This window comes from Micropterus salmoides, unplaced genomic scaffold (genome assembly GCF_014851395.1).
Source record: "Micropterus salmoides isolate LMB-PRFRI ecotype aquatic unplaced genomic scaffold, ASM1485139v1 Ms_hic_scaffold_12, whole genome shotgun sequence".
Lineage (NCBI taxonomy): Eukaryota > Metazoa > Chordata > Actinopteri > Centrarchiformes > Centrarchidae > Micropterus > Micropterus salmoides.
Window position 1 is genome coordinate 2,381,835 of NW_024040263.1, and position 72,089 is coordinate 2,453,923.

Consider the following 72,089-nt stretch of genomic DNA (forward strand, 5'->3'; position numbering starts at 1 on the left):
TAAAACCTGCATCGATGTCTGACGCCTACAGAACGATGGCTGATCCTCTCCTGGAGAGTTGGAAAGCTAGATTGATCTGACGAGCCCTGAGGAAAGGGAGAGAGAGAGAGAAAGAGAGAGGGAGACTTATAATGTAATTTTCAAAAAGGAGTTTGATTTCATCCTGCAGGTATTTGGAAAGGAGAGAGAGAGGCAGGCTCCAGGGATAAGGCTCTCTTTTGTATAAACTTTCCACTGTATGAAAAAAGATCAACAGGGAAGAAAAGGACTACTTTAATTTCTGCTTAAGAATACTGGAGGAACTGCGGGGGAAAGTCGAGGGCAAGTGCCGGGCATGGTTTTGATTAAATGTTATGAGGTACTGCAGGGAGTGTTGCCAGAGTGCTTGCACGTTCTTAATTCCGGCCGTCAGTCAGCACTCAGTCTGCTCGTATACCTCAGAGAAGGAAAGACGGTGACACTGAATGAAAAAAACAGATAAGAGCTTCAGCTGCAAGAACATTAGTCAGACATTGTATCAATCTCATTTTAAATTTAATTTAAATCTTGCTGGGCAGAATAAAAAGTGGCTGTGGAGTACACGTTAGCTAACTGATCTACTTTAAGGGTCTAATCAAAATCTAGGAGTTTGAGGGACTTTGAAGGTCTGCTTCGTTACTGTGACCCTATTTTACACCAGGTATTAACATGAGAAAAAATACCAAATGTCATTGAACACTGATGTAAGGTGTGACCTTTTTTGCTACTTTTACATACTTTTCATTTTAAAATTGGACCAATGACAAAGACCTTTTGTGGGAGAAATCAGCAGCTCCTCTACACAAAAAACTTGACTTGCCAAAATGCTGTTAGTGTGACACTAGACTTTTTTCTTTAATAAGTCATACAAGCCAGTATAACATAGGAATTAAATGAGACAGCAACCGACAGTAAGGCAAGAACAAAGTCAAGGCATGTGAGTCAGATCGGTTTTATGTTTTATCTTCACTAAAAGTTCTCTCCAACTTATGAGATTGCGTCATGGGAGTTGCTGTTGCAGCAGTGGTTTTGATTAGCTTACCTTGTGCAACACTGGCTTATGTTCCCCGGTTAGTGCCCTAATCCATCTATTCATAATACAATTGACAAACATGATTAAAATGTTACACCTTTTTACTATTATACAATGGTAGATGATTAGATTAGATCTTGGCCTACTGACAATGAGGTAGTTGTCACATTTTACACTAGCAGGACTTGACCAGAGGAAAACCAGAGGGTTACTGACTAAGAAACCCTGGAGGATACTGGCAGGCGGTTTAACAGTCTTCTCTTTTGTCTTGATTCTTGTGAACTCTTCATGTTCTTTCCGATCCTTATAAATCTTGTAGGTTGATGATTCCTCTTTTGCCAGAATTTTTTCTCTGTCCTCTGTCATGTAAAAACAAACTTCAGTTTGCTTAAGTGGTTGCTTGAATGGTTTAATTTTGTGCTATTTTACATTTTTAACACAAAAACAACAAAAAATATTTTGTTTGTTACAGGTTTAGAAATGACCACAACTGAGCCTGGTGTACAGCATTTCAGCAGGCAATTCTACCATTGTAAGTGTGCGAGTCAAAAGCAATGTATCAAAATCATTCAAGAGATACACAGTTAACTGCAACATTTGACTAAAATCATTCTTCATATTTTTCACATTATGAAAACCAGATTTGTCAGTTGGAATTCAAGATAATACACAACAAATGTATTGAACTTGTAATGTGTCACAAAGAGACTCTGTGGCACCAACACAAGGGAGGGAACTGTTTTCACTGATGCTGTCTTGAATTGAAAGCATCATGGATGTGTGCTGCTTGTGTCTTCATGCTCACCAAGTTGCTTGACTTGAAATCACAGCCACTGAGTTTTGCCATATAGGCCTAAAAATGAAGTCCTTAACATAGTTCTTCTTTTCTGTTTGTATGAACACGTTACTGTTTTTCCTGTTTGACTACTTCAGTTTTAGTTTCTGTCAGAGCTGAATTACGCAGATTTGGCTTATTGAAAATAATTTTTCTTCTAGACATTTAATTGTGTTTACATGAGGCTGGCAGGATGCTGTAAGCTCAAGCAAATCAACATCTGATTATAGATGAAGTTTAATAAAACTAGGAATATTTAAAATGCAGACTTTTAGACCATTGTGGAGTTTTAACCCAAAATGCACCAGTAGCTGCTAAAATATTTGAACCACAAACACACTCCTCTCAAACACACGTCTGTTTAGTTGCTCTGTTTTCTAGCCAACTTCTCCTAGACATCCCATCACCAAACACATCATGAGGCGTAGTTGTTTTTCAGCACTACATGCTCTCATATCTCCTCCCAGCGGACTCCACACAGCCTGCTGCTGAGTCTTAATATTCAATATCCCACCTGCAAGCTTTTCGGTGTTCACACAGTTCACTGCTGATCCCACACAATCCTAATCTCCCTGTGTGTTAGGAGGGAGAGTGACGCAATGTGATTAGTGTGACCAGGGAGGGTGTACATGTGTTTATGTATGGCACAATGCATTCAGAGAGAAGTTCAGAGTTTGCAACCAAGACTTATTTTGATGAATTATGATTTATTGCAAATTTATTAGAAAAGCGCAAAGAATTTAGAACATTTAATAAAAATTTCAAGATTTTTTTTTTTCATTTTAACAAACTATGTCATTTTATGAAGCCAAATAGCTTTTTGCTTTTGGATTAATGTACTGATTTTGTAGTGGCCGACTAACTGGTTATTGTCAGACTCCTCGAAAGTCTTACGTCAAATGCAAAACAAAAGAGACTCCATTTTTCTTGGAATAAATGTAATTAGTCAGATTGTGTTTTTACACATCTGTATCTGTGTGTTTTTATGTTTATGTTTAGGCACTTGATAAAGGTTGGAGAAAGATGGTGGAAAAATACTGAAAAAGCCATCCTTAAAGAAGTGTTTTTGTAACCTAGACCTATAACCAAACACAGGACCGTAATTATACATGTATGAAAGGCAAAACATTTCAGTATTATAGAAATACAATATTTAGGAGATGGATTTGAAAAACTCCTCATAGGAGTCATCCTCTTTTCCTCTTTTAAATAGTTTGAGTTTACCCGTGGGTAAATACCACTCAAACTGACAATTTAAAAATGAACACATGAACACAAGAAATGGAAAGCCGTATTTCAAAATGGCATTCCTTTTGCGTGGCTTTCATATGGGCACATAAATGAGAACTATAATATTAACACAGAAGAACATGTGAACATTCAGTGTGTGAGTATTGTTGTATTGTGTGTGTATCTCTCACAACGGGAGCATAGCTGACCTTGTCTGTCTGGTCTCCGAGGTGAAGTCATTGTGCCCTCACTGGTCTGCACCTGCACCATCAAGTCTGTTCCACACAGAGTCTCACGAGATTAAACATTTTATCACACTCGGTCTGTTCAATAGAGATGGACACAATATCTTTTGTTTGAGGAGGGAAAACTCATAACTGAGAGTGGAGGTCACTCATTTGTTTAGAGGCTCTTGGGAACATAGCTACGTGAAAGGAAATGAGCTGCTGTTTGTCAGTCAACACGCTCATAGTAGCCGAACATCATCATCATCACAAAAACTAAAAGTATGTAAACAGGAATTGTATTTTCATCTTGCTCTCTTCATGTTTTTAACATCTATAGTTCAGACATCCTGAGTTTGACTACTTTACAGTATACAGTATAATGGGAGGGGGGGATTTAATTCAGGAAAGAGTTATTTTTCCTCCGCAGAGAAATTAAAAACTATTTTAAATTTAATGAGGAAGAGTAAAAGAGCACATTAAGCTCATAAAAGTCCAGGGAACAATATAGGTTTTATGAAATATTGGAGACACGATACATACTCCACCCAATATGAAACCTTACATTTCCTGCTTTTGCTACTTGTCTTCACACAGTCGGGCATTTTGAGGAATGATTCTAAACTTATATTCCACAGAACTTTGCAAATTGTCACTCATTCGTTTCCATTTTCCTCTTCACCTCCACTAACAACCACTTCCAAAAACCACAAAAAACTGCCAGTAGGAAACAGTGAATCTGAAGAAGACAGGCCACAATTTGGTTGCTGAAAAAACATTATCCTTCAAATAAGGATTATGATGACTGCCCTGTCTCAAAAGTCACTGGAAAATCCAAAGTGAACAGCTAGTCTAGCTTTGTCAGATTTTGGGTTTGTGTCACTGATGAGATTGAGTGTTTTGAGCATCATTAGCAAGCTGCAAGTGTGTTAAAAAAAATAATTTAAGTAATTTAACAAAGCTGATATGTTTATGGGCAAGAAGTCACAAATTTTGATATCCAAAGGTATAAATAAATAAGTCAAATTTTGGCTAGGATTGACTCCTAGGAGTCTCCACTGGTTGCCTGGAAACCTCGCCGCGATGACAAGACTCCAGGAAGTTACTGCGCCCAGCAGGGTCTGAAATCAGCACCTGCCAAAAATCGTTAAGCCATCAGTCACTTTGGCACACGCCCCTGAAACACACACAAGACACATTGGCACCAGTCAGCTCAGGGAATATCTGTGGGGGTGTTTCAAACCATACTCACTGAGTGTATAATGGTTCCTTTGAAATATCTGGTTGTTAGTGGTTGTTAAGGGTGGCATGATTGTCATATACTGAAAGACATAGGTCATGGGTTCTTTGCATCCATGCAATGTTTTTTGTGCAAATATAATGAAATGACAACATAATTTACATTAATTGATGCCTAAATGAGCTGATTTTTATTCCGTCAATTAGCGCATATTAGGGCTGACACAGAGTAGTCGAAGGTTGGATGCTTCGATGGGCGGAGCCTGATTCAACTGTCTGTCTCACAGTCGAAGCTTCGCAGTGAAACAAGGGTCATGCCATTCTGCGATATGGGGGTGCTCAACATCTGATTTTAGATGAATAAGTTAATATCCTGCCGTTTACAATAGAAATTTCAACATATAATGCTGCAAATAAACATGTGAAAAGAAAAACACTTTAATTAAATGTTTTAAAAGGGCGTGAATAAATCCAAAATTGTAACCCTTAAGGAAGTGTATGTCTGTAGTGGTAGAAGAGGAACACTTGCTGAAGAGATGGAGCCCCAGCTTCACTGGTGTTGTGCTGAGTTGTCCACACCTCGCGGGACCTTCTTGTCATTTATCACCATTGATGAACCACACAAAGAATACTATATAGTTTTTAAATATTACTTGAAATAGACCTGCAAGGAACCGCAACGTGTAAGTTAGTTGTCACCCACACGGCATGCACACAAAACTCTGCACAAGACCAGTAAATGGCAGGCGAGAGGAGAGAAATAACACACATTATTCAACTATCAGTGGACTATAGGCAAGAATTGACAATTCTGATTCAACTATGTAAATCCTTAGTCGCATAAATATACCCCGAATTCGAATTCATATCAGACACACAGAAACTCCCCTATTTACCGGAAGAAATGCCCAAATGTCAAATAATTGCTGCAAAATATGTCTCCTCCTGAAGTGGGGACAACCAGTGGAAACGCTTGACCAATTTTCAAATTATTATTATTTTGATTGCTTGATATTTTAGTAATTGTTTTGTTTTTGCATTTGATATTGAGTTCTTTTTTTTAATTCTTATTATTTTTTAATCAATTAATTATTTAATTTTTTTTGCTGGTAGATTTTGTTACTGTACGTTTGGACAGAGCCAGGCTAGCTGTTTCTCTCTGCTGTCAGTCTTTATGCCAAGCTAGCTACTGTTCACTAACTTCATATTTAACAGGATATCTTTCAGCAAAAAAGTGAAGCATTACACCAAAACCACAACTCTACACCAAAGTTGGAAATTTGGCCAGTAATCTAACACAATATTTGTGAGTGGCCAATGACTCTACAGAAAAGCTTCTGTCAGTTAATGAAACTTTTTGGGTAAATTTTGAATCACAGGAAAACATATGCTAAGAAAAGATGAAAGGGTTGTTTGTGGCTTCAACTGGCAAGATGTGTGTGGATCAGCAGGAATGAAGGAGAATAAATGAGCATGAACATTCTTGAAAAAATCTACTGGGTTGTGTCAGTAAGTTTTCTGTATCCTCTCTCTTTACCCACCATTAACCTCAAAAATGTCCCCAAAAAAACGTTTTTGGAACAATACCACAAATGAGTAGTGTTGTAGTCAAGACCGCTCAAACTGAGACCAGAGTTTATCGAGACCGAGACAAGACCAAGACTTTTAGGGGCTGAGAGAAGTCAAGACCAAGACTGAGGGAGGGCAAGACTGAGTCAAGACCAAGACCAGTTCCCTGCATTGCATGGCACGCAATAAAATGTGGAACGAGATCATAGGTACTTCACAAATTAATCTGAAAGATCCACATTCCCATTAAAACACCTACATACAAACACTAAGAGCTGAAATCAACTTGAGCATTGCAGGGAGGGGTGACAGTCATTAATTAGGGTTACTGGTTGCATTTGAAGCAATGTTTTACTTCCAATCAAAGTTAGGATGTTAATAAATCAGACAATGCAAAAGGAAATTATTGATATGCCCAAAGTTATGGTCTTGACTGGTCTTGAAATAAAATCCCGAGTCCTCAATGTCCGAGACCGAGACAAGACCAAGTACAAATGCGATCGAGTCCGAGACCAGACTAAGACCATCAAAAAGTGGTCTTAAGACCAAGACCGGTCTCGAGTACTACAAATGAGGGTTTAAATCTTAATCAAGTTCAGTCTTACAAACTTCATTTTTGGTGAAAATGAATCCAATGATTCAATCCAGTGTAAAACTTAGTTCTTTCCACTTTAATAGCCTGAAAAATATCCCAGGAAACTTTAATATACAGTAATATCATGGTCCCAAACTGGAATCTGGGGTGTAACAATCAGTTAATTCTTTACCAGCTGGTTTTCTTAGCTACAGTAAATAACTAGTGAAGCACATCCCTTAAAAACCAACAAATACCATATCTAATGAAAAATCAACATGTCTCATGTTGTCTACATATGTGTTCTCCTCCTCCGTCTCCTCCTTTCTCCTCAATTTCACCCCCCTTCCCCATTTCCTTCCTGCCAGGTCATGTCAAAACCTGCTTCACATCTGGCCTGACAAACACCAATTTAACAGGGCCCGTTGTTTTGTGGGTGGCAATTCAATAACTCAATTGGTATCAATTTGATGAGGGGAAGAGAAAAGCCCAGAGGCTTACCAGACATTTCCTGAGGGAGGAACAAACAAAAGGAGGGAGAGGAGACATTAGAAGGGAGGGAGAGATAGGGAAAAATGAAACCTGAAAGGCAAGAAACATTGATATATTTTGATGTAACTTGTGTCACACTGTAGTTGAAACGACTCAGGAAGCCTGAGAATGAGCAAGATTTAAAGATTGTCTCGTAAAATCAAGTGAAAACACCCTGACTGGAATGATGAGTGGGAGAGAAAATTAGAAGCAGCAGAGAGGGAGGCACAAGAAGGAGAATGATAGAAAGCACGTGATTAAAGCTGACAAGGGGATGGGATGAGTTACTGAAAATAACTAAACATTCCAAACACAACCTTTTTTGTTGCTATAAGTGGGCATAAAGAGGCTGGCCATGGCCTATTCCTGGCTGCAGTCAAAGGTCACCTGTTGAGAGGTGAAAAGTCAAGGGGAACAAGCCCCGCAGCAGTAAAGTCTTTAGGGAGTAGCTTTGTTCAATAAAGCTAAGATGGACAGACTGAAAGGACTTCAAGAACATCAAGAGAAGTTCTGAGTGCAACAGTTTGATACTGAGTCATAAAAAATGAAATGTTTCTATCTATTGAGTATCAAATACTGACAGGCTGCAGGATTGAAAGGCAGCTCTGTAAAGCTCGTAGCACCCTATCTTAGTGGATAGCAGCTGTATTTCAAATCTAGAGCACATTCAATGGATTTTAATGTAAACCCAGACTCAAAAAATAGTAAAAAGTAAAGTTGCAGTATAAAAATTACTCATGCACTAAAATCTACTTCTCTGCTGTTCTTCAGTATGTTGCAGTATATTGTTGCTGCGCTAATAAAAAACTAAATATGCAACATCGGAGCTCGTAATCCTGCAAATTACGTCTATATTAGACGACTCTGCATCCAATGATTTACGTCCAAAGTCAACATCCAGCATTAGTGCAGGAAGAACAGTGTTCTGAATGTATGAGGTGGAAAATAAAGGTGTGGAGGTTAGGGTGGTTGATGGGCAGGTAGCTGGTCTGACTTTTATGCAGAAGGCCAGAGTTTGAATCACAAACCTGCACTTTTCGTTTTCACATAACCCCAATTGTTCCCTAACATTATTAAGTGCTTTTTGTTGCCCTACCCTAACAATTAGTTAACCATAGTATGTTTGCCATGAACACAATCTTATCTTAACCATACTGTAGTTGCTTTGCAAAGATATTGTATAAAGTAACAATGTGAAAAAATGTTGTCATCAAACATTATCCAGGATTTGGCAGAATTGTCCAAATTCTTGTGTGGCAACAAAGTTGTATTAAGAGACAATAGCGTGACATGAAATAAAGGTAGTCATGCTCTTTAATGACAATACTGAACCAGAGCTGTGCATGTCACTTATGTGAATTGCCTAAACTCTACATGTCTGCAGGCATGAATGCGCCTTTCCATGCTCATGCATGGTTTATGCTTCATGCACATTGTATGCATGTTTGCAGCATATGGTTTACAGGCATGTATGCCCCACGGTGGTGTAGTATTAGTCTTGTCTGTTATGCTTTGCACTGAAGGCCTAGAAGAGACCCTGGTAATCCCTGCTCTGTGCAGTCAACTCTGCTCCTATCACAACATGACCCTGCCTGGCTCTGGGGGCCTATTGTTGTACCACAAAAATACTGGAGCCCAATAAACCTGCTGCTGCTCCAAGGCCCCCCGAGTTCATTGCAACAATACAAGTCCTCCCCTTATCTACCTGCATGTCACCTCTACTGACTACACTTCTCCTTGTTGCTGGATTGAGCTCAACTTTGACATTCCATTAAAGTTTACGGATCTTGTTTTTGCTCTTGCTTCTAGTTTGTTGCCTTGTTTTGTTCTTCTTCTTCTTCTTCTTCTTACACTGCAAACTTAAAAAAGATTTGAAAGTTTCATTTGACAAGAAGAACTATTTAACCAAAGAAACATTCAAATTCCTTTTCTCATTTATGCTTCCTTCATCATCAAATATAGTTCCTTCCATTAGTTACAGTAGATCACAAGATCACAATAACTCCACTCCACATAGTTTTGGAAAAGGGTTTTAGCTAACAGTTTCAACGATCTGTGAGATTTCTTGTGGTACTGTGTTACGCTGTCTTGACTTTTTCGTTTAACTTTAAACTTGCCCTTAGAGGACATGGAAGTCATTATGTGCCATGGGTAAGAGGAGACCTTTGGGTTCTGTGGGCAAATGAATAGCAATTAAAGCTAATTCAATTAAACATAGTTTTGGATTTCAGAGAGGAAAAGGGCCATCCACAGCTTTATCCACTGTGTTTTTCTCATGAGAATAAGGAACATGAGCTTTCAACCCAGATAGTGTGGGAAGCCATTTTGGAGAGAACTACAAGTGTCTTGATTCAATTCACCTCTTTAGGAAATAAATTTTTGTATAAAAGCAGTCATGTAAACACTTATGTGACCATTAATATTCAGTCTGTTCCCGTCCAACCTCAAAGGAAAGTTCCACTGAACTGGACATTTAGAGAAAGGAATTTTCCAAAGCATTTCTCATCTTGGATGTTTTAAATCTCAGGATTGTTTTAGGTCAGTGAAGACAAGTCTAAAACAACTGTATGTCTGTCAGATCAAGTCTTCATAAGCATAGTTTCCAGAATTTAGTATGTAGCCCGTCAAAGTGCTCACATTTGTGACCTGGAGTCTCCAGTCTACAGTCCTGGTAAAAGACAAGATCAAAGACGTCAACAGCAGTACCTCAAGTTGTTATAGTAATTATGACGGGAGCAAAGGGGGAAGTCAGGTAAGGTTAGAGTGACAAACTCCACGTATGGAGGAGGTTGCGGTGGATGGATGGATCAACAAAATATCGGCCTTCAACACAGGAAATAGCTTTTTCTGTTTCCAGTTTCCAACCAACAGTCAAGGTTGTTTTTTTTACTGTGACCACGGTTGTTCCATAAGTGTAACCACATGGTTATTACTGTAACCATGACAACAACAGTCTGCCAACCTTTTAACCCAAACCACAATGTTTCCCTAACCTTAACAGAGTACTTATTTTAACCCAAACCATGATTGTCACATCACAAAACTAGATTGTTTTTCAACAGTGATTTCTGACGGTGACACGAAAAATGATTTCCTGCTGACAGGGGCGTCAGATCAGAAAATGTTTCAATGTGTCATTCTAGAAGGTAGCCTATTAACAAATGACACATTTTGTTGTTTAATTTTGGAAGACTTGTTGGAGGATTCACTGGGATTGGGTCTGGGATGAGACACTAGCACATAAAACGTCAGTTCAGAATCCCATTTAAAGATTAGAAATGCATTCCGGAAAAGGACCAAAGATCTATGTTGTGAATTAGCGCCAGAAGGTTTAGTGCATTCATAAATTATTTTAAACACTAGGAAGTATGTGATTCCCTTTTAATGGAGACATACAAACACTTTGTGCCAGAATTTGCTCCTCAAAATGCATCAATGTCCAAAAGACATAAACCATGCTTTTAGTGCAATAGCAGCTGTAGTAAACATTCCCTCTCTATCTCTCACTGGCTCTTACACATTACACAGGTATGTCAGCATTGATAGCAAGATATATTGCAGCACAAATGGGTTGCATATGGAATTCATGGTTGTAATATGGTAAGTTAGGTACAGTATATACACACGTATGTATGCATGCACACACAACCTGAGCTGCAGGGTTAGGAGGCTTGTAGGGTCTGTTAAAACCATTATCAGGTCCAACAATCTGTCTGCAGTTGGATTTCACCCCATTCACTCCTTCCTCCCCACTCTTTTCTCCACTCACACTATCATTCCACCCCCAGCAAGGCCTGCCTGCTTTCATTACAACCAGATTGGTCAAATAAATCAAGCCTGTCCCCACTCCCCTGCCTTCTTTTTCTCTTTCTGTCTCTTTCTTTTCTCTCAGCACCCTGCAGCGGCCCATGGGGGAAGGTCTTTAAATGAGAAGCACATTTCGAGACTAATGAGGGCGATGGGCTGTGAAGTTGGGGTTTGTTTTAATTTAAGGACTCTTTGTGGCTCCAGTGTAAGATGTGTATGTATTGACTATCTACATTGACTAGATTTGTTGGTTCAGTCCAGTCAAAACTACAGATTGAAGAAAGTTAAAGCAATCTTTGAACACATAGAGGTCCAGGAATGCTTTTAAAGGGTTATCTTGGATTGTGAATGTTTTTACAGGTTTTATGAAGGGTTTTGTAATTGAAGAATTATAGCCTACTGCACACTGCTCTGGTCCCTGAAATTCAGTGGTTAGTCTCTCAAGACTAATGTTGCATTGCCCAAACTACACCGTAAAAATAGCTGAAAGAAACAACGCTTGTTGAATTTGTATCTTCATGCCTAATCTGCACTAAAGGTATGGATGCTTTTATCAAATATGGTACTGGGATGGGAAAATGTTATATGGAAAAGCTTTTGCCTGATCCAGCTCTAGAAATTAGCTTACTGCCTATCAGATGGGGAAAATGTGACGACACAAAATGATGACGATGATGTCTGAAATCTCAATTTACTTCTTACTACAGAGTTTCTGATGTGGGAGTGGTGAATGAGTGAATGAGGGAGTGATTTCATATGGTGCAGGATATCTTCATCACTCACCGACCGTTGTTGAGAAGCAGTGCACTTCCAGATTGCTGTCTTGAAGCATTTTTGCAATAATATTCATGTAGAAGCATATGCTTTAATTCAATTCACTTAAATTCAATTCAATTTAGCTTTATTGGCATGAACATGAAAATAACATACTGTGGCGTCTGGCTAGTGGCAGCATTGTGTACAGTAAACAGCAGGGTGGGTCAGTGGTTAGCACTGTTGGCAAGATGGCCTTGTGTTCGATTCTCAACCTGTTCATCGTTTGTTTGCATGTGTTTCCTGTGAGCATGTGTACCTATTTTAGCACTCATTTTAACACATGTTGGTATTTAACAGTATACTTGAGTGTTCCAGCTTGCCTGACCTGGTCTTGTTCAGTGTAGTGGTGACTTGACTACAGTGGAGGAGGCAGGTGTCATCCTAAAGTTTCTTGAAGTTTCTTGAATCCTAAAAAAGAAACCTCTTTCCTTTATGCCACAGTTATAGAATGCCATCCAAGGCGACACCCTTCAAAAGTGGTTCTTGTTTTAGCAAACACACAAAACAACTAAACAAAAATGTTTACCCCCTAATTTACTGTGGAATTTACAATGATAATCTAAAAAACCCGCTCTCTGAACCACAGTGGCTGCTGTCAGTCCTGCAGCTCTTTAAAATGTCCACCTTCATTTGAATCTGTTTTTCATTAGCAACTGAAAGGATATAATCTGCTCCATCTACATATAATTAGGTATTTGTGTTTTTGTATGTTCAACTGGCAAACTGTGACTGATACAGACCTCTTTATAGAGTTGTGTTCAAGCCCTTTGAATTTATTTATTCTGTCTATCTTCCTGAAACCAGCTAAGCAACTTGGTCCTAAAATTTTGACATTTGTCACGAGCATGGCATGCTCAAATCTGGACTGCATTTCCAATATTTTATCTCATAGAAGACATGAACAGTGAGGGCACTATTGTTTCTATTAGTTTGTCAGAGATACGTCTGAATTAATAATCTAAACATTCCCTTGCTCAGAAGAAAACTTATCATAGTTTTTTTACCCTTACAACTATCAACAGGCTATGTACCACAGTACTTTAAAGTAGCTGTAATTAAACCTCTTCTGAAAAAGCCCAAACTTGATCCGGATGTTTTAACCAACTATAGACCTATATCTAACCTTCCATTTCTCTCTAAGGTTCTGGAGAAAGCAGTTGCTAAACAGCTGTGTGACTTTCTACAGAGCAATAGTTTATTTGAGGATTTTCAGTCAGGATTTAGAGCTCATCATAGCACAGAGACAGCACTGGTGAAAATTACTAACGACCTCCTTATTGCATCAGACAAAGGACTTGTCTCTGTACTGGTTTTATTAGATCTTAGTGCTGCATTTGATACCATTGACCATCAGATCCTATTGCAGAGACTGGAACATTTCATTGGCATTAAAGGAACCGCTCTAAGCTGGTTTAAGTCCTATTTATCAGATCGATTTCAGTTTGTACATGTTAACGATGAGTCCTCCATGCATGCCAAAGTTAGTCATGGAGTTCCTCAAGGATCTGTCCTCGGACCAATCCTCTTCACTTTATATATGCTTCCTTTAGGCAATATTATCAGGAAACATTCCATAAGCTTTCATTGTTATGCAGATGATACTCAGTTATATCTATCGATCAAGCCAGATGAAACTCATCAGTTAGCTAAACTTCAAATGTGCCTTCAGGATGTTAAAACCTGGATGACCTGTAATTTTCTAATGTTAAACTCAGATAAAACTGAAGTTATTGTTCTGGGGCCTAAGCACCTCCGTCACGCATTATCTAAAGATATAGTTTCTTGATGGCATCGCCCTGGCCTCCAGCACCACTGTGAGGAATCTTGGAGTTATCTTTGATCAGGACATATCGTTTAAGTCTCACATTAAGCAAATTTCAAGGACCGCCTTTTTTCACCTACGTAATATTGCGAAAATCAGGAACATCCTGTCTAAAAATGATGCAGAAAAACTAGTCCATGCATTTGTTACTTCTAGGCTGGATTACTGCAATTCCTTATTATCAGGCTGCTCGAAAAAGTCCGTTAAGACTCTTCAGCTGATCCAGAATGCTGCAGCATGTGTTCTGACAGGAACCAGGAAAAGAGATCACATTATCATAAAATCCAGAATAGAATTTAAAATCATTCTTCTTACCTACAAAGCTCTTAATGGTCAGGCACCATCTTATCTTAAAGAGCTCATAGTACCTTACTACCCCACCAGAGCACTGCGCTCCCAGAATGCAGGGTTACTTGTGGCTCCTAGTGTCCCCAAAAGTAGACTAGGAGCCAGAGCGTTCAGCTATCAAGCTCCTCTCCTGTGGAACCAGGTTCCAGTTTGGGTTCAGGAGGCAGACACCATCTCCACATTTAAGAGTAGGCTTAAGACTTTCCTCTTTGATAAAGATTATAGTTAGGGCTGGCTCAGGTGAGTCCTGAACCATCCCTTAGTTATGCTGCTTTAGGCCTAGACTGCCGGGGGATTTCCTATGATGCACTGAGCTCCTCTCTCCTTTACTTTCTCTCCCTCTGTATGCAACCTCATCCCATTATTGCATGTTACTAACACAACTTCTCCCCTTTCTGGTAGTCTTGTGCTTTCTTGTCCCTCTCCTCTCTCCTCCTATCACTTCCTGCAGGTGTTTCTGGCTCTGGAGCTGTGGAGTCTGGATCTGTGGCTGCGGGTCACCTTCTGCCCCCGACTGCTAACGACTATTGTTACTAGTCCTATTATTATTATTGTTATTATAATCATTAATATTACGACTGTTACCATTAACACTACTATGAATATCTGTACCATTTTTTCATTTAGTCTATAGCAACATCACCTTTACTGTCTGTATCTCTGTGTGTGTATATTGTGTAGGCTGCCTCCCTCCCCTCTCTCTCTCCTTCCATCCCTCTCTTTTTCTCTCTGTTCCTCTCCTGCCCTCTCTCTCTTTCTCTCTCTCTCTCTCTCTCCCTCTCTGTCCTTCACCCCAACCGGTCGAGGCAGATGGCCGCCCACCCTGAGCCATGGTTCTGCTCGAGGTTTCTGCCTCTTAAAAGGAAGTTTTTCCTTGCCTCTGTCGCCTAGTGCTTGCTCTTGGTGGGAACTGTTGGGCTTCTGTAAATAGCATCATAGAGTACGGTCTAGACCTGCTCTTTTATGAAAAGCGCTGTGAGATAACTGTTGTTGTGATTTGGCGCTATATAAATAAAATTGAATTAAATTGAATTGAAAAGTTGCATTTCGTAACTTCCATGCTATTGCACTGTTTTCACGGCAATTTACTATGAATAAGATGCAACAATGCTGAGTCATCAAGAAAACAGTCAATAGAAAAAAGCAGCAAGGTTGTGTAACTTCAGTTATTTGGAAAATATGCTATTTCGTAATATTTTCCACTGCAGTTCTTGGCTAAAATTACCTCCATCCACAAACCAACATAACGTCACAAATTAATCATGTTGTGGTTGAGGTTAGTGCTAATGTGTGTCTATGAGTGTAATGAGGTATTGAGAGATACAGGCTGTATGTAATCAGCTTCTGTTGTTACTGGAAATCTCTTCTCAGTTTTCTGTTTAACTTTGCTCTGACATCATTCATGTATACTGACTTACAGCCCAACATTCCTCAAACCCATAAGGAGGAAAACTTCTGAAACCCTTGCTACTGAGCACATGAACATGTACATTATGGCAGCATTATAAAACCATATAAAAGTAACTTGAATCTTGAAAGCCAACACCATTCTTGCAAAGACACAAAATCACAGGCATTTTAAGTTTTAAGTCTTTTAATACTGTTCTTTTTCTCAGCATTGCTTTTCTGGCAAACACATACACAAAAACGTAGCAGACATAACTGACAAACATAAAACAATAAGAAAAAGATAAGTTTCCCTAAATAAACGGGGAAGGTTCTGTAACAAGCACGTTGGAAATATTTCAAACATTTCCTGTCCCTCTCACCGTCCAAAGCAAAACAGAGTCTTCCAGTTGATATATTGAGGGAGAGTAGATAAATGAGCATCTGTGTCTATGTTTATACTGGAATATTGACAGAATGAAGAAAGTAGTGAAGCCAAAGAATGGTAAGTTGATTTTGGACAGTTCTGGAGTATAGTGCATGGACTCAATAATAAAGCAGACAATGTACTGTTCCAGTGGAGGCAAAAAAACAGATACACACACACGCACACACACATACCCAGTCAACCAAGGTTTTGGGTGTAAGATAACCAAGAATTGAGGAAGGTCTTTTTTAAACCTGACAATGTTGATAACGTTACATGTCATGTATCTTTATTTTTAGTTTGTAATGTGATATAATGCAATGACTTGTGAGGCAAAATAAAGGCCCTTTTGTTCTTGAAATACACATCAGCTACAATGTCAATAAGGCGCTGTACCAGTGTTGCTAAGGCACATATTTGTAAACCTTTTATACTGTGATTTAAGATGTCATGAAAGTAATATGTATATATGCATATATAGTAACGCTAAAAGCTTGTGACATTCCCAGCCTCAGACAAGAAACAGAGAACGGTACATTTAGCCTGAACATTTCACAGTCTGGTTGGCTGTAAACAGGCAAAACAGTCTCCAAACACACCAGGCAATAATCGTTGTTGACCAAAACAAACTGGATGGTTAAATTAGAGTCACCGAGAGCCAGTGAGAGGATGTGAGAGAACAAAAAGCTACAGGGCGACACTGTTTAGACCAGGGGTCGGCAATAGGCGGCCTGCAGGCCAGAACCGGTCCGCCAGCAATAATATCTGGCCGGCTTTGATAGCAGAAAAATAAAAAATACGCTGGTGCTGAAACAGATCTCAGTCATGACAGCTACAGTTACTCACACACTGTCTTTCTCTTAAGTGATTGTGCCTACAAAATAAAAGCGCAAGGACTTTTTGTGCAGCAATGCTATATGACAAGTTTATTGAGAGCTTTTACTTTGAAGAGTTCTGAACAACATTCAAAAGAGACTCAGGCTTGCATGACACACCTCTGAAAAAGCCGTCACTAAACGTGTGATTGGATTCCCCTGAATCTCCTCAGGGAAATGAAAATAAGTGTCTATAGGTTTATGAATGCAGATCAGACGCTGGGACGCACACACACTGCAGCACATGCTTTATTATGAGCATGTGCAAAAGTGTCCTTATACTCACAAGGAGAAAAAAAAATACAGTTAGTTGGAATTGATCTTAAAACCTTCCAAACAGGAGTCCCGCACACTACCGACTGAGCTAAATTTGCACGCAAGGATTCAAAGATTTGAAATAATTTGACTTTGTTCTGGCCCGCCATGTAACATCTTGAAAAAATTTGGCCCGATGCCAGACTTATTTGCCGACCGCTGGTCTAGACCATATCTCAGAAACGATACAGTTAACAGTGAAAGAGCAAACTAGTGCCTGAAATTCACTGACACTCACAGCAAAATAGGCAAATTCCCGGTGGGCCAACGCACCTTTGGGGCTGATGTAACTAAAAATGCTATGAGAAAGGTTTATTTGCACAAGAAGCCTACAATGCAATGTAAATATAGAAGAAAACTGTGTTGTCCCAAAAAAATTACTTAAGCTACAAATTATAATAAACTACAGATTAGGCCCACTGCATTATATTCTATTCTATTTTTATATAGTCACCTGCCACCTGAATTTTGTGCTTCCCTGGTGCAGGAAATGTCCCCAGAATGCAAGAAATTGAGTGTTTAATTCTCAAAATCTTCTGGGGGCGGACCCACAGACCCTCCTATCAACTATTTCATCAATAAGTTTTTTTTCTAAATAGTAGGCCTATTAAAATATATTTTTTTCTTGTTGTCATGGCCCCAATCTTGTGCAATGTTACATCTCAGTGTTACATCAGTGTTTCGTCACGCCCCTAATCTGAGCCCTTAAATGTAAGGATGGTGTATTGGTGAGGGGTGTCTGACCAATTTTGGTGGGCTGCCTGGGCCAGAAATGCCAAAGCCGATTTTTTGTCCCAGTCAGGTCCTGGTGGGATCTATGGCAAATGGCCTCTGAAAACTGTTTTTGGAGCTTTAGCCGTCTAAAACTGTATGTGGCTTATCCTCCTGCAGCATTGGCAGACCTGGCACAGAGAATAAAGTGTCTGACACTTGACAGTTACATTCACTTGGTGAGTTCCTCGGACATATTTTAGTGAACCTTTGCCTAACAAGTAGCTAGCGCTGCAAGTTTTAGCTTCATGTAACCTAAAATGCGATTAGAAACTTATAGAGTCCATGATGATTGAAGCAGGTGATTCCAAAGGAGAACAAATAATAATGTGTCATCTCACAACAATCGCAATACTGAATGGACATTAACAGAAAAAAAACATGATAAAAATACAAAACAAATGACAAAAACAGAATATCATGATATAAGACAGATACAAAACAGCCTTCCCGTCACGGCACGGAACAATGCAGGCAAAGTCCATCCTTAATGGCTCTTTATTCAGTCCATTTATCTTTCACAGCAAATTTATCTCCCACGGAGCCAAAAAGCTTTGGGATGTGTGGATAGTTGTTTAGACAGATTTTATGATCATCAACCTATTGCTAGCTTTGCAGAGCGTTTTTTGTGAAAGTTTTTATGTTATTGCATTTCCTTATGCGACAATCAGTCTTGTGGCAGTGACTGGGACACTGGAAAGGAAAAGAAATATTTCTTTTCAGTGCAAGTTTCTTTCTATAATCTCCATGGAGTAGATGGAGTATGTCAAAAACCCATTTTGTACCAGGACGTGTGGTCCAGGCATCACACATCTACATCACTGTTTTCATTTTAACCACTGTCTCTTCCTCCAGTTCTGTAGCCCAAATACAGGGGTACTTTTCTCCATATTGTATCTCCCAAATCCAGCAACAGGATTACAGCTCATTCACATAGTTTCTTTCACATAAACAAAGAAATTTTAAAAAAGAGCCATAGGTTACAGTTGTGTCAATGCAAAAAGGCACTTCCGTTTTCAGTCCGCTACTAAGACCCTTATAGTCAATTGCACTTCTCAATCACTTGGTTAGGTTTAACCATTATCAATCTCTGCAAGATGACTTCAAACCACATTGTGATCATTGTCCCACTGTGTTAACCACATTTCCAACATGATGTAATCTTATCATTTTAATAACAAATGATAGTAAGTGCCACTTTTTAAATTGTGGGTATCTAAAATTGGAATGAAAATTAGATTTTTAATCGTTAAGTGAGACATAGCAGGACGTCAGATGGGCAACCCCAGTCTCTCCAAAATCTTTCCAAATGTTTGTATTTTATTGCATCTTAGAAATATGATGGCTTTAGGGTTGTTAAATTGTTATTTGATGGGCAGTGTCCTTGCATCAAGGGTACCTCATAGTCCAAACCCCCATTTTGTTGCAAGGATGGAGGCGGCTGAGGAGTGTGACAGCGGTCAATCTCAGGCAGTTTGTGGGGTAGTGTACCATTTCCCCCATTCTCTAGGCAGGCCTTTATCCCCTCCAGTTCCATTGGATCAGGGTCAGCCGGGCCCAGCTCCAGCTCCATTCCTGCCTTGGCCTGCCTCCTCTTCCTCACACAGATGATTGCCACAGCCACCACTGCCAACCCCAGCAACAGTGCCAGGGCAGCCAGAGCAGGGATGAGAGTGTATGTCAGCGGGCTCTTTGTCTCCACCCTGGGCTCTAAGGATGTCTGTGGAACCCCTTCAGTGCGAGCCTCTGTACATGACCCTGTTTCCACAGAGCTGTTGGCCCTAGAGTTGATTCTCTCACCCAGGGGACTGGCACAGACTGAGTAGGTACAGTTGGGTCTCAAACCACGCAACGTGTACTCAGGGTAGGATGCCGGTACACTCAGGATAATGGGGCGCCGGTCAGGCCCTGAGAGGTTACGGTAGGTCAACCTGATACCACGTATATGTGGCCGTGTCTCGATAAAGCGATGCAGGTCAAGAAGGATAGATGTGGAGGTCACCTGCCGTGAGCTGATAGCATCAAGTTCAACGGGCATCTCAGGGGCAACTATCAAAACTTCTGTTGCTGAAGGTTTTGGTGGCTCAGGAACCTCATCCACATTTTCACAGTAGAGGCCAGAGGTTCCTGAGGGACACAGACAGCTGAGTTGACCAAATGGGTTAAAATTACAAGTGCCTCCATTTAGGCAGATGTTTGCTGGGCAGATGTGCAGCTCATATTCCCCACTGGTGGAGCTAGGGGATACTGGAGGTTCTGCTGGAAGGGGGTAGCTTTCTGTTTTTGAGAAGATGGTTTCCTCACTGGGTGGAGGAGGAGGAGGAATAGCATTTGTATGGGTGGTTTCTGGAGATGTGGTGGGCAGCTGGGGAACAGGAGTACTTCCAATGGGGGAGCCAATCAGCACTGTTGTGGTAGGTGGACAGCCAAAATCTTTCTGCTCTAGTGCTGAAAGCTTCTTCCCAGCATTAACTAGAGGGAAGTGACATCTGGTTTCCTCAGGCCTCCCAAGTGTCACTCCCTTCTCTATAAGCCAGACAGGGAACCAGGCTAATGGACACAAGCAGTTAAATGGGTTCTCAGCTGCTGTCAGGTGCATCAACCTAGGGAAGGTACTGAAGAAACTCTGGGGAAATCCCTGGAGATTAAGTCCACTGAGATCCAGTTCTTGAAGTCCAGTGAGTTTCTTGAAGTCCTCTACCCTGAGCTCGCCCAATGAGTTGGCAGCCAGGCTGAGCTTGATTAGCCCTTTGAGGGAGTCCTGCTTTAGGGCCTGGGGCACCTCAGTTAACTTGTTTGTGGAGATGTCGAGCTCATGGAGGTTTCCCAAGGAGGCTATGAGAGCCTCATCCAAAGAGGTAAGCCCCAGAGATGCCACCTTAAGGGCCTCCAAATGGGGAGTCTGGAGGTCTGAAGATCCCAGGCTTGGGATGTTGTTGGAGCTGAGATCTAGAAGCAGAAGCCTGGGAAAATGAAGGGATGGCAAAGAGGTGAGCTGGTTCCCTTGAAGCTTGAGTTCCAGTAACATCTCTAAACCTTCAAAAGCTTCCAAGTGGATGCTCTGAATGCGGTTTGCATGGAGATAAAGCCTCTCCAGTTGGACCAACCCAGAAAAACTGTCTTTGGAAATGTGCGTAATGTGGTTAGAAGACAAGTCCAAGTTCTTCAGCTTGGACAGCATCTCAAACACACTGTCTGGAATCTCTGCCAGCTCATTCTGGCTCAGATCTAACAAATCCAACTCCCCGAGGCCCTTGAAATCATCCTGGGACAATGTGTTGATGCCATTCTGGAAGATGTAGAGATTTTGGGTGTTGGTGGAGACACGAGGCACAGTGCTGGACCGTCGTTGAATACAGAATATCGAGCCATGACTGTGGCAGGAACAGTCTGTCGGGCAGTCAGAAGATATCGCCAGACCAGATGAAAGGAAGAAGAGCAGGAAGTAAGGCAGCATGGTGACGTCAGGCCTAAAACTCTGAAAGACATGAGATGGAGAAAGAAAATAGTTGGTGTTAATCATTCACTTACAACAATAAACAAACTGAAGCTTACAATAGACTGTAAATAGACATCATTACAGAGAAATAAATGAAAGTTATTAAGATGTTTTGTTCTCAATCTTGTTCCTAAAGCCTAAGTCTATTAGCTCATGATTTTCAAGAGAGATTGCCAGATTTTTCTTTATCCCTTCCAAAAATGCATTCATACACATACAAGCAGACAGTCTTACAGTATAGTACATTACAATGGATACAAGCACACTTTAGCCCATCGACAAACCTTAGATTCCACACACACACACACACACACACACACACACACATGCATATAAACAGTAACAGTGACTGCTCCATCATAGTGAATTTGCTGTTTTATATCCTTGACGAGCAGACACCCCAGGGATCAGGACCCAAAGGCTGAGGCAACGGGTTAACACAGCCCACCCAGGGTGACCCTCGCTGGGGTAAGTGAGAAACCCATTCAGCGTCTTCCCTGTGTTTATGACACAGTCCTTAGCGCGTGAAACCGACTCTGCAGTAATGCGACTGGACACTTGCAGCACCACACGGCTACTACATACAAACACACCCAAGGCAAATATGCTGTGAGTGTGTTGGTGCACACACACACACACACAAAAACACACACAAAAACACACTCAATGATATATTTTGACATGCTGAATCGTGTTACCAAAGACATGGGCGCCACATCCATGTAAGCAGAAAATTGAGGGGCAAGAAGGATTGTTTGGGGGTATGCATATGTGTGTAAAAGAGAATGTGTATTTGTCAGACAGAGAGGGAGAATAGAGTTAGGTGACTTGCAATGACAAACAATCCATCAACTTAAAAAAAAATTGAATAAAAGAAAGATTATTCAACTAACTAACAATACATATGTGTATGTGTGAGCATGTGTGAACGTAACACAAATAAACTCTAAATAGACCTACAGCTAGAGTCAGCTGGTCAGTGTTGACAGCAACATCATTTAGATATGAATTGCCACCACATGATTTTGACTGAAGACTGAAGGTAAAGAGTCAGCATGTTATATTAGGCAAACTGTGCAAACACAGTGCATTCCTGCCCTCCTTGTTTTCAAACTTCATCTCTTCTCATAAGTTCTCTTTACGCAGATGCCCGAAAGCAAAATGTGGGATTCATTAAACAGTGATTAGATGTAGTAGCTTTTCTTCTTCATAGTGTAATAAATGTTATGATTCACTTCACTGTGAAGATAAACAATCACTCTTAACCTGACTTGAATGAGTGTATGTTCTTTTCCTTGTCTTGTATTGTACATTGACTATTTTCTCACTACATAGGTCAACTGTCCATGTGTTTCTGTCTACATTATATGAAGAAATACAACATTGTCCAAATATCGTATATTAGTCTGATCAAGGACCGTGTATTGAGGCAACTTTATATTATTATATTGGGCTACAGGGCCACCATGAAAATCTCTTGGCTGAAAGGTTGTTTTCTAGGTTAAATGTAGCATCAGGTAGAATGGGATATATTTTCGTGCAAATTATAGAGAGATAAGTGCAAACACTGCTGTGTGTGTGGTCAGCACAAATGATTCAGTAGTATAAAGGGATCAAGTCTCGAGACTGTAAAATTCATCTCCAGACCAGTTGGGGCCCAAAAATACTTTTTTCTAACTTGTTTGATTTTCAATAGGCTTATTTTGGATAGATTATTGTAGTATGAATCAGTCCAAGAGTCACAAAGACTGAAACTTGAGAGTTACCCTGGCAACAGTCAAAGGGAGTTCAACTCAAGGCGAAAAAGATAAAAAATAAATGAAACTCAATGTAATTGAAGTGTTTTTAGCTGAAGTGTAATGTAATTTATTTTCTTGACCACTTGTCATAAAATGTGCTACACATCACTGCATCACCTCTTTTTCTTTCCTCTTTCTTATCCTCTCTCCTTCCTTCTCCCCTCTGACCTAATTTGTGTTAGTAAACTATTGCACTCCTGACCTTTCCAAAACTCCTGAGGTGTAAGTTGAGGAGAAACCCAAGATGTTTTATTAAAGTCAGCAGCGCACCTCTGGCCCCATGCCTCTGTTCGCTTTCTGCCCTCTGTCTCCTCCATTTATCCCCCACCCCTCATGAAATATGAGGTCAGAGCCAGTCAGCTTGGCAGGAATTTGCAATATTCCCTCAAAACAGAGAGGTTAAAGAAGTGACTATTGACAAAAAGAGCACTGATATTCTACAGGCAAACACAAGATTTAAACACGTTTTAATATAAACCAGAAGCTGCCAAAGCTGACAATCTTGTGGTAGGGCTTCAGTGGCACACTTGAGAAAGATCAACTCATTAGTTAAATGACAGACTAAACAGTAAGTGTCATGCTATAATTGGTTGGTCTGTGAATACTAGTTTTTAGCATGTCTGTAATGCTTTTATTTGTTTTATAGAAAGTAACATACTGACACAAACAAATGGGTGGCAAAAAGGCAAAAGAATGAGGTGAGACACAATGTGTGTGAGTGTGTAGAATAAATCTGAATCTGCCCTGTCTTGTTGTAAACCACAGGGATCACCCTGTCTGATCTTTGACAGGCTCTTGTGTTTTATAAATCAGTTACAGTTTCATTTCCGTTAAAAACTTGTTGGTACAGTGTCTCACTGTTTTGGCCAAAACTTGAAAATGTGACAATGTTACTTTTATTCTGTGTGAAGAGATGAGTGGAGACAGAAAAGCAGCTAACGTAAAAACATTGGCATCACGTTGCTAAAGTCACCAAACCACTCTGTCACATCAGCCAAAAGAAAAAGAGCTGTTGTCATTTGCATTATTCTCACTGGGTAAGGCTAAAACAAACAACAATGCACACCATGCACTTTGAAGCATATGCACAAAATGAAGCTGTCTGCAACCCGACGGCAAGCTCCAATAATGACAAAGTATTACTGCTATGAGGAGGCACATTTTTTTGTTTGTTTTGTTTGAGGTAGATGTCTAGGATTAAAGACAAACTTCTCTGGAATTTGGATCTTCCATTGTGTGCAGTCACTTAATGTTTGTAGAACAGTAACAGGGTTATAATAGGAGCTGCTGGCAGTTCCTTTAAGGCTACTGCTGCTGGCACACCAAGTAAATAATTTGATGCCAGAAAAGGAAAGGAATTAATTGATTAGATGAATAATTGTATTTCAGAGTCAAGAAAGAAAAGAGAAACTATCATGCATAGGGCGGCTTTACTTTTGACAGTTCTTACAGATTGCACATAAAAATTTAAGCGAACATAACAGGTTTTACGCACAACTCTGGATATATTGTTGTATTAAACACTTACAAATACAAATTCCAAGTCCAACAGTGTATATCTGGTTATGTGGCTTTGCTGTTCCAAAAGGCCTGTGTCAGGACTTGCACTGCAGGTAAATCCTCCTGTGTCAGTTACAGCCTTTCTGCAAAAGTGGTAAAGCCCCTTTAGGCAAATTTTGTTTTGTGATATAAATAAAACTGACTTGGCTTTACAAGTCTAATTCAGGGAGACACACTGCTGGGTACTACATGCAGCTGGGTGGTAAAGCAGAAACACCCGCAATCACAGAGGATAAGGATTCAAACCTCCATGATAGCAAGCACACTTGTTTAAGAAGCTGAATATCTTCACACTGCAGTGTTGCAGCTCTGTAGCTGATCCTGACCTCTGGTCACAGTCAAGGTCAAAGTATCTTCTTATGTTATAAATAATATTAATTATGTCTTGCCAGAGGTGACAGCATCTTCATGTGTAGACGCATCAAAAGACAAGCTGACGGCCTCTGAGTTCCTCTTTCAAAAGTAAATATCATAGCAGTTGATTTTAAGTGCTTACTTTCTGTTTATCACTGCTGATTGTCTTGACTTAATAGAAGTTTATGCAGAATTTTGGCCGAGACCCTTTTAATAATAATTAGTATATTTAGTAGTAGACAGTTATGAAGCAGATGTTTGAACTTACTTATATGCAGTGCTTGTGACATTCTTGCTGTTAGAGTTTTGACTGCCATGTTCAGTTCAGCCATGTAAAAAGAAAAAGGTTGAAAGTCTAAAGCTCGTCACACAAGCAGCAAACAACAATCTGGCAAACAACAGAACATGCAGGAAAACACATTCATATTGTTAACTTCAATCACAGGTGCTTCATATACCGGTAAACCTCCTCTATTTTGAAATTGGCTCAGCTCTTAAAAGGAAATTATGTGAATAAAGAATTACAGCTCAATCTGTGAAAGGCTATTACCAGAACTTGTTCTGTTGTTTAATACCTGACGGGGTGCCTTCATCACAAAGCCAAGAATCCGCTATGTACCATACCATAGCAGTCAAAATATGGGGAGCAGTTTCTTCCTGCATTACAATCCTATATTCACATAACTTGAGAGTTGCAAAACCAGGCCTCTTTGGTCTTTCATACATTCATAATTAAATGTGACAGAGTTTTCTGCTGTTAAGACTTCATGGCACACAGTATATCCTTAGCTATTTGTATGAGAGTAGATAAGGCCACATGACGAAAGAGAAACATAGCCGTCAAAATGACATGAAACAGGTCAACATGCACCCAAGACCTGCAGAGCGGCCCAGCACACAGCCTTTAACACACACACACACACATTCCTGCACATGTTCACACCAGCAGACACACAACACAGCTGGATTCTATTACCCACAATACACTGCAGCCATCTCTCACTGTGAGACAGAATGAAAGGCTTACATAAACCTTTGTCCTCCCCCGTGATAGGAGAAAGGTAGAGGGAGAGAGAAAAAATAGAGTGGGAGACTAATAAATGAGTGTGAGGCAAACTGAGAGGGACACAGGAGTGAGAAAGAAATATTTGGTCTTAATAGCTGGTAGCTGACGATGGCCTCCATTCATCCAAATCTGATGTACCAAGCCTGACTCCTCTAAACTTAAAGCGCATGAGAAAAGCCAGATATGACCATGTTGTATGTTCTCTCAAACTGAGGTGAAGGGAGTCCTACAAAACCTTGTTGAAGCACAACAACTGCTATTTGACTAACTTGAAGAATTAAGGGATAAGTCTGCTTAATTACAACTTACTTACATGCTCTTTCGAAAGCTACTCCAACTGGACGATGAACTACTACAGTATTATGGGATGGTGGATCTCACAATATAGTTGCTTTCCACACTCTTGTTGAATTGCCATCCCAAACTCCCAACCTTATCTGGGGCATCCTAATCATTATCAGACATGAAATTAGTGGTTTGCAGAAACATTTGTCATGAGATTGTATTGTTTTTCCTCCTCATTCCTGTCAGGGGTGAGTACTGAAACGTCAAAGCAAGGCAACACAACACCTGTGGTTAAATCATGCCAGGAGTGGAAGCTTGGTATTCTACATTTATTTACACTCCTTGCCAGTGGAGAGCATTCTGAAGTTTAAATAAGTCACCCAAGGAAACTGGAAATATTGATGACAGAAACAACCACAGCGGCTGCGATAGAAGAGCAACAAAGAGAGCAGACAATTTGGAGATGGTGGATCAGTTGTATACGTACTGGTATCACTTTTCCCAGCTGTATGTTTCTTACGACAAAAGTGTCACCAGGTTGAAGATTGTTTTTGTCCCAATGTGAGCTGGGATTTGGGAAGCATTATAGCTAATGAATGATGGCTGATTTTTAGGAAAAACATCAGTGGTTTACCTCTATAGCAGACTGCAAACAATAGTTCAACCTTTAGATAGCATAAATCTTTTACTTTCTTTTCAACATTGATGTCTAGTCTTTAGCTCTAAACATGCTTTGGCGAAAGGGAAGGACAATGTGTTTTTCTTTTCCATTTTTATTTGAATCAAAGTTTTAAAAAAAAGAGGTTCGAGAGGTGAAGGAGGGAAAGTAGAGTGAGGAATGGAGGCACAAAGAAGAACGGATCATAAATTGTGTTAGAAAGTTGGTCTACAGGGAGATTACTTCATTTTCATGGAGGAAAAAGGGGGATGTGATGTACTTCAACTCCCACACCCCCAAAAATCCCCAAAGAGGAGTATCTTGTTACCTCATGCCTGAAAAGCTTACCAGTAAACTCGGTTTAACAACTTCTAAAACTCTAAATACCACAAAAGCTACTGTGTAAGCAGGTAAAGTGCATATACATACATGTGTCTGCACATGCACAAACAAGCATGTGTAAGGATATAATAACTTACATTACTCCAGAACATGTATAGAAATTGTCTAAGTCTACGATTTTATGCAAATTTTCATTTTATGCAAATCAATCAAACTTTTTTTCCATCCATTGGTTCATTCTTACAGTTATGAAACCAAACTATAGAACTGTGAACAATACAAGGCCACAAATAAGTTAACTCATAAGTGTGGATATAGCTTAAGTTGCTTTGACAACTCCTGACCTTTTAACCCCGCACACTCAAATCTCTCCATCATACACACTGCCCAGGGTATAGCCTATATTCTCAATAACGATCCATCAAGCAGTTTGAATGTAGTCAGGAAAAACTAGACAAATATATGAGGCAAAAGTTTAAATCATGCCAGAGTAAGAAAAATCCTACAAAGCCATTTCTGTTGGTCTTTGCATCCCTGTCTCGATCCAGTAACCCAAAGAGCTGTTTAGAGCGAAACAGGAAATTTCTTTGACGTGAACTAAACAAAGACTGTGAGTCATTCCCAGCAACTTAGTCCTCCTCTATGCAGCAGTTAACACCTGGGTGGTGACAACTGTTGTCTAGACCAGGCAGTGACAACTGTGATTTAGTCTATTAGGATAGAGAGAGACTCGCGTGAACCACGTTAAGAAAATCAGAAGCAACACAAAATATAAAACATGTAGAATTCTCTTACTTAAAGTCAATTAAATAAGGGAGATGTGTTAAGGTCTTGTTTTGGTGAGGCAGAAAAAAAACAAACCACCTCTTGACTCACAATAGCAGAACATAAATATGTCACACTAAACACAATGGAATGTGTGAAGGAAATAACAATCAAACAACACAAAACACAAACTCAGTCTCATCTCTCCTCTGTCCTATAACGTCTGTCCTTCATTTTAGCAAAATACATATACCCATCTATGCACTTATATACAGTACATACATACACATAAACACACACACACACAAAGGAAACATGACCAGTCACCTATGGAATAAACAAATAACACGGTGTGCCTCTTACTATTTGAAACTACAGTGAACCTCCCTCTCGAGCATCTGATCTGATTGTAATCACATCTTCTCCAACAGTCTTCCTTACTCTGTGCCTTTTATTGTAATTAACAGACAGCCTCTTTGTCATAGCCAGAATTAGCTTCACATACAGTACAAAGCTTCTTTAGCCTCCATATGAAGTCAGGGTCAGAGGTCAGGGTCAGGGTAGGGATCCAGTGTCTGCTTCAAGAATGCTAATACTTGACCTGAGAGCTGAGACGTAGCATATAGTCAAATTAAACCCACGCAACTTAATCAACCAGTTACCAACTATTTTAAATAACTTAATAAGTGAGGGACGCTTGAATTTTAAAATATGTTCCACTCTCGTTTGTTGACAAGACCCACAAGGCAGGGAAGGCAGAGTCAGCATACTGTCAGAACTAATCATCAGCAGAGTAGATTTTAACCATCCCTTAACCTGGTTACCCAGAGTAGTTACAGAATTGTTGTAAAGATATATAATCACATGATTGCATCAAACAAAGTAGATTACTGACTAATAATCCATCACCATTTGACAGCAGCCTTTGGCCAGCTCAGTGGATGGTTTTGGCACATGTGGCTGTCTTCGCGACGCCTGGGAGTTTGGGTGTCTGGCAATATTGCAGATATGTCAGATATGCTACATCTGCTATGATGAAAATGCAACGTGACATTTCGGTGTTCTGCTGCTAATTGTCAGACCTCAGTTCTCTTGTGTAGCTTCGGTAAACATTGCTGGCATTTGGACACAGGTGTAACTAATGTTACTGATAACTGCTGCATTCCATTTTGGTATTTCAGTACTAGGGCTCTGGTATTGTGCCTGCTGACTTACTGGCTTACTGGCAAACCTAAATGTAACACAATCATTATTAAAGTAACATTCTTAAAGATTTTCATTGAAATAAATGTCTATTAAGTCACTACCTATTGCCAAAGGTAACATAATGGTGACTGAGCCCATGGTTCACTGTTTTAAGAATTGCAATATTTATGTAGAGTATATAAAGTATTACAAACTGGGTATCAGTGGCAACATCATCAAAAAATGCTGTATTAAGTTACTGCTAAAGGCTGAATTCAACAGGTCGGCAGCCACATCGCAGCCGGAGCTGATCGCATCCATTCCTGACAATGCTTGTGATTTCACCAGACATGCCACAGCACGTTTCAGAAGCACCGCAGAAGAGGCTCTTAACTCCGCGAATAATACGCTGCAAGTCTATTTTTTACAGAAGCCCCATCAAGCAGCACAGAGCAGATAAACTAATATTGATTTTGTTTTCCTGGCCAATGCATTCTGTGACCTGTAATATTAAACTGCATTATCTGTTAGGCCTACCAGCAGTTACCAGAGGTGTCGCCAAATCAACCAGGACTGAAATCTTAAGGCTTATAACTTTAAGGTTATTAGTTATGGCTGTGTTTAAAAAGTCAAAATACCTATTGCTATTAAACTTGATATAGTCAAGGTATGTGGAGCTCTAATCTTTAAAAAAACAAACATACAAAAACATTTAGACAGATCACTGAAGTCCCACTTGCATTAACTGACTGGCATCAGCTGCTTCATTCACGCATCACCATCAGTGGGTTAATCATCAGCTGCTTGGCTACCAGCTGACTAGTAACATTCAATCATATTTATACTGGTGTATACAACACTCCTGTAACTAACACATCTCACTGCTTTTTTCTTTAATGCCAATTTGTCTGCCACAGCTCCTTATGAGCAAAACTTTTTGTTGTTGATTTAACAACTTTAACTGATTTAACGAAAATGGTTATGTGCAAGTTTATTGCATGTATACCTCATAAAATATTAACTTAATGTATTGAAATCTCCCTTGTCCTTGTCTTGTTTTTTTTTTTGCTTCAGTTTTAACAAAGCTACTGACCCTCTGGTCATAAACTTTCTAAGGGAATTTTCAGTTTGATCCGAACAAAATTTTACAGGTGTGAAACCTCCCCTGTATCACGGCCCGGACCAAACAGATGAAATTTGGTCTGATGAAAAGAGGTAGCCTCGGCCCGGATCAACTGAACCATGGTTCAGTTCATGTGAAAGCCTTTTTTGGATGGTTGGAACTACTTACAGGAATTTCGGTGGTTCCTGTGTAAACCAAAAACAAACAAATGCACGGAGAAATGCATTGAAACAAGTACACAATTATAAATCTCCTGTGACAGCTCATCTTTTGAAACAGACTGCCACTATGGAAGCAAATTGCCACTCAAGTGTTTGTTCTCTCTTCAAACGTAGGTGACGAAGGATTGCTTGCTTGGAGTCTTCTCCTCATTTCCTGCTGACAATGATTTCATGTTTGCACAACAATAACGTTTATTTGGCGAATCTGAACTAGCCTCGAGTTAAATTAGTGCTGCAGGTAGTAATGCTATAATAAGAACAATATAGTGGCAATAGAATGCATCTGTTCATTTCTCATTCATTCATTCTTGACAAAGCTACCCGTGGAACTGTATACAAACCGATCAATGTCAAGGGAGACGCAGCCCACATAGATGATGAAGACACTCGCATAATTGCACTGTGAAGCAAAGTAACAAAACATGAATTAATGTGAATGAATTAATGAAAATCATGCTTACATTACATGCATACATTGCTTGTGGCACAGTTGGGCACACACCCTTATTCAGGATGACTTTTAGTGATACCGGTTTTTCCACACACAAAGTGTGAATGTCAGTGATGAGGCGCCACAAGCATAATTAGGCTTTCTGCAGTAACAACTACATCTGCGTCTCCAAAACAGGTTGTGTCTTCGTTTGTGCATGTGTGTCTTTACACTTCACTGGCTCCAAGAATGTCCTGTCTGTCAACAGTTGTCAACAATGTCACCTGTACTCACCTACACACAGGTGTGCCAGCGGGTAACTGGCAATAGAAACAACGCTCTCAAACATGACTCTTTTCTTGTCCTGCCCTTCTTACTACTTGTACAAATTTGTTTAATTCTCCTAGGGAAGTTACAAATCCTTTAATGTATTTTATGAGTTCATTCTAGAGTCTCTACAGTAGAGTACAAAACGTTATTTTCTTGAAATTAGATTAGTAAGTACACAATTAGTCTGACAAAAAAGAAAGATGAGAGCTTCACACGATCAGTTATACTCATACTGTATGTTTATAAAAACTGAAGACACACTATTCCCAAAGCTGGAGTTGTCGAAAACAAACTGAACTACTCTTTTGCATTAGCTTGAGATGATTTTTCTTGAATGAAGCTACAATAAGCAAACCTTTCACCTTGAAGCACTGAAGTGCATTATTAGTTCTCCTACTTCACTTTCGGACCTGTCACTTCCTGCCCTGCCATCAATTATCGCTCATCTTAATGAGATGTTTATTTCTGGAAATGGCATTTAGCCTGATGCTGGCAGAAGCCACTCAAGCAGTAAATATTTCAGCCAAAGTAAAGGTTCACAGATACTTTAATAAATAAAGTTTCCTGTACTTTCTTTTTATTAATGCATTCTACCATCATTATAGTACTGTTGCACATTGCAGCTTTGAAGTCAAACAAACATCACTTCTCAGTGCTCTTTTATCTCCTGCCTCCCTTCATCCGTCTATCCATCCCACCTCCAGGCCTGATTCTTGACTGATGATCACCTGAGGGACTCTTAACCAATAGGGGCCCCTTCATGCTAGTTAAGCCCAGCTGTCATTTACCAAAGTGTGTCCTCTGGCAGGTTTTGGCTGGAATCTGGGGGATGGTAGATGGTAGATGCCTTCCCTCCAGTTTGTACAAGTCTCGACAGGTAGCAGTACTGGTAGAGACCCAGTTCTGGTTCTGAATGATATCTCTCTCTTTTTAATATCATCATCCTATACATTTCCTTTCTAGATAAAATACGGAATTTACATTTAAAAAAAAAAGAGACACAGAGACAAGTGAGTACAAAAGCAAGACTAAACAGAAATTATCTTAGTTTGGTCTTTCTTTCAGTGGGGTTACTTCAAGAATTAAGAAGACTGACAAACCAAACTCATTAATCTGGCAAGGAGCACACACATGCTGATGACAAACAGCTGAAATGTCTGAAGTGACAGAATCAGAAAGGCACGTTACAAAAATTAAGCATGCTTAATGCAAACGAGACTCCACTAGTGACAACGGGGGCCGAGTTATCACACTGCCAAGTAAGTATTCTTCTGACTAGCCCCTAGTGAACCTAACTTCACTCTCTGTGCAACCGCATAGCCAGACAAAAAAATCAGTGCAATTCTGCAAAACCATGCAGCATCTTCCATTATGTTTTTTTTTTTCATCCAATGCCAACATTTTAAAATTCTTACTTTCTACAATATCTGCACATGGCAACTATGTGCTAACCGTTCCTGCTTCAGCTTTCAGACCATGGTTGGGAAGCACAAGAGAGACTTGCTGACTTCGTTGTTAACTCCCATCACCTTATTCAGCAGATTGCAAGCAAATGACAGGGATTTGGCTTGGGTCTAGTATTTATTTATTGACAAACTGTAGCTGAAACGGTACATTCACATCACAGTTTAAAACTAACCACATTCTGCTCAGCTCACCAACGCCTGCCTGCTCTGCTCTTACTAGTATGTATTGGTGTCTTACTAGTTTCTATTGTCACTTGCAGATCACTTACTTTTACGTTGTTCCTGAAATGTAGGTCGCATTGTATAAAAGTGTCTGCCAAACGAGTAAATGTATTCTGACAATTTCATTTAACTTCCACTTGTATGCAACAGTACTGCTTGCTTTTACCGGTCATTTGGATTATGGATTGGATTATGTGGGGATTTAATGAATTACTTGCTAACTTTACCAGTAGATAAACATTACATTAGAACTTTCAAATAACCTCAATACAAATGTGTAAGAATGTACTACATACTGTATATTGTGAACTGAACAAAGCAAGTCCATGAAATTTGTGCCAAACAAATGTGTTCAGAATTGATGTACACTGCATGCTGGAGCACTTTTTGCATGGCTTGGTATCATCATGGGACTTCTGTCTCCACCAAAACCTACTAAGCAATTTGTGCTGGAAATTTACAGGCATGGTAGTCTCGCACTGGAAAATCAGTAACAATCAGTGCCGTTATTTACTTAAATCCTTCACCAGATGCATACGCACACACATAAACACACACATACTGAAACAGGCCCAAAGACCTCTACCAGCTGTCCCCTGTTGCCAGATCACCTCATTAACCCAGTGTTAGGTCCGGGAGCGTGGACAGATTTACTGCTGAGAGAGACTTCTATAGCGACTGTCAGTAACGACATACACACACACACATAATTATAATTGGATTATAAATGGCAAATGGGTTTACCTATAGAAAATGATGAACACAGAACATTTTATTAATATAAGGCACAAACATTAATGTTAAGTTAAAGTGTGTGTACAGAAATGTAACCCTGAAGTAGGATGTTGGCGTGCGTGTGTGTGTGTATGTGTGTGGCAGAGGGTATGTTTACTTTGTCACTTATCTATTTACTTAAACTCCTGACAGCTCCTTTCAAGTAAACACACACACTAACACACACACTCTCATTCTTGTCTCGGCTGGAAGGGGAATTAATTAGTGCAAACTGAACTGCATGTGTGTTTGTTTGGCTCGTTTAAAGCCAGTGACCTTGGCTGGTTCATGACCCAGAAACAAAGGCAGCATTTTACACAGGAACAGAAAATCTGATTTTTAACTCTTTGTGGTGCTGTTCAGAGCCATGGCTGGCTGTCTCCTCTGTCAAGTTTACAAGACCAGACCTGATCTTTTCACATTTTTCAGTGTGAAAGCAGCTAAAGACACATAAAACATGTCCTGGGAGGGCGACTCTGCTGAGAAGCCTTTATGTCTGCAAGAGAAGGAAAATATGGAACTAACTTTAGTTTAGACAGAGTTTATCCTGGGCTTTTTAAGCAATACGTCACTGCCAAAAAATCATTTCACACTACAATCATGTCACATGTGTACAGCTCCTTCTACTTTTGTTGAGACAACTTTTTCACAATTACTGTAAAAAAAAAATAATCAAAAAGTGGACATTTTATGCTGAGACCACGGCTGATGTTTACCTAAAGTGGCATGAGTTCAGACCATTAATGGCATCACATGCAAACACACACACAGATCAAAGTGATTATCTCCTCAACAGACCATTAATCCAGACAGGAACCAGGCTCTCTCTCTGTTTGCACTTGCCTCACTATCAGCAGTGACAAACATCAAACTTGTGAACGTTAAAATAACAGATAACTTAAGAGATAACTTATTCAAAGTGCCGAGTAAAGTGATTGAGAGTTTAATGTGCTGTATTAGGTCACAACTGTACTGGTGCAGAAAAAACAAATAACCGAACAAGTGATTTAGTTGAATGGGGTCAAAGGTCACGTTAACACTGTCTCGATCCTTTTGTTTGTTTTCTTTTTAAGTAAGATAAAGGTTTTTTTTTCCTTTCTTGTTTTCATACTTTCTTGTCTTATGTAAGAAGGAATTAACTTAAAATCAATTTTGGTTTCATGGTAAAACAGAATATGACTCTGTGGAGTCTGACTCTCACTATGTAGGTGCACAGCTATGCAGTGAACTAGCTAAACACACTTCCAATAAAGGACAGCATATTGCCAAGTTATTTACTGGCAGCAATTGTGTAACTGTGAAAACAGGACTGAAAAACAATTCAATGACAGCGATTACAAATCAGAAAACAATGACATTCCATAAGCAAGAGTTAGACCAACGTTATTGTAAAATGAGTAACAAGAGAACTGGATTTAAAACAAAGTGTGCAGCCTGTGTCAAAGCCCAATGCAATTCTTGTTTTTGGTTGCAAACAGACATTTTACTTATTCTGCGAGCCTTACTGTACTCTGTGTAGAGAAACTGGACTCTGAGGAAGAGAAATGTGAAGGAATGGTGGCGACACACTCCATCGCAGACTGCACACTGACACATGACTCTGGAAAAAAGCCCTGAGGCTTGTAGGTATATTTGGAGAGGCGATGGCCTTTGCACTGACAAACAACACTTTTCTGTTCAGGGTAAAAGATAACTTGGCTATTTTAAAAAATATTTTTAAGACATTTTTAGCTTTTCATTAAAATACATACAAGGAGAGGGACAGAGTGATCACAAATAGCCAGCAGAATGTTGCCTAAAAGTTTTTTAATCCTCGCGGAAACAGTTGGATTTAATTTGAATGTTTAAACTATTTTTAATCTTAAAAATAAAATGGGCCAGTGAAAGCAATCCTTTGAAGATAATTTCTGGTCTGTGCGATTTCATGGGAAGATATGTGAGTTGTAACTAGCATGGGCAGTTAGGCGGTGTTAATCACAAGTGTGAATCTGTAAAGAGATGGATATCACACAGATCTGAATGGATTTCTTCACATTAGCTTTGATCACAACAGCTGCGAGTAAAATCAAAGGTATGTATGAACAAAATAAAGACATTTTCCTTTAGTCACATGTTTTCCAATAGATTGATCACAGCTCAACAACAGTTTGTCCACAAAACAGTACTTTAATCCTAATGCAAAATCACCCAGGGCATAAATATTTTGTTATTCAACTTTTAGCACATACAAGTAAATTTCTCAGTGGCCCTGGTTGAGTTCTTGTGGCCCAGGTTCATGTGGTTTCCACTTCATTTAAATTCTGGTAGTTGTTGCCTATTTAAGTGTTTGGTAAGTGCATACTGTATACTGTCCTGTATCTGTTAAAAACACATTGTGCAAGAGCATATGAGCCACACAGATGGTTAAAACAACAACTGAACATCTCTATAGGCTCAGCTGTTCTTCAAGCTGCCAGTTATGAAAATACTGTATGTTTGTTTCAACTGTAGGGACATTACTGAGTGAACTTACAGTTTTTACTCCATGTCCACTGTTATTTGCTTACTCAGCTGTCTGGTGTACCGACCCTGTTGTGTTCTTACTCTTTAGCTGTACACTCCATTTAAAATGTTTTCTCTTAGTTATTACCCACTCTAACGAGGCAGAGAATATATGAAGGACATTCATATAAAACAACAAGTTAATGGTGCATTTAGTAATCCATTGCCTTTAACAACTGGCAGACTATAGGAAACTGCAACAAACTTTGTAGAATGCCTCAAATGTGCACATGCACAAAAACCCTTCTATCCCTTTGAATAATGGCAGCCGTTAAATCTTTAATGAGCAGACAGTTTAGTGAAGGCCAGAAGAAGCCAACACAGATATATTATGTTCATTTTCTGCTATGAAGCTATGAAATTGCTTCATCAATCGTTGCTACCTCAGTGTGTTTAATACGTCCCATCTGTTCCAATGAGAGTAACAGTCTGGTGTGTTTTGGCCTCGTCCGAGGTATGAAGCAGCCTTTCTCCAGTTGATTGACCTGCTGACTGCTTGTCTTGGACTTGTATTGGTCTGTCTGTATTTATGGAGTGTCTTGGTTTAGCCAGCGGCCATTGCGCTTACACATAACTGACACATAGACATAAACACTGTCTCCGCTTTAAAAGAAAGGGGGAAAGAAGAGTTCAGCACATATCAGAGTACAACGTTTTGATAGTGGACCCTCAAATTAATAATCTGTACCCTATAATTGTTTAAAGTGTTCTTTTAAATTATGAATCGGTGCACACAGCACACAAACAGAAGCTAGCAGACTGTTAGGAGATATTCGCTTATTTTGACAAAATAACGTGTAATGAATTAAAATCGCACACCCCATCTTTAAACACAAGCGGACCATTAACTGTATATTGTCCATAACCTGACAAATTTGCCTACGGAGTAGCATGTGTACCAGCTAGCTGCTTGTTAGCAAAGAGTAGACAACGAGCACAGAACAAAATAGCAACATATGTAGCAACAAATATTTGTTTCCCAAAATGGTCGTACCTTGTTGCTACCACCGTGGTTCTAACTTATTTTGAGCCAACATATTTTCAACTAACATGTTTCCAGGTGTGTTCGTCTGACTTTCACAGCAGGAAATCCACAAAACATTGTCATATTCTGCCTAAATATGTCAGTTGTGACCAATAAGTGACATTATTATGTTAACTTATTATTTAGGCTTTTCATATTTTAGTTGTACCGACAATAACAAGAAAATCAACAACATAATATATAACCTAATCATTTTATTTAGCTTATATATGACTACTACTGGGTGACTATTAAATTCAGTTATTGTGAACAGATGGGTAATCTGTGAGAAAAACACCTGTTCGTAGATGGTCTACAGATAGGCTACTTAGTACTGAAATAATGCAACCCTACCCATGACCCGATAAATACATTTAAAAGTACTTTTACAACTACATTTAAAAATATCTTCACCTTAAATATGTTTGTACAGCAGGATTATCTAAGATTCCCTACTTAAAACACATTAAATCCTCCTCCTAACTGTGAACTAAGCTTCTAACCACAGGTCAGGAGCTGTAGTTCGAATTATGCAACTTAACGACAGAAGTCACAAACATTAGTCGGATCTACAGTTTTAGGGAACACCTGCATCGCTTAACGATGGTTTGTCCCATGTAAGTTACCAACTTAGTCACCTCTATAGTTTGAACTGGGGTTTTGGGAAAGCGTTGCATTGCAACTGCATAGTTCCAACCAAGGAAGTTGCTATCGTAGTTAGCAACGATGCTTTTGGGAAACGCACCCCTGAATAATGCATCCTTAAGGTCCTTTTCAATTTCTCAGACACTTTGCAGTGGACATTGATCAAATTCGGTTATCACCACATATTTTTGCTGGATCTCAAGGATTGCTACTTCTATTAAGTGTAATAAATATTAATGAATCTAAATTATCATAAAATATATACTTCAAATAATTTTTCAGCATTGATGAACCCACAAAGAATATATCGTTAGTAGCCTACTTGGTGCATGCAATTCTTGGCAGGCATGCAAAACTCAACAACACCAGACTCTGCTTTCCCTAGTTTAAATGTTCGTTCATGCTGTATGTGTTTGCTGTCTTTTTTATATACATACACTCCTACACATGCACACGCAACACACATTTCCACCTTTCACTCTTCTCCCCGCCAGTGTACATTATAAGCTGCTACAGCATAACTTTTGATCTGCTTGCAAGCTCTTTGAAGTGGCTTTCGGTTCTCATCTGTGAACAAGATGTCCATATTAAAAATACCACAGGCTCGCCCACAGCCACAGTTTTCTACACTGGGTTCAGTAGGCAGAGGATGTGTAAAGTGCAGAGTCAGGTGTAAAGCAATTTAGACCAATGCTTTATCTGAGACAGCACTAACTAAAACAGAGGGTTGGTTAGAAAGTCGGAGGGAGTGTCAATAAATTGTAATGACCTTTTTTTTTTTTTACCAGATAAACCTGATTTGTCTATTGGTGTCTCTATCCTTTGTACTTTTTACAATAATGCGAAGAACAAGACTACAGACAGCTCTTCACTGTGTCCATACTGAACATTCACAATCGTTTGAAGTTGACAGGTTTTTTTTGTGGACACTGTTTGCTTGGCGTAATTACTCTCGGCTTTCTGCATATTTTAATATTTGAGTTTCTGATCTACAGCAAACCAACCATTGCAATGTCACCCACAAACAATAAAAGACAGCTTTGCCCTGCATCTGCCTTTTTTGTCACTGCACCAAACAAAGCTGTTTAATTTACATAAACACGCTCACTTCCACAGTAGTTTTATTTAGATGCTTTGGATTATATGTATCATTTATCATGTCCCTTTCACCTTTTTCCACCCATGATTTATTGAGGGGTTTTTTCAACTTTGCCATCAATGGGCTTATTGTTGCACCAGTGAAGACAGACATGTCAAGCACTAGAAAAATATTTATATTTTGTGTGTTACAGTAAAATATGAAACTTTTCAAAAATGTCCCGACAAGTTAACTCTGCTTTTTCTTAATGTCATGAGAACAAATACATCCAGTACTACATGACAAAAGAAGTTATTGATTATTGACTGATTGTTTGGTACTTGCTCAGTAGGTAAGATTCCTAGATTAATCTGGATTGCAAGTTTCACTCTGATTCAACACTCTCTGTATGGCTCCCTCTCTGTTCCTGTGTTTCTTCTGCTTTTTCAGTTTCTTGTCGCAGTCTGCGGGTTGACTCCCCCTTTGACTCCTGACCTCTTAATCCCCTGCCAGCTGCAGCAAGGCCTCCAAGGATGACTCTGTGATTGTGTGCATGTGTGAATCTGTGAATGTGTGTGGAAAGAAATATTTATGCAAGAATCAGTGTAAGATTCTGAAGAATTCTGTATATACCTGTATTATTTGTTAAAATCAGCAATGTCTTCCAAATTCATTGGAATATATTATCATAAATGTGCATGTATCTTTATGTGTGTGGATTGATGAATGTGCATGTCTCTGGTCTTTTCAGCAGCAGTGTAGCTCTAAGACTATGAAGGACTGCGTCAGTTAAATAATGGGCTGCATAAGTGAGTATGCAAGTATAGACACATAAACAGCCATTATAATTATTGCAAATACACATGAGGTGATTATTTACACATGTGTCTGACTTGGGGCCAAGCAGGAAACTCCAGGTCTGAAATTAAGCCAATGCAGAAGTGCCTTCAACCTGCAATCTTTCTAATGGTCAGCAAGGGGGACTCCACTGGTTGCAATAAGAAGTCCGATAGTATGTAAGCTTATGTGACAATTACGCTACTTCTCACTTGATTTATTACCTCAGTAAACACTTTCCTAATAAGTTAATGGTCTCAACCGCTAGTTTCAAATCTTCATCAATACAGCATGATGTTCATTTGGTAAATTAGGGTCCCATTTAGAGTAAAACAGATGATTAACAGGGTATGCTTTAGGGTGTGGTTACCTTTTAATTGACAAGCCGCGACTACGACAACCTGTCAATCGTAGCAAATGTGTATCCCTCATCATCTCCACCCTCTCATCCAAATACGGTTTGGTTTGGTTTCCAAAAATCCAAGATGGGGACGGCCCAAATGCCAAACTCAAGGCTTCAAAACGGTAGTACATAAACCAATTGGTGATGTCACAGTGGCTGTGTCCATTTCTTTTATACAGTCTATAGGCCAAACAAGTCAAATCAGTCCAAATGTTCCTGGTTGAATTTGTTCAGGAACAAGCATGTTGCCACTTGGGCAGTCAAAGTTGTTCTTCTGCAGATATAACAGTATGTTTTATTAATATACTTGGACTGTAGTATAGCTACAGACCCTTTTAGTCCATTGGGTTTGTGTAATTGAACCCATTCTCATCAAGTAATAACTATGGCACACTGCAATTTATGATTTAGTTTAATTTCATCATCTGACATTTGAAAAAGAGGAATCCTTAAATTAAACACTCAACAGCTAGTCTGTGGTGATGCTCTCAGTAGCCTCAGTTTCCTGGGAAACCAACTGCAGTCTTTAATTTCAATAACCTCATCCTCCTTTTTGCTCTTCCATTGCTACTTGTCCAAATAGTACTAGACTATAAATACAGTCTAAATGTACTCATGTCACAATATTCAATAAATTGTCTGAATCCAATACAATGAAACAGGAAATGGTCACAAAACCAAACAACCAAAGTTATCTAACCAGAGCTTCAACCAACTAATTATCCTCCAGTTCAATCTAGAAGTCCACAAACACAAAAAAGGAAATATCAAGCACTGGTGTATTTATAAAAAAATATCTTTACATTTATTTTAAAATCACACCAGCATTAAAAATGGGAGTTGTAAATTGTGTGAATTTATTGTTCTCTTAGTGACCAAGCTTAGGGTTTATATTCCCCTTTATTATGTCTTAGTTGAATGAAATGTACAATCCTAAGAAAAAATGTTAAGGGGGTGATCAATGGCACAATACAGAGAAAGCATGTTGCTAGCTTGTTAGTGTTTTAGCAGTAAGCTCGCCAGCTACAATAGTTTATCAACTAGCCCTGTAAGTAATCACAGTGTCACCTTTGTAGAGTTTATCATTGGACAGATTGTTAGTATATACTCAGATATGCAGACAGTTGGGGCGGCTGTGGCTGAGGAGGTAGAGCGGGTTGGCCGTTAATCGGAAGGTCGGCGGTTCAATCCCTGGGCTACTCTGCCAGTGTATGAGTGAGTGTGAATGTTAGTTTCCGTTTGAGCACTTAGGCTCAGTGTATGAATGTGTATGACTGGTGAATGCAGATGTAGTGTAAAAGCGCTTTGAGTGCTCAAAAAGACTAGAAAGGCGCTATACAAGTACAGAGCATTTACAGTTTTCTGTCTCTGTATAAAATTTGTCTGTGTAAAATTTGCAAAAAGGCCAGCAGATCAAAAACTGCAGTTTACATGGCACGGTGGTCTGGTGGATAGCACTGCGGCCTCACAGCAAGAAGGTCGCGGATTGCCCGGTTTCCCCGGCCTTTCTGTGTGGAGTTTGTGGGAAGTCAGTGTGGGTTCTGTCCGGGTGAACCCACTGTCCAAAGACATGTGGCCTAGATTGATTGTTGTAAGTGTGACAGGTTGTCTAAGTGTGGCCAGGGTGTACCTCATCTTTCGCCCAATGTCAGCTGGGATTGGCTCCAGCAACCCTGTACGCAGGATAAGCAGTTGATGATGGATGCATTTCCATCAGAGTATATTTAATGTTTTGAGTAAGCACTAATGAATTTGCCAGTCCAACGATTTGGTTGAAAAAATTTTTTTCAACGTTACATTACATATAACTTTTAATGGCTACATTTGTAAAGGAAGCAGCTATATAACAGTTATATGTAACCAAAAAAAAATCACTTTTCAAACAAATTTAGATCACTTTTAACTTACAGATCATGACATATTTTGATCAATTTGTTTTAATTAGCATTTCAGTTATCTTGTTGGTAACATTTAGTTTATCTGCATTAACATTACTACAAAAATATCATTAAGGGTTAAAAGGACAAACGGGCAAACACAGACAAAAGCAGGTTGCACCGTGCAACAAAGGGACAGTAAAAGGGAACATGATACTACATGTGCACCTGAATGCAGACACACATAAGCATGGAACACATTCCCCCAAACTTACACCTGAGGAAAGTATGGCTCATTAATCTTTCACATGTCCGGACATATACGACGTGCTACACACGAGCGTGGACTTCGGAGCACGCGTCCATGGTAACCCACACTGCCGGTATACCTTTGTGTCAAACGGCTTCTCTCTTCACCTGTGGTGCTTTTGAGTTGTTCAGAGCAACGTAGACCCAGATCTCACCCCTTTGAAGTGCTTTGTGAGGCCCTGCAGCCCCCAGGCCACTGTCTACTTCCAGCCTGTTTGTGTGTGTTGGGGAATGAGGGCTGTTGCATGGGGATGAAAGAGAGTGTGTGTGTGTGTGTGTGTGTGTGTGTGAGCCCTCAGGAAAATAAGAGAGAGGGGCTCAGAAAGAGGGGGCTGGAAGGTGGGGATACCCTATCTCACCAATTCCTACACTAACTCTCTCTCACACACACACACACACCTTGCCCTCAGGTAGTGGTATGGCTGCTGCAGGGGTAGGGTTGTGTTATCTTAAAGACTTCAACTGATTAGGTGTTAAGTCAGAATATAAAAGCTTTCCATATACAAAGTCCCTGACTCCCCTTGATTTTTCACACAGCAAAAAAATGTGTTTAATACCTGGTTCACAAATTTGTTGAATGCATTCATTTTCAGATTATGAATGAATTGTCTAAATGACTAGCTCTTATTCTTATGTTTTTATAATGATTTTTAATGGTAAAATAAGTTGTTTCACACAAAAAGGCAGATATTGTAAGTAATTAAATTAGAAATGGAGGTAGAAGATAAATTCATCGTGTCATATTGCAAAAACCATTATTTACGCAGAATGAGTGCTAAGGCTTATTTTTGTTTTTCACAATGCGTAAATCTATACATTGTGAAAAACAAGTTATTGCTAGGTGCACAAAATATTATTGTTATTTTTGGTCAAAAGGTAACTGCTAACTACATTAGCTTACCGCTCTGTCATACCACCAGGCAGACTCTGGCTATCTCAAAGTGAATCTGATCAGATCTAGAAGGGCAGACAGAAAGAAGACTCTACATACTGATAGCATACTAACAGCTCTCAGTTTTAGTTTGCTGACGAGTAATCAAGCCATGAGAGCTGACTGAACAGTGTGCAGATTCTACTTCCTTCAGTCTGTCCCTGCTATGTAGCCAGGCAGCTAGCAAGCTGCAAAAGCAAATGTGAAGAGACAGAAATTAGCAAATTAATTAGTATGCAGACTTTTCTGCAGCACTTACATTGACAGCCATGTGGCGCAGGTCGTCAAAATTCTTGCACAACTGTCTTGCACATCAAAATAAAAAATGTTTTAGCCCCTCCTGCATTTTGCAGGACAAAATGATTAAAAGTGTGAATCGTGCCCGAGCAACTGAAAACGGGTATTCACTCCACACCTCTTCAAAGATAAATCCAACATACTAAATGTGGTCTAAATATATTCTGGACAAGATGTGTAGTTCTTGTAACACTTCATTTAAAGGAGATGAACTGAAAGACAAACTGCGGATATCAGGTTATCAAATCGTTCTCATAACCTCAGTCTGGTATTTCCACATTGAGTAATCTGACCACAGACCTGCTGTTGGAGGCATCTTTCTGTCCTGGTGCCTCCTGGTACCACAGAGGAATGTTACGAGGAATCTATATGTGCCACACACTTTACCTTCCTACTGAACCGCCGTGTTTATAGAACACACTGTGAGGATTGGGGGGGGGGGGGGTACTTAGAGACACGCTTCATGGGTTAAAAAAGGAGTAACAACCCCTAAGCCCTCCCTGGGGGTGGATGGGGTCGATTTCTAGGAAAGTAGAGTTCCCCACTGGTGAGCATGTTAAGTCTCAGTCTGTTATAGGTTTGAGTTTAGAATTCCTCAGGTGGCAAGGAACCTTGAAAAGACGTAAAGAAAGTATTTATGTTGCTGTAAACATAAACCAAGCAATATCTCACCTGCTATAATTTAAATAATAGTATTTAGCAAGTTCATGTTATATGAATATATATATAGATATATGTGAGGTATATAAAGGTATATAAATATATAAAGATATATGTGAGGCTGCAATAGAAGAGCATTTATAGTGTCTGACAAATATTGAGGCATTATACAGTTAGTGACCAACTAATATATTTACCATTTAAAAACAATCAGTTAAGCATCCAACATCGCCCGCCTCCGGCCCTGCTACTCTACTACTGCAACAGCATCCTCTACGGTTCACCTAACAAAACCATCAGTAAACTTCAGTACATCCAGAACTCCACTGCCCGCATGCTCACTTCCAACCGACCCAGAGACCACATCACCCCCATCCTTCACAACCTTCACGGGCTCCCAGTTAAAAACAGGATCCACTTCAAAATTCTACTCATCTCCTACAAACCCTTAAACAAACTGGCCCCACCCTACCTCCTCCCTCGCCGCACCTCCACTAGTCGCCTCAGGTCCACGGACACAACAACACTAAAAACCCTCATGACAAAGCGGTCATGGGCCTATTCCGTTGCTGCACCCTGCCTCTGGGACGTCCTCCCTCGCCACATCCAACAGGCTAACTCCATGCCATCTTTCAAACAGGCCCTCAAAACCCACCTTTTCAAGACTGCATCCCCAGTTATCTTCCTTCCCCTATTTTTTCAGTATTCCAACTTTTATATCATTGCAAATTGACTGTCTTTTGGTTTTGGACAAAACAAAACATTTATGTTACCTTGGTGTTTCTGTAATTGTGATTAGCATTTTTTCCAGCGATTAATCAACAACAAAATTGTTCATAATTGTGCCTCTAGACACTTGCAATTTCAGTTGATACTGCATAATTTCGGAAAATGCCAGACGCGTGAGCAAAAATGGAGCAACCAGGGAACCAAACCATTGTCAGCATTTGTTATCAAAACAGCTTGTTACTGTAAATGGTTTCCATATGGTTGCAGAGTTCCAGGTAGGCCTTTTCATGCGGGGGAAATCAGCCCCGCGCAGCATAATGACTGAACTGAGCAGAATGATTTATCAGCAGTCAGAGGCTTGATGCTGGACGTCCGCTCCATCTACTCAGTCCCCACTTCCTTATACACTCCCAAATGAGCTGACAAGCCGCTCAGCCCATACCCCCTTTACACGTACACAACAGCAAAAGGAGGGAGAGACCAAGATTTATTCCACCTGTTTTATGTGACGCTTGATTTTGTGCTTAAAAAACGTAATAATGGAAACTCCAGAAATTGTAAGTGAATGTTTTCCAGCCTGAGGTTGGAAAATGGCATATTGATAAAACACAAAGCAATGGAGGAAATTCATTTTTGTCTCAAGTCACCATGTTGAGCATTTTTTATTTGATTATAGCCTCTTTCGATACGATTTTGTTAGAAATTTTGTTTAAAAATTTAAAAACAATCCCAGTGAAAATTGGTGCAGTGTTTGTACTCTCTCAGCTGGATAAATCCAATTAATTCTGTATGCCATGTAGCTAGAGTGCAGTTATCACAAAACGGCTGATAGAAAAATTGTTAATGGTTCTTTAGCCTAATTTCTGACAAAAATATTGCGCAACAATTTGAAGAAAACACAATGAATCGTAAATAGATGTATTACATTTTTAGACGTGCAATCTCTCCTCAACATTATCCAGGTGTTTTAGTTGCCTCACGCTGACCACACCTTTTCCATATCCATGATCTTTCCCTAATCTTAATCATAACAAAGTTGCCATGTGCAGATATTGTAAAAGGAAAACATTTTTAAAAGGTTGGCTGTCATTGAACATAATCAGGTTTGCAGAATCGGCTGTTATCAATGTTTTGTCAGGTGATGGGGCTGGGTATCATGAGGATTTGAGTGACACTCTGTTCCACATGAAAGAGAAATCGGGAGAAAAATATTAGGCTAACAGCAGAAAACCAAGATGGAAAACAGAAACCAGAAAAAGAGAGGGTGAGGCTGGAAATGAGCCTCTCTGCAGCGGTAAAAATGTCACTTTTGCACATGTCAAACACAGTGGAAGGGGAGTACAGGAACTGAATGACAGAATGGCAAAACCGGTCCAGACAACAACATCAGTTTGATAGCCAAGAAAGACTTTCAGTGATTTAACAGTACCAACATCTTCTAGGAAGCAGGACTTCAGTCTTCAGAAATTAAGAACAGCCAGTTGTGTCACTGATGTTATTTCCCTATAAAGTCTACCAACCAGTGGTGACCGAAATCTGACCTACAGGGTGTGTGTGTGTGTGTGTGTGTGTGTGTGTGTCACATCACAGCACCACAGGGCACACTTAAAACCCACTAAGAGGAAGGGCTTTAAGTTGGTGTGGCTGATAACAACTTAAATCTCATCTACACACACAATCCAATCCACGATTCCATCCTCTTCACCTAGTACTTCTTAACTTTCTTCATGGGGTTATTAACTCCCAAACGGGGGAGCTTTCCTTTGGATTCGTCCCTATTTAGTTGTCATGGTGGCATGACCCGAACACTTATTAGCTGACCCTTGGGATTAGTCCAAGCTGGAAACGGGGGGGGGGTGGGGGGTTAAGCCTTCCCCTCGAGGTGCTCGCTGCAGCATCTCACAAAAACCTTAATTAAATTGCTGAGACACCAAGTCAGGAATGTTTGCTTTGCTCTCCCGTACGTATTCCTGTCCATCCCTCTTACTCCACCTTTCTTTGCTTTTCCCATACTCATAGTCCACGCTGGGTTTGTTTTTCTGCCTGCTCACTAACCAATATTGATTTGGAGAGCTCTTATTGCCTCATGGAGCCCACAGACAGTGAAGGCAGGTTGCAATGTAAGGTAAAGATGGCATCTCGTGGTCAGCATACCACTGTCTATAGATGTCTTAGATTTGTCTGAACAGCTCAGTCATGCATTACAAACTCTCCTTAACATATTGCTCATGCATTACCAATTTTTAGCATGCCGTGCAGGTTTAAAAGATATAAATGGGGGGGGGGACTAAAAAAAGAAATACATGAATAGAGATCACTATTCAGTCAGTTTCTATCTTTTCTACAGGTAGATCTAAAAGTGGAATAAGGTAAATATCTATATTACATTGTAACTGCACAACTCAACACTATCCTTATTAACAAAGGAGATTATTTTTCTGAACAAGGACTGCACATACATACAGCACCTGAAGCTGCAACATGCAAAGGATTTAATAGATTTAATAGATTAGCTAAATAGTTGTCAATTGATTTTCTGTCTGTCGGCTAATCGATTAATTGACGAATTGTTAAAGCTCTATATAGTAGAGTAGATCATCAGAGTTCACCCACAATAAATAACTAACATCTAGTGCGCAAATAAGACATTGACTATAAACATGTGCAAACCTAAACACACACACAGAGACAGACAGAGAGAGAGGGAGCGAGAGAACCGCACTTGCAAAGGTGAAACAACATGTAAATACCATAACTTATTAAACCCAGCCTTTATGCCCCAATGGGAATATCTTGATCTGTCAGCCAATCAAACCGATTGAAGTCTCGCATAACAAACAGCTAAAGGGGCAGATAAGAAACCTCCAATTCGATACATTCTACACAAACACGGTCTGAAGCAACGACAACGATAAGAGCTAATCCTGTTTCCACGTAGCCTATCTCTCCAGCAAACACCCAGTGTCTCTCCTGTCCGTGCGTCCCCCTGAGCGCGTCTGGCCGGCAGATCCTGACCCGAGATAGTGACCCGCGCGCCGGGAGAGGAATGCGAGCATACGCTGACAAAGTTACACAAGGGAAGCTTTCACGTGTGAAGAAGCTGGGTAAAGGCACTAAAAGAGGCTGTGGCTGGATCAATTATAAGAGCCTCTCAGACTGATAGGGTTTGAATCGATTACACAGCATCTAAAAGACTTCATGCACGAGGAGAGTTTCATTGAAAAAGGTAGTAAAATCGAATAAATTTCATCTGAGGAGCAGAGTTATTGTTCTATTCAGCCATGTTGTGCATAAAAATACATTACATCTGCATTTCATTCAAGCTTACCTTAGTAATCCAAAGTCCGCGGGCAGCTTCAACTCAAATCCACTTTGTCTGCCTGTCTTTCTGTAAGCTATGCAAAGAACCAAAACTTGTAACGCAGCAGAGTGTCCACACGAAGTTCAAACCAAAAGGTGTATCGCTGCAGCGCACTCGCTCCGTCTGTCTGAGTTGGAGACCCAGGTCTGCCAGCGTTCAGGGGCGCACAGACTTTTCAACAATAGCGCTCATTGAAGTACAGGAGGCGAGTACTTAAACAAGCTGGAGAAGTGGGAGGTACCGTGTGAAGCCGGAGCGTGCGGTCGTGCGCGTCCCCGAGGCAGGCTGCACCTGCAAAACATATCAACAGCAGAAAGGTTGGGTTTATTCTCCACTTCAAAGTGACCTTTTGCTGGAATGCAATTTACAACTTTATTACTAATTTAGTAAAGCCTAATATTACTAATAATACTATACCGTTGTAATTTTTAAATCACTCTTAATTGGTTATATATTATTTATTGACTGATTGATTGGAATTGTTATGTTCAAGGACACTTGAGGAGTGTTCAGACCTGCATTTCGGAACAGTTTATTAAAGCTCAGCGCTGATATCCTTAAAGCTGCATTCATGTGTTTGTGTGTGTGTGTGTTTGTGTGTGTGTGTGTGTGTGTGTGTTTGTGTGTGTGTGTGTGTGGTGTGTGTGTTTGTGTGTGTGTGTGTGTGTGTGTGTGTGTGTGTGTGTGTGTGTTTGTGTGTGTGTGTGTGTGTGTGTGTGTGTGTGTTTGTGTGTGTGTGTGTGTGTTTGTGTGTGTGTGTGTGTGTGTGTGTGTGTGTGTTTGTGTGTGTGTGTGTGTGTGTGTGTGTGTGTGTGTGTTTGTGTGTGTGTGTGTGTGTGTGTGTGTGTTTGTGTGTGTGTGTGTGTGTGTGTGTGTGTGTGTGTGTGTGTTTGTGTTTGTGTGTGTGTGTGTGTGTGTGTGTGTTTGTGTGTGTGTGTGTGTGTGTGTGTGTGTGTGTGTATGTGCTAGAGAGACAGCTCAGCAGCTGCACCCATATTGTGCAGAGTTGTGCGTGCACCTCGCGTTACTTTTGAATCATTTATCACCATTAATGAACCACACAAAGAATATCAGTAATATAATATAGTTTTTTTAAACAGTACTTGGAATAGACCTGCTAGGAATAACGACTGCATTCAATCATCGGTGAGTTAACAGACATGCACAACTGCATGACCAGTAAATGGCAGGCAAGCCGAGCAAAGGGAAAAGGATCAGTTTAGCTGAAAATGTACTTACTAACAAATAGAGACTCAAAATTAAAGCGAAGCTACCGTGTAAGACTCCCAAACACCTGACACACACACACACACACACAACACAAGTCGACAATCACTCGACTATAGGCAATCCCTGACGATTATGATTTGACGTAAATCCTTGGACAGCCCTAAAACTTGTCTTGTGAGCTCTGTGTCAGCACCTGGGTCCACATTACACAAAACGTAACAGCCCATTAACACATCCACATTACTTCTTCTCTCTGATTTGCTATCCACTAACTCCTGAGGGAAATATCTGGCTCCATAGCTGCCAAATGCTCAACTATGTTCACCAACTAGTCATAAACTTAGTCTTTTGGTCGTTTAATGCTAGACGAGTAGGGGATAGTGGGTTTATCAGAGCTTTTTTTGCTGAAAATAGCTGCCTGCTGCGTCTGAAAACAACACTGACAAGACTGGTTAGAGTGATCCAAATAGCAAAAAACAAAACAATATGCTGAAAGACATTAAAAGCTACATAAAGCTGAGGGAAACTGCAAAGTGATAATTCTTTGTGGGTGTGTCAATGCAAGGAAAATCTTGTCATTTGATTTATTGTGTATATAAAAACATTGATCAGAGCAGCATTAAATTTTGTTTGTTTTGCCAGGTGGAAATGCTGCAATTTAAACTCAAGTGATACCAAATAAATGATGCCTGAGAATGCAATGGTCTTTTTTCCTCACTGAAGAGAGATGTGTTAGAAGTGAGAAAGTAATCCCTAAACAACTACAGGAAATGACCTCATAACACAGGGGTTTAAGGGTATAAGGAGACGGATGTTGAGGTCTGAAAGCCAGCAGTTCCATTACAGTTGGAAACCTGAGTAGTCAAAAATGAAGACATTTCGTGTTGTCATGTATCAAGGAAATGACTCAGTTTTGTTTCCAGTCCTGCTGCTTTGACCAACATTTCCAAATAGATGAGAGTATAAACAAAAGTCATTCTATTCTTCAGTATTTGTATATAAGCCCTGTACTGGTAATTAGCCAGAATGAACCTAAATGAACCATATTGAAAAATCTGTTGACAAGACGGCAATGTATTAATAACTATTTATTTTTATTTCTTATCATTATAGTGTTATGATACAATACTTAAAAGCCACAGATTCAGCATTTTGTTATATTTGGTGGTGGTAGGGATGGACCAGTGGATAAGACACATACCTCTGGTGTGTCAGACGCAGGTTAATTCCCACTGTGACATCCACCAGTGTGTCCTTGAGCAAGACACTTAACCCCAAATTGCTCCAGAGGCTTGCAACCTCTGACAAATATAGCAATTGTAAGTCACTTTGGATAAAAGTGTCAGCTAAATGACTATTATATTTGTTGAAATCCTCTTTACATCCCAACAGCAATCAAAAAACAAATGCACTGACACAAAAATTAAAAAAGTCAGTCATTTCTTTAAGTCCAGATAAAATTACTGTCTGGCCTATATGCCTGTCCACTTACATACCTGGCTACCTGCATGCACTGATTGCTCATGAAAATGTGTTTTGGGAGAGTGGCTTTGAAGGGAGGCTTGAAGGGAGGGCTGGATATTTTCTAAATCTAGCTGTCCCTTCCTACCTTCTCCAACATTGCATACCCTTTACAAGAAAAGTACCATGCAAAGTCCTTTTCACCAACTATGATATTTTTAAAATGCCCATGCCAACTTTGTCACAAAAGTTCACCCACCCATTACATTTCTTTTTATTTACAGTCAGTCTCTTTGCATTTCCATTTTAAGCCTGTGTATTTTCACAAAGTCTTGGGAAAATTTCTGCAGGTGCAACTCTAACCAAATACTTCTGCCCGTCACCTAAGCTGTAAATGAGCTGTGGACTAGATTCAACTGTGGGGCTGTTCAGGAACACACTGAAACCTGAAACTTTCACCAGCCCTCGGCCTGGCAAAATGGGTTTAACAGCATCACTGACAGTGAAGCATATTCACCGCTGTCACTCACACTCACACCCATAGATGAACACAGACATTATTAAACCACTAATGGAGGAAAAACAAGACACATGCATGTAAATAGTAGTTAAATACATACCTATATATATATATATATGTGTTGCTACATCACCTAATACACAGATACCTACACACACAAACACTGTGAGACATCTGAGGGTCTAAAATGAGTTGGTCAGTCAGACAAGTCATAACTTGCATGAGCACTGTCCAGACAGAATCCATCTACATGACTCATAATGAAAACACAAAGGAATAATCTTGAATATTTTCATTTAAATGAACATCTGTTAAGTCACTGAATAGTGATTGAGCTGATGGCCCACTAATGAAAAGCTAAAGCATTTAAATTACGAACTGGAATTTGAAAAATTAATTAAATTACTGCTAATGCAAACTGAAAATTTCCCACTGCAGCTTCACATTAAAAGCATTTAATGGGCGAAACACAAGCAGACTTTTGTTATGAATTAGTCACGGGATTTTTTTGTCAGTGAGATTAGCACTGGCCACTACCATTCATCAAAAATGTGTTTACAAAACAATACGCACATTTTTTGACAGAGGATCAGTTTGAAATATTGCAGGGAGTAATGGAACAAGAAGAAACAGCCTCAGTGAGCTGTTAGATGAAGAGCTGCAGGCAACAGGCTGCAAAATCTCCAACCTCTCAGCTAACCAACTCCTTTCACTGTGCCCTGCCGTCCGCAGTCTCATGCCACATGCAGCAATGCAATATGCAATATCAGAATACTCACAGAATGATGGAAAAAGGTCAATTATTGTCTGACTTCATTATTAACACGACAATAAACTGTTTTGCTGCCCCAAGAATTCTGTGACCTGGGCTCTGTTTCAGAAAGCAGGTTTAATGAAAAATTGCTTCAACTGACTACATTCACCATCAACACTGACTTAACATCCATATAAAAGATGCCAAAATTTCCCTTTGAAGATTACAACTTTAAACTAGCCATAAACCCAAAAGTTATTCACAGTTATAATAATATTATCACATTAGTAAATTTGGTACATATAGTAGTGCAACCGTTTGAGTGTGGGTTGACAGCAGTTTGCCGGAAAGTACTTCTGAAGACGTTGCACAATCGCATATATTTACAGACGTCAGCTGCAATCTGATTGGTCCAACATTCCAATTCCATCAACACATTAATCATTTCCATTGAAGTGGACCTGTAATGACTGCCTGCGGCAAAAAAAAGTGCTCACTGCTTTGTAAAAAACACCCCAATAGCTGACTCTCCCTGTATACCCAGCAACATCATAATAATATCCATTGTATAAAAAAAGAAGAAAATATGTGAAATATACACTTAGTTGCCAGTTTATTAGGTACAACTAGCTACAAGTAATGCCGTCGAATATAACAGTCCTGCAATAAACCTTGTCATAAATAAATCTACACCTGTCTAAAAACTGAACACTGTAACCCTCATGACATGTAGGATTTATTGCAGGACAGTTAGCTTTAGCTAGGTGTACCAAATAAACTGGCAACTAAGTATACATTTTCAGTGCCATACAGTATGACATAAAGGACCATTCCAAAAACAACTCATATAATTTTCTGACAATCCCCTTCTATAGTTAAGGTCTGGTTATGGGTAACTGAGGACAGATTTAAGGTTGATGGAAAGGGTTAATATCAACGCTAATATTTGATGATTTAACCTCCACTGTTCATCTACTGTGCATTGAGACTATTGTGACCTCAACTCCCTGAACAAGGCCAGCTGAGCTGCTTTGTGTAATGTGTGTTTGTGTGAGCATACTTGCAAGGATGACAAAGGGGAACTGATTTTGACAGGAGTGCGAGAAAACAAACACTACAATACTGATCCTCCACACTCATGTCTGATCTCCTGCTTGACAATGAGACACTAAAGTGGGACGTTCTCATGGGAAGAAAACAATACACCTGTGATTTCAGGTGAATCAGACAGGGAGATTAAAGGTTTAACTGTGTGTATTTAATCATCTATTTAATCCAAATAAGTATAGTATAATAGTACCAAGTCCAGCACAAAAATCTGACAAATAAAAAAGGAGTAGTTGGTGGTTTTTAAAGCATTGAACTGATATCAATGTAGGTTTTTAGCCATGCTAGAGGTATGTCTGTCGGTAGGTCAACTGTTCCACCACTTTGGTCCAGCCTTAAATATCTCAGTCTATTCTCATTCCCACTTACGTCACATAAAGTATTTACTTTTACACAAACTATGATCTCCTAAAACTTTCTATGTAGTTTTGGTGCTTAAACCTAACCATGTGTTAAAAAGGTATCTCAAATAGACACTTAAGGGTACCATGTGCATCTGATTACTTCAATATTTATTTTCAGAAACTTCCTCTGGGGTTGGAACTAACATTAATGATAATAATAATAATAATAATAATGACTAATAATAAAGACTTTTACTTTATAATATTATTCAAATATTTTACAATATATACTATTTTAAGTTGATTTTTGTTATTTCTTACATGAAATATCTTGCAATGGCAAAACACAATTATATCATAAATTGATAAAATTATATTGTAAACTGGACTGGCGACCTGTCCAGGGTGTACCCCGCCTTGTGCCCGATGTCAGCTGGGATTGGCTCCAGCCCCCCCGCGACCCTGTATGCAGGATAAGCGGTTGACGATGGATGGATGGATGGATATTGTAAACTGGGGACACAGAGTTTAAAAGTGTCATTTTTACAAAGTAAAAATCACCTACATCAAAGGGTCCAAAAATAGACAAAACAATGCCAACCTGTACCATTTTGTAATAAACAGTAGGCCTACTGTTTGTTTGTCTTCCTTTTGGACAATTGTCTGGTATTGTTTAACAGTCTTTGTCTATGTGTGTCTCTTATAAGTTATTGTGGAGGCTACTTATTCCATCTTCCAATGCATTTTGTAATCATTTCCATGCTAAAACACTAATTGTGTAGTACAAAGTGGTGTGTAAAGAATGAGCGTGGCTCCTGAAGCGTGAGCACCAGAGGAGGGCTGTAGTCGGGTATGAAGTGGGAGTGTTTCAATCTGAGTGTTTATGTGATTCACACAGCCGGCGCTGAGGAAGGCTTGACCCTTCACAGACCTCCCCAACATAGCGGAAATGACTATGTAGGACCCTCTTTTCCTCCTTCACTCTCTCCCCAACTCCTCAACTTGTTGCTTTACAGGAACGTATTTATGACAGGAAAACAAAGAGGCTGCACATAGCTGCCTATACTGAGTGTTTTACAGAAATGCAGACATTGGCATTCCTTTAATGTGGACTGATACATAAACGTGTTTCAGGGAGAAATTGCTGTGGTGGAGAGAAAAGCATAAAATAAAACAAAGGAATTCAAGCCTGGAGTAACATCCCAGGGGAGGCAGTCAGACTCATTGTTTGGTCCTGAGCCAGGAACACTAAAGGAAGACGAGGACGGCCTCCATATCTTATTTTATTCCAGTTTCTCTGTCATTTAACTGCTCTTTGTGTCTGCCTCTCTTTACCTTTACTGAAATTCCAGACTATGGATGGATTATTATAATGAGACAATTCTCTTTCTTTTTTCTTTTTAATACTGTTGCTGTTGCTGTTTTTTTTCTATCTCCATTTCGCTGTGTCATCTTTCCTGTGGGTTGGTGCTACTCTCAGATTCTGGTGTATTAATAGAACTTTTCTCCACTGATGATGAAGTTGCCACCTGCACCCTGCCACACACACACACACACACACATATATATATATAAACATGCAGGTTACACACACCAGGCCAGAGAGGGCACAGACAGGGTGATAATGTGTGTGTGTGTGTGTGTGTGTGTGTGTGTGTGTGTGTGTGTGTGTGTGTGTGTATGTGTGTGTGTGTGTGTGTGTGTCATTGAAAAGCTGTCATATTAATAAAAACTGTAGAGTAAAGTAAAATTAGTCCATAACAGACCACATGGGATTTATTTTATCTTTTACACTTTTGCATATCTTCAAATTACTAATATGTCTTTTAGTGGTTTTATCCAAAGTGCTCTACAATTTATCTCACTTTCTCCCACGTGCACACTGAGTGCAGCAAAGCTACCAGAGGTGCTGGCCTGACCTGAAGGAGCAACTTAAGGCTTGTGCAGACTACACAATTTCCCGTCTTGTGACGGGAGTCTTGAAGTCGTAGTGGTGTTCACACTACGTGACTGATCGGTGACAGGGAGACACACACTACACGAGCTGACAGCGGCTGTGTCACCGGACGCTGGTCTCCAAACCACATATTGTCAAGAAAACATAGGTGAAACCTAGTTCACACTACACGATTTTTACCTCGATGTGCCGCTCGGCGACCGTCAGGCTGTGATCGGGAGCCAGTCTTATGTGTGAACTACTCAACAAGGCATCAAAATGGCATGGGCGTGGGAGGAAGCAAAGCAAAGACGAAGGTGGAGAAACACAGAGAATGTGAAAGGGAAAAAGGTACTAGGGTGAGATTTAATGATGTATACTGAGTGGGAAGAAGTACTGTGAGCTCTTACTAGTATTTATTGCTGCTCTTACTAGTATGTATTGTCAGTTGTATGTATCTGTATTTGATGCTCTGTTGATGCTTGTATGTTTTCCTCAAATGTAAGTCGCTTTGGATAAAAGCGTCTGCCAAATGAGTAAATGTAAATGTAAGAAGGGAGGAAGAAAAACAACAGGGGGGTGAGAGAGGGAAGAGGGAGGGAAGAGGGAGGGGGATGACGCACCCATGTTTGGTCCATGCTCCAGACTCTGAAGTTGTTGGCCTTGTCCCTGTTGTTGTTTTGTTTTCACATGGCCTTCAACCTCACACACAAACAGATGTTAAAGAGTTTCTCACAGCAGTTTTTAGTCAGTCATTTGTGCTGCTAATGAGCTGTGGTGAGACGCTTTGTGAGGATGGACGCCATCGCGAAAATAACAAGAACTGTAACTAAACTGCAGAAACACTTACACAATAATAAATAATAATTAAACACAATAATATTGTAAAGACAGGAGAGGGAGCACCGTCTTTGTTTGATAACTGAACAACAGACTCAATAATAATCAATCTATGCATTTTTAATATTATTATTAGAATTATAGGTGAATAAAAGCCTAACATAAGTCAGAAAGCCTGCACACCCACATTATATACATCAAATCTATAATACTTTACTATGCAGGATCTTTGTCAGATCATATACTTGTTACCACACCCATGTCACAGCTAGCCTATGTAGGACCTGGTGGGGTTAAATTCTATTAAACAGGTCAATGGTAACAATTATCTTAAAAAACATACAATTGGCAGTACATTAGAAATACATTACATTCTAATTATTATGATGAGGGTGACAAAAAAGTGTCTGAGTAAGGTGTTGGGTCACCACAAGAAGTCACAGATTAGCTTTAATGCTCCTTGATGTATTTGGTGTTCAACTGGATATATCTGATGATTGTGAAGTTTAATATTTATAATTTTGATGCTCATCAAACCATGGTGACCCCCTGTGTTCTGTATGGGAGTAATATGTGTCTCTTTATTGTGATTTTTCATTAATTTGTCTACTGGTTGTAAAACCAAGATGTAAAAAAATAAATAAAAAATGGATGGGTCATTCAACAATAAGCACTCAAACACATGTTACAAAAATTACAAAAAAAGTTAATTCCTTGTTCCATGTTCATTACTTGATGACGCAGTAACTTTAAAAGCTTTACTGTATAAACTGTGCTCATTAACAAGTAAAATTTCTGGACAGCAAGTGTTTCATAGGTTGTAAAGCTCCAGACTTCAAAATAAAAGTGTAACACATGTAGCCACATTTATAGTCTTGTATTAATGGGTTGAAGCTGACGTGAACCCCTTTAAAGAAAATGTTGCTACAGCATCCATAGAGACACTACGTGAACAGGGGAGAGCAGGTGGGATTGTTAACAGCGAAAACAACATCAAAGGAAGTCAGAGAAGAGAGAGGCTCAGTAATCTTCTCCTTTTCAATGACACTTTTTACATATCGAACCCTCTGCCCACAAAGGCCCAATTCATGATTACATGGCAATAGACAAAGAAAACCTTCCAATGGTCACTCTAAGAAAAAGTTAATAAAAGGATATAAACACAAATATATTCATTACAGCTACCAGTTCATTTACTGGTAATACCGCTACTAATTTGGGGTGCTGCAACAGCTATTATTAGTGTGAGTTTCAGCACTAATGCATCTACTTAATGGAAAAGCACATTCAGACCTGATACATTAGCATTTTTTTAGCATCTATATCAGAGCAGCCTCAACAGCTGTGTTTGTTTTAAGAGAGAGAGAGAGGACGGAGAGAAAGCTGGGGGAAGAGGCCACGTGTGCTATGTGTTATGTACGTTTGTTTGATTCTGTGTATGTACAACATACATTAAATTGTGACATGTTTGTGTGTGTGTGTGTGTGTGTTTGTTTGTGTCTGTGTGGGAGTGTCAAGGGAACTGACCACAGCATGAGGCCTCCGGCAGCCAGGCCCACTGTTGGTTCTCACAGCCCACAGAGTGACTCTCCGACAGGGATCGTGAGAACCTGAGTGGCAGGGGTCTTTGTGGTTAAGAGGAATTCAACAAAATGTAAAGAGAAGAAAAACAGCAGTGTGCATAGAAGTCAACAGCATAACATAGAAAGGCATTTGGTTAAAAAGAAATCCATGCAGCAACAAACCTGTTACACCTACAGACACTAGACAAGTATTCAGATCCTTAAGTAAAAGTACTAATAACACACTTAAAATACTGTAGTATTAGTAAAAATGGATTAAAATTTTACTTAAGTAAAAGTATGTAGTACTCAATGCTAATTTTTAACTATTTTGTAGAACCGCAACTAATGATTATTTTCATTATGGATTAAGCTGCTAATTGTTTTCTCCATTATTAAAATGATTGTTTGGTTTGTCAAAAATGTGAAAACACTGAGAAATGCTGAGTAATTAAATAGGAATTAAAAGAAAAGCAGCACTTCATTTCAGAGGCTGGAACCATGAAATGTTTTTGCATGAAAAATTATTTAAATAATTATCAAAATAGCCAATTAATTCTAACAACTACAGCTGAATTGATTTATTGAATAATCAATTCAGCTCAATATATTATTCAGTAGTTTCATTTATAACAAAACATCATATTTTATAAGCTCTTTTAGTTAGTCTTTAGTTAGTTAGTTTATTTTAAGTTGTCAAATATTTGTAGTGGAGAACATCTCTACGAAATGTAGTGGAAGTAGAGAAGTAAAGAAGTGGCATAGAAAGAAAATACTTAAGTAAAGTACAAGTACTTCAAATTTGTATATAAGTACTGTGATTGTGTCTGTAGTGCAAACTGATCAAACTGTTTCCAACAGGAACCGTGTTTGTTCCAGAACTGGAACCAGCAGGGCGTCTGTATTTCTCTCTTTTCCCACACCTGTCGTCCGGCTCTCATCTCTCTGCACTCTTGCTTTAGCTCTCTGTTCATCAAATGACACCACATCCTCTCTTTCTTACTCCCTCTGTCCTTCATCTCAAACTGCATCTTCCCTCATGTCACTGTGAGGGTGTGTGATTATTTATGGGCTGGTGAATGGACAGAGATAGTATGAGACCCAGAGCTTGGCCTATACCCTTCCACTGTCTGCTACCCCTAAATCACCACAGACTCTGGCTTACCTTCACATTAATGGTTTGTTCGTGTGTGTGTTCGTGTGTGTGTGTGTGTGTGTGTGTGTGTGTGTGTGTGTGTGTGTGTGTGTGTGTGTGTGTGTGTGTGTGTGTGTGTGTGTGTGTGTGTGTGTGTGTGTGTGTGGACATGTGTTAGTTTAGTCAGATATTTTGGATTCGGATGGGAACTGGTAATAAAGTATTTGCTTTTAAAGTAACAGCATCAAATAACAGAGTGTGACCCAATTCAGACACTGAACTTGACAATGATAACAGAAAATGGATTTACATACTGATTAACTTCAAAGCTAACATAGATTTTCTCTCATTTAATGTTTACTGAGGCTGGTGTGGTATTGATGATATTAGATTTAGCTGTTGATCTTAGTTGGCCTTTTCAATAGACCTTTGTGATCTGTTTGATCATTGTTGGTTGACCAATAAAAGGCACATGTGGCACCTACTTCATTTCAAGTCAGCAAGGTTAATCATCTTAATTACTTTGGAATAATTTTCAATAATAAATGATTTAAAGCAGAAATAATTTATACAAACATTTACACATCCAGCAGACAGGAAGCAAAATTTGCATTTATTTGGAGTCGTTTTTATGGCAACCTGACAAAAGTACAATATTCACCCCTAACCATTTTATCACTGTTTTAGATTTCCATCAAACTCCTAAGGAACTCCTAAGGAAAATATCTGGCTCTTTCGCTGCTAAATGCTCCTCTACGTTAGCTAATTTTGGGTAATAAGTATGGGTTTATGATGACAGCAGTGAGACTGAATCAAAACAATAAAGTTGTGATTCGTAAAAAACACAAACAAATAACAACTAGCTGAAAGACGCTAAAAAGCTCCATAGAGGTGGGAGCCTGCAGAATCGGGTGATAATTCTCACTGGGCTTATGACTACGAACCACTTCACATTACACATAGTCATTTCAAAAATATTGGTTATTCATAATGATGCTTGAAAGATACTTAGCCAAACAAATATGCTTTGCTTTACTCCACAACTGCCTTTAGAGGACCTACAGTCAATTTATAATAAATCTCCTTTTATTTCCCTAATCATGAAGTTGTACTCATCAGTAAAATTTACTTTTCTAGTGGGGAACCTACATTATTTGGGGTATTGGTGCAGTTGAAGACCTCTGTTGTATCTTCTTTAACATAAGACTGGTTAGAGGGCTGTTTGAGTACAAGCCTTGGTTTTAGGGTTAGGCACTTAGTTGTGATGGCTAAAGTTAGGGTAAGGGGTTAGGGAAGATAGTGACACAAGGCTTTGTGTTTGTGTGTGTGCCTATCTGTCCGTCTGTGCCAAAAACAGGACCAGCTGAAGTATATGACCTGTTTTCTCAGGGTGACAGAGAGGACAGCCGGTCTGCAAGGGGCTCGGCGGGGCGGTGGGGGTTACATTACAACAACACCTGGTCGGCGTCTAAAACTGGAGAATATTGGGGGGAGGATGGTATCATTTCTGTATATGTGTTGTATGCTTGAGGAATAGCGTGAGATTGGACTTTTGGGTAATTTATGGCTTATCTTCATGACTAAATCAGACTGAGGTTGTAATGTGAGTTTGGATTTAAGTTTAAAACAAACTTTAGCTGGGGTGAATGAATAATAGGCCTTGAAAATTATACAAAAACAGATACCTGCCTTCCAATGGCACTGTCCAATTTTCTTAATAATATATCTTTAAAACTATTTATTTAAGTCGTATGTCTATTTAACATAACAATACTAGCAATAGTTTTTTCCTTTATCTTGTGTAAGGTTTGCTTTCTGATGTCTTGTCTTTGTGGGTCTCTCTCTCTTTTTGTATGTTTAACTGGTTGTTATTAACTTCTGTCTCAGACCTGTAATTGTTTTAAAATAAGGAAAGGAACACAAATAAAACCCCATCCCCAACCTGCTACACACACACACACACACACACAGATATTACACACAACAAATAATAGCCTATAATAATAGGAATCCATCAACTCAGTCCTGTCTGAGAGTATCAAAGGAAGAAAAGAAGACAAGCAACTTCCTCTGTAGCTGTGTGTGTACAAATTGGATCATCTGCGTAATCTCTGCGAGAGTTATGTTCATACCTCAAATAGTGAGACAATAAATGTGTCTAACACAGAGGCAGCAGACACACGCGCAAACAAAATGTCTGGTTGGCACAGAAAGGAAGTGGAGGAGGAAATATATACATCTGAAGGAGGACAAAAACGAATGTGTTATCCTGCGCTGACGTGGTGGCTCAAACTGTACATAAAATACACACTGTCCTACATCGTTGACAGGAGTCACACAAATATATTTTTATTTGTCAGGCATGAAATTGTACAGAGGATAGTGCCAACAGCAATTTAAGCTGTAATGCCAACCACTGAGGATGATCTATGTCGTTAGATGGCAGCAAAAACAATGAATAATGTGTGGATCCAAAGTTTGGGTTTTCAGCATCTGTGTGATTTATGCAGGCTGCAGTCAGCAGGAAAAGAGAGAGCAGGGCCTTTGACTTCAGGGATCCTCCCTTATCTGACAGAGGGAGAACAGATCATAGACAGCTGGAGATGAATGAGAACACATGGGACAAGACTGTTCATGTCAGAGAGGAAGAGACTGCCAAGGTAAGGTCACTGTCCACTTTTCTTTTCTAAGTTAACACTTAAACAAGAGGAGAGAATGACCCAGCTGTATCCAAGCATGGTTTGTTTTTTTTTTTTTCATTGCATTTACAAATGTTAAATTGATTTATTTAGAAAAATCAATTGCTTATGCTTTTGTTCTTTGGACAGTCTGCCTAGAAGGCCTCTGCTCAAATCACATTTTCATTTCATGCTATCTGCTTATGAGTTTCACCCATGAAGGACACCAAGTATTTGCATTTATAAAATTAATACATTCATTTATGGTTGTTTATGCGCTTTCAATCAAAGTGCTTTATAAAAACAATACAATTAAAATACAAACAGTATAATAAAATTTAAATTGAAACACTGAAAAGTAAATACCACTATACAAAGACATCAAAGATAAAGAAAGATTTAGGACTCATAGGCAGCAGGGAATAAGTAGGTCTCAAGCTTTGATTTAAAAACCTTAAATTGACTTTGTCGACCTTACTGACATACGACACACAACGAAAAATACTGTACAACAAAGTACAACATAAAGCTTTTCTGAAAATACCGGAAGATTCATCCAGGTCATAGTTGTGCAAGGTGGGATAAAATCCAGGACAGCTGGTTGGCTGAAGAAACCGAGAGGTTTCTTCAGCTCAGGTTTTCTGTAAATAGCCTTATGTCAAAAAATTACCAACAAAACTGCAGTATCACCAAAGGGTTGTTTATTCCTTTTCACATTTAATTCAGTGTGCACACGTTTACAGTGACATTTGTGACAAGTTCAGAACAATCAACTTCAGTCATTTGCCGACACCCCTCCTAATTTTACGCCATAGCCAGCTGAATGTCTAGTTCATGGCCAGGTCACATCACAGTGTGCCCTCCTTAAAATAATTTGTGTTTAATCAGACAATTATAAATTATTTATTTATTTTAATCTGTTTGGTGGTACTTTGCCACTGCAGCTTCATGAGATTATTTTTCTTTTTGTTCCCACAGCACTGTTTGGTAGCCTGTTTCCCTAAATTGCCATGCTATATCAGACTATGATGAAATTGAAAATACTGTAGCAGCAAGTTCAGGTAACAGAAGAAAAGCTTTACCGTAATTGCTCTTATCAAGTAAACAGTCATGAGAAGGGCTTTGTTGATCAATTTTGAAAGATAATCTGCTGAATAGTAAAAAAAAAAAAAAAAATGAATGGTAATTTAGCCTGAGAAATCCTGAGGATTTGATGCAGTGGGTTTAAGCTGATGTTAGACTGCCCTCTTCTGGAACAGTGACCAACTACAACTGTACAGGGGCTTGATCAGCAACTGAGTGAAGAGCACAATATCTTTTGAACACTGAGGAATATGGAATTTCGTATATCAAAATGAGGCTACAACAGATGTTTTTAACTAAACAACTCTTTTGGACAAGTCAGGTTCTAACACTCTGGTTCTGTGGCCAGCAGATGTTCTCATCTCTGAGAGCTGATACAGCTCAGAAAGTCTGTGTAGTTCAGCTGGCTGAGAAGTACATTTGATACAAGGTGGATGTTAATCCTTAAATCTGTTTTGTCTTTTCTTTCCAACCAAAAAGCAAGGTGCTTCCATGTTGTCTGTAAACACATAATAAATGTGCTCCATTTTAGTTTATTTTAAATATACACAAAAAGGGTCATCTTACCACTAAACAGGTCTAATTTCAGTCAACCTGATGAAGTCAGCATTTAGCATCTGGCTGTTTGCTCCTCTCCCAGTAACGCATCATCTGCGGGATGCTTGTTGTTGTTATAGCAATCACTTTTGAAAGGCTGCAGTCGCTCAGAGGATGACTGGGTGTGACAATAAACATTGTATTTTCAGGGGGTCGGTGGGGGAAATGCCCAGAAGTTTTAGGCACATACCCAGATAGACGTCTTCAATATAAACAGGTTTAATCTGAGAAGAGATTCCTAGGATCTTTCCAGGCAGTCCATGGACATGATGTAGGACATGCCCAGAGGATATGGAGGGTACTCTGACTCCGCAATCACGTATCTCGGCATGTAGAACTTGTTGAATGGGTTTCTTAAAACCGGGCTGTGCCACCACACCAAACCTGTTATGTAGTTTTGTTTGGCCACGCTGGGATCCAGCAACAGTTTAACCAAATTCTGGACATGGAGGAACATATCTGTGTCAATCTTCATGACATAGGAAGCCTTTACACAGCGCACAGCCAGCCACTGCAGCATCATCATAGTCTTGATGGTCAGATTGCGGTAGCTGTCCTGGAAGTTACTCTGGATCAGGTCATGGTGCAGCAGGTTCTCCTGTTTGACATTCTCCTGCTGCTGCTCAGCATCAGCTCCTCCAGGCAGGCCAAGTATGAAGACAGTCTCGATAAGCTGACCCAGAACCAGTTTCTCATTTCCCCATGTCTTCCGGATAGCCTCCCGAGATGCCACGTCACTGGGTGCAACCGGAACCATCAGGACCAGGAAAGGACTCCTGGTCTTACACGTGGGTGTGTCATCCATGATGAACTTGTAGTTTTGTGGATAGGCCACATAAGGCCCACAATCGTCCCATGACAGTGCTGTTTTTAGACCCAGACAACTCCAGCTGCTGAGATAGATGAGGAGGATCGTCACTGCTCCCAGGATGCAGAGTAATTTCTGTTTTAAGTATTTCCTTCCAGTATTCATTATAACTACAAAAGAAAAGAGACTCACATTATCATAAAATGGTAGCACTTGTCTTAGCAAATATAATTTAGATAAAACAGTAACACACAATACCACATTTGAGAAAAATAAAAACACAATTTAATGCTTAAAATTTCAATTACAAAAGCTGTAAAAAAAAAATAAAAAAAAAATAACAAAACCGTGTCCCTCAATATGAATGTCATGCTTATCAGCATCATTGAAATGTTTTGATACTAGTTCTAATGTGATACCATGTTTGGATACTGATACCAACAATATCTTTTTCTATAATGAAATACATCTTTTCTACTATACCCCTTTTTGCAATTAACAAAAGACGTTGCTGAATTTCTCAAATGTTGTCTAACCACAAACACATTTATGAGAACTTTGAACATAAAAGCAAAGTTTCAATACAACACTGAGTGCTGCACATTTCAGTTGATACCAACAATGTATTAAGCCATATCCTGCACATGTAAATCTAATTGTTTGCACCAAATCACCTTTTTTCATTAAATCAAAATTCAATAAGGGCATGCTTTGACAGTTGAGTAGTGGACCAAAAAGTGGGTACACATTCTCAAGTGTATTGAATCTTGCCAATAAATCAGTATATGTAGTCATATGTAGAACCATTATTACCAAGTATTATTTCTGGACTTGGCCAACCAGTGGGTTTCAAAGAGTCTAGAGACTGCTAAAATGTGTCTTCTTTCAGAGAAAAGGATATAAATATTTTAATGTGTTTGGTATCTCACTTTGGCTGTGCCACGTGTCTAGTTAGTGAGAGTACTAAGTCTGACCAAATAATGCAGAACAGTAACACAAACGGTTGATTTTAGAGTTTTAGTGGTGTCCAGCTAAGCCGATTTACATCACGTTACACATGCTTTAACGTTTAAAATGTTCCATTTTTGTTGAAACGTTTGAAGAATCAGTTATATGATTATCATTACAGAAAATTAAATCATTGAGGATAGTGAGCCTTCATGTCTTAAAATGTCTTGGTTTGTCTGACTAAAAAAGTGTCCAAAACCCATTTTTGCTTGATTTAACCAAGTGTTGATTTATCAATTATAAAGTTTATTGCAGATTAATTTCAACTAGACTAACTGATTAATCAACTAGTTGTTTCAGCTCTAATTATATGGCTCTTTCACACATTGATTAAATTCTCTAAAACTCTTCAGATTGCCTAATGTCAAAAATGCATGTCACTGACTTGAAATAAGGTTTCTGAGCCCTCCAACCGTTCCATCCCTCTAATATGACCCACAGGACCCACATTTCCTAAATTTGCGGTTGATTTCTACTTAGACTAATAAAAGCAGTCATTAAATGGTGATAAAAACTAATTGAGAACAATATGTAATCAGTGCATTTATGTGTTGTTTCGCAGTCTGGTAGATGTGCTGATAGAGACGTACCCCAAGCGACTTACAGCTGTAATCGCAGCAAAAAGTGTAACTTAAGGGGGCTGAATAATTTTGCACGCCCAATTTTTCAGTTTTTTATTTGTTAAAAAGGTTTGAAATATCCAATAAATTTTGTTCCACTTCATAATTGTGTCCCACTTGTTGTTGATTCTTCACAAATAATTACAGTTTTATATCTTTTTGTTTTCAGCCTGAAATGTGGCAAAAGGTCTAAAAGTTCAAGGGGGCCGAATACTTTCGCAAGGCATTCTATGTTAACCTTAAAACTTACCAAGGAATAAAATTGTCAGAGCTGACTTAATTGGCCAAAAGTTAATTTTAGGGAAAGCCAGCTAAGGTGGACATTTTAACCTTAAAGCGTTTAAAAATAATTAAACACTTCACAAGGAGATTACTTAATTTATACGGGGAAGGTTTAATAATTGCTAAGGACATGGACACAAATGGAAAGTTAAAGAGAAATGGAATTTAGATGAGCTTTAGATGTCAGGATCACATACAGGTCAGGTGGAAAGCCAGGAATAGAATAAAGACACAGGGTAAAGGACACACAAAACCATTTGGCCACTGCGAACATTAGGCAATTCCTTTATTTACCAAGCACGGTAGCTATAGGCTATGGTTTTGTATAAGGTGACACGTTTTGATAGGACGTTTGATAGGTGTTGATTCATGTGATCCTGGAGCATATTGATTGATTGTTGTATTATCCCGTTAAGAAAAAGTAATTTCAGTCAGTCTGCATTTTCGGTTTAAAGCTGCGTCAGAATGAAACTCGATCCTAACCGCTTTATCAGAACTGGATCCATACAAGCTAATTTAAAATCCGCTTAAAGAAATGGTTAATCAGTATATCAGCTCTGCCAACACTGAAACTGAAGTAAATGAATACATAAATACGTTCATCTACACTTTTAGCAAACAAACTTTTGGACAAACAAGATTTTCACATTGAAAAAAAAAATCTTCAAAATGTAATACCTTGTTATATGGCGATTAAGACTTTTTAATAGCCTTAATTGTCGCAAAATTGATTTATCACCTTTTAAGACCCCGCGGACACCCTGTATTGTGATATCAAATTTTACAATGGGCCTAACACAATGGGCCTAACATAGGCCCATTGTAAAATAATTTCTCATCTGGGAAATATTGTTGCATAAGTTTTGGAATTAACGTTACATTACAACATGCAAAAGCAACGCAAAAGTCTAACATTAAGCCCAAAGCCCCAAAGCTGCTAGCGGATGCTTAGGTTAAATCTTTGAAGAGTCAACCGTCTGCTGGATTAAATCAATTCTGACTTTTCTTGACCGAATTAACGTTAACGTACCGGATTGCTGGAGTCACCTTGGGTCTAACGTTACAGTTGCACCACCGTTGAGCTGCACTCACAAACACAGCTAAACTTGGTTACCATTTTTTCCTGTTACCCTAAACTTGACGTTACCTGTTGTAGTCCTTTTGTAGTCCTTTTGTAGTCCTTTTCTAAAAACGCACCCTAGCTGTCTCCGCAGTCTTTCCTCTTGTGCTGTAAAACTCACGGGAGACCAGGGACCGTGGCGTAGTTATGATCTCGAATAGATCTCACAGACCACCAGAACCACCAGCCATTACACAGCTTATCTTTACCTGAGACTGGACACCGCTCACATTAACCACACCCTCACTTCGCTGCTGCTTCTTCTTCTTCGTCGTTCCGTTTAATGGCGGGTGGCACCCAGCGTTAAGGTGCATTACAGCCAGGGACGTGCACAGGAATTTTGAAGGGCAGTTGCTCTGACCTGAAAAAAGGCACCCCCCCCCAAAAAAAACAAAAAAAAAAACAAAAAAACATGGGCTATATGAAGGACTGAGAAAAAAACATTTTTTATTAAAAAATATACAAAAAGTAAAAACACTTAAATACAGCACTCAATAACCTAAACTACTATTAATAACAAAACAGAAAAACATGACTCGAGTCATGAAAAAGAGTTCCTTATATTATTGTTTATTGTTTTTTTTAATCATTATTATTTTTATTTTTTTTCCTTTTTTTTTTTATTTGAAAATAAATAATCTAGATTGAATTGACAGATGGGGAAAACTCGCTTCTAATAAAATATTAAATAAAAAAACGCTTAGATTTCGGAAAAAAATACAATCCTTTTTTAACCTTTTGGCTTCCCGTACATTCAGTTGCGCTTCTAGCTCGTATTCACTTCTGTTGGTACGTATCACGTATGGTAACTGGGCAAAACTACGCATGATTTGTTGTAGTATGATTGCATAAAGGAAGGAAACAGGAATTCCGGTAGGGAACAGAATCGACTGACGTGCAGGCAGCGCTGCAGCAGTGCAGCCACTTAAACAGAGTTTGCCCTTCCCCTACTGACTTTCACTTTCGGTGCCCGAATGGAAGTGAATGAGGCTTTGCGATCGCGATTATTTTTTATTTTATTTTTTTTTCTCGGAAGGGCGAGTCGGAAGGGCAACTTGAGTCAGGAAAGGCAAACGGGCAGTTGCCCGGGCAACCAGAGCAACCCCCCTGTGCACGTCCCTGATTACAGCCACCTACTATGTTGGAGTGGGGACCAGAGTTTCTATCCCTTGATAGATAAATAAATAAACATAACAAAACACAACAAAGCAAAACAAAACCATAAAGAAAGAGTTATTTCACTGTTCACTAAAATCTATTGATCAATCCAGTTTCAAATAATGAAATAGTTTCCCTACCTCAATGTCAAATACATCTTTTAGACTCAATTCTTCCTGTCCAAGCTTTCTGATTTCCCTCTTTAATGTTTCTCGTTCCCGAGAGAATTTTTGACAGTGAAGAATTACATGTTCTACTGATTCCTCTATTTGACAGTGTTCACATAATCCTGAAGGGTGCGTGTTTATTAAATGCAATGTTTTATTAAGTCTAGTATGCCCTACCCTCAGCCTTGTCAAGATATTCTCCTCTTTATCGATTCTTCTGGCTGTCCTTCCTGTGCCCACATCCTGCTGTAGTGTACAGAGATGTCGCCCTGCATTTCCTGTGTCCCAACTGTTCTGCCACTCCTTAACGATGTTTCTTTTGATCTTTCCTTTGGCTTCAGATTTACTGAGTGGTACGCACAAGATCTCCTCATGTTTCAGAGCCTGTTCTGCTAATGCATCCACACCTTCATTTCCCTTAATCCCTCTGTGAGCTGGGGTCCACATAAATGTTATCAGCATGTTCATTTTTTAATTCTGTACAACGTTTCATAAATCTCAATAACCATGTCTTGCCTGCTGTGAGATGTAAATGACTGCAGTGACATTAATGCAGAGCAGGAGTCTGTACAAAGAATAACTTTTTTAATTTGTAATTCTTCTATCCGCTGTAATGCTGTTACAACTGCCAACATCTCGACTGTATATACGGATAAATGATCTGATGTCCTTCTTTTAACAGAAACGTGTAAGGCAGGAATACTGAAAGCAAAACCTGTTCTGCCTGTAATAGGATCCTTGGATCCATCTGTATATATCTGGACAAATGTTTGATATAGTGTTTGTAACCCATCTTCAACCAATACAATATTTCCACAACCTTTTTGATGCTGCATTTTTCCCCAAAAATATAAGTCAACTGACACTGAAGGAAACATCCAGAGTGGTGACTTGACTTAATGTCATGTCTCCACATTTCCATGCAAAACACCCTCGTTTGGCCCTTTCTCTCTCCCAACATAGGAGAATTATCTTTGTTGTAGGATATCGATCGTCAGACTGCCCTTGCAGATTTACCCAGTAGTGCATCATTAACTGTTTACATCTAGTATTCAGCGGCATTTCCCCCACCTCTACCTGAAGAGCAGACACAGGAGTTGTTTTTATAGACCCACAACAGCCGTTTTTGCTGCTGATCCATAAGTGATACACCCATAGTCTAATACTGATCTAATCAGTGCTATACACACATTTTTAATAGCAGCCCTACTTGCTCCCCACTCTGACCCTGTTAAGCATCTCATCACATTCAGTATCTCATTACACTTGGTATTTATCTTACTGATATGTTCATTCCATGTTAACTTATCATCAAACCACACATCCAAAAATCTAAAGACTTTTACTTGCTCTATCTTTTGCCCATACATCTTTAACTGAGCATTGACCCCTCTCTTTTTAGTGAAGACTACTGTCTTAGTTTTCCCAATTGCAAACTTGAATCCCCATGCAAGTAACCATCTTTCCACCACATTAACTGCCTCTTGTATTTTACCCTTAATATGGTTAATGTTCTTTCCCCTTTTCCACAAGGCTCTGTCGTCAGGTAACAGTGACTGTGCAATATCACCCTGAACTTGAGAAAAAACATCATTAATCATAATGGAAAAGAGTAAAGGGCTAATGACACTGCCCTGAGGAGTACCATTCTCTACCATATACCTTCCTGATACAGCTGTCCCAATTCTGACTTGTATACTTCTCTCAAATAAGAATTCTTTAATACAGTTATATGTCCTATCTGTTATTCTGATCATTTTTAATTTTATCATTAATCCCTCCTTCCAAACCAAATGCCTTCTCTACATCAAAGAACACTGCCATTACAGATTCTTTATTAACTTGCACTTTCCTTATCTCTTTTTCTAAATGCATAACAGGGTCCATAGTTCCTCTACCCCTCCTAAATCCACTCTGATGAGGTGATAAAATTCCTCTGCTTTCCATGTAAAATGATAATCTTTCTGTAATGATTCTTTTCATTATCTTTCCTATATGTGACGTAAGTGCTATTGGCCTATAGTTCATTGGACTTGACGAATCCTTCCTTGGTTTCCTGATAGGAATAATTATTGATTCTTTCCACCCAGCTGGCAATTTCCCTAATTCCCATACTTTATTATAAAAACCTAGCAATTTAGTAGCTGCTAAACCACCTAAATGTTCCAACATTACATAGCAAATATCATCCTTCCCCAGAGATGTTAGTCCAGATCTTGCTATTTCCCTCCTCATTTCTTCCATAGTAATTGGAGCATCCATTGTACTGTTAGTATCAAGCAAGTCGCCATGTGCTGATCTTGTCATCGCCCTTCCTCTCTTACCCTCCTCCGTCAAGTTATCGGAACTATGGATAAGAGTAAGTACCTTCGCTATCATCTCTGCCTTCTTTTTGTCAGACACTGCTGCTTCCTCCCCCATCTTCAGTACTGGATGCTGCCATTCCCTTCTGATTCCTCGCATGTTCTTAATCATGTTCCACACATCTCCGGCAGGTGTTGCTCTACCAATTTTACCACAAAAAGCCTGCCAGCTTTGTTTTTTTGCTTTGCTTGTGTTTCTTTATATTTAATTAAATTATGGGTTCTTCTTAATAACCTCAGGGCTTTATTCCTTTCTTTCACTACTTTCCCACACTCTGTCTGTCCACCAGGGAACTGCCTTTCTCTTTGGCAGCTTGTAGTATTGTTGTTTTAAGCTTTTTATCAATCTTCTCTATTTCCTCATTTAGATCAATTTTATCCATTTCTATCTCACATATAAATTAAAACCTTTCCCATTTTGCACTGCTAAATGCAGTAATTCCCCTTGCTTCTTATTTTTTTGTAATAAAACACTACACCATAATGGAAAATGATCACTACCTACTGATGTTTCTTCTGATCGATCCCACTCACATATTCCCACTAAATTCCTAGAAACTAAAGTTAAATCTAATACCAACGTGTTCCCTATGTGCATATCTACTCTAGTCCCTCTCCCATCATTTAAGCAAACCATGTTCCTCTCTTCTAGCAGTTCTTCTATTACCTCACCATTTGCATCTGTTCTTACTCCTCCCCATAACGTGCCATGTGCATTAAGTCCC

At 39.4% G+C, this 72,089-nt stretch overlaps 2 protein-coding genes across 2 annotated transcripts; both read right to left on the bottom strand.

Moving 5' to 3' along the window:
* Positions 1–15,622: 15,622 nt before the first annotated feature.
* Positions 15,623–48,782, bottom strand: LOC119898650 (vasorin-like). Its single transcript, XM_038712825.1, has 2 exons — positions 48,559–48,782; positions 15,623–21,298 (listed from the first exon to the last, which is right to left on the bottom strand). Exon 2 carries the CDS (start codon positions 21,275–21,277, stop codon positions 19,151–19,153), a length of 2,127 nt encoding a protein of 708 aa, XP_038568753.1. The 5' UTR covers positions 21,278–21,298; positions 48,559–48,782; the 3' UTR covers positions 15,623–19,150.
* A 15,062-nt stretch (positions 48,783–63,844) lies between these two features.
* On the bottom strand, positions 63,845–67,879 carry LOC119898802 (UDP-GalNAc:beta-1,3-N-acetylgalactosaminyltransferase 1-like). The gene is given in 4 exon segments (XM_038713042.1): positions 63,845–64,002; positions 64,005–64,088; positions 64,091–64,816; positions 67,704–67,879. Coding segments are annotated over 3 exon segments (963 nt in total). The 5' UTR covers positions 64,812–64,816; positions 67,704–67,879.
* Between the last annotated feature and the right edge of the window lie 4,210 nt (positions 67,880–72,089).

Excerpts from the sequence above, each read along its gene's own strand:
- LOC119898650 (XM_038712825.1), bottom strand. The coding sequence starts at position 21,277 with ATGCTGCCTTACTTCCTGCTCTTCTTCCTTTCATCTGGTCTGGCGATA.